General features: G+C 44.5%; 2 non-coding genes across 2 annotated transcripts; both read right to left on the reverse strand.

Moving 5' to 3' along the window:
* Positions 1–32,084: 32,084 nt before the first annotated feature.
* On the reverse strand, positions 32,085–32,156 carry TRNAW-CCA (transfer RNA tryptophan (anticodon CCA)). Its single transcript has one exon. It is a non-coding gene; the product is annotated as a tRNA-Trp (tRNA).
* A 7,956-nt stretch (positions 32,157–40,112) lies between these two features.
* TRNAW-CCA (transfer RNA tryptophan (anticodon CCA)) lies at positions 40,113–40,184 on the reverse strand. Its single transcript has one exon. It is a non-coding gene; the product is annotated as a tRNA-Trp (tRNA).
* Positions 40,185–72,089: the final 31,905 nt, after the last annotated feature.

A 72,089-nucleotide genomic window follows, 5' to 3' on the forward strand; every position in this document is an offset into this window, starting at 1 on the left:
GCAGGTAAGAGGAATCAGCAGATGAGTCAGTCTTGGGAAGGCGGGATCCCCACTGCCTTTAGCTGACTACTCATGGACTGGCTGCATGTCCTCCTAGTGCTGATGCTGCAGGGTCCCATCCCTGGCTGTTTGTGTCCCAGTGGGTCGGGCCCAGCTGGTTGCTGGGTGCTGTAGGGCACTGGTCAAGACTGGAACAGAGACTTGCTATGTCCATCGCTTCAGGAAACAGCACCCATGAGGGGAGCGGGGGCAGCACTTGTCGAGTCTTGCCCTCAAAGTCCTGGACACTGTCCTGTCTGGGGCCCTCCCAGGACAGACTTGCCTCCCACCTCTGGAGAGAGCGTTTGTGTGTTGCTCATCATCTGTGCAGCGTGGCTGTGGCTTCCATGCCCACCATGATCAGCAGAACACAGAGGTGGTGGAGCCATCCCGGGACCAGGAGCCATCGGCTGCTCAGATCCTGGAGGAAATGCTGCTAGAGCTGCATCCCGACTCAGAGGTGGCTCACGTACCCAGCTAGTGTTTTCATCCACACTGGACAGCAGCCTCCGGAGAGGACAGAGGGAGTCTGTCACTATCAGATCATGCCCAGGTGGAGGCAGACCTGAGAAGCAGGATCATGTTCACTCCTTCAGCCCCAGACGGGCAGCAATCACCATTTCCTCCTGCACACTGTCTCTTCTTCCTTTAGTATAAGTTTCTTTCTTTTTTGAGAAAGTCAGAAACACAATTCACAATGTTTAAAAGTTAGAAACAACCCATAAGACATCAAGGGTGGATGGAGAAACAGATTGTGATATATGCATACGACACAGCCTCAAAAAGGAATGAAGGACCAATTCGTGCTCCAACTGGGATGAACCTTAAACGTCATGCTAGGTGACAGCAGCCAGACGCAAAAAGTCACATATGATTCCTGTTATAGGAAATGTCCACAATAGGTGAATCCATAGAGACAGAGCAGATTGGTGGTTGCCAGGGACTGGGAAATGGGAAGAGAGGGAGTAACTGCCAATGAGTCTGGAGTTTTTTTATGGGGGGTGGTCAAGAAAAAAATTTGAAACTGGATAGAGGTGGTGGTGGCACTAAATATTAATATATTAGATTATTTTTTCTTAGAGTAAATTACCTGAAGCTTGCTCTGTAATTTTTTTGAATGCTTCAATATGATGAGATCAATGTTTGATTTCTTCAAAGGTATTTAAAATCAAGAAAATATAAAGTCAAGAAACAGAAGTGTATGGCAGCTGAAGTCTTTTGTTTTATAAATGATCAGAATGAGAAGATGAAAAACGAATAACAGAGACTATGAAAGTCGTGCTAGTGTAACACTTTTTATAGAGGACCGTGACGGCTGCCTGGAACTTCTACACCTTGCTTTTAACAAAATATCTCATTTGCAATTCTACGCAGAACTGCAGTATCAGAAGGGGAAAGGTATCTGAAAATTACCATTCGGCTGAAAGGCTTCATGTCCAGTAAACCTAAGGAGGAAGGTAGCTGCTTTTTAAAGAAATTTCCTTTATTGAAAAGCATTTTAAGTAGGAGAGGTAAAAAACAGATTTCTTGCTCTCGAGGTTCTCAAGTCTCCTCTCAGCCCCCTCAGCCCCCCGGGGAAATTCACATCCACGTGCACACACAGAACAAATGTCTTCTTTATCCAATGTGTCAAGAGGGGTAAAGGAACGGGAAGCTGACACAGGCCACTGCAGGCTGCAAAAGTGCCCTGGAAGCAGAGAGCAAAGCTCTGAGACCACAGCAGAGTCTGCAGGTAATGTAGGAGCAGCGGGGACGGCCCTGCCACAGAGCAGCATGCACTCAGGTGTGCGGCCCGGACACGTTAGGAGACAGGTGTACAGATACAGCTCACAATGTCTGTTATAAACAAAGGCAAATAACCCTTTAGTTCACTGCAAGTTGGGAAGGGCACTTAATTCCCTTCATAGTTCATAGAGAGGGAACCCCAGCCCCAACCAGGATGGGGGTCCACTGTTAGTGGGATGTGAGGAAATCCACGATTCCCAGGGGACAGGCCCAAAGACCACTCTGGTGTTTTGTCACCACTGTGAGACAACTTGTCCCTGTCATAAGTGCTTGAGATTGTTTCCAGGCAGAACGAGGATGCCCCAGTGGACCAAGGAGCAGTTTCTGTGGATTCCATAGCAGAAAAGAAAGCACTGCTGCTCTCAAAGCACCCCAGATTCTTTGTGCAGATCCTAGAGCCAGGTTCCAGATTCAGTTTTTTCATCCAGCATTTCTCTTGTAGCCTTGTCCCTTTAACAGTCATTTCCGGCCAATCTTAAATATAGAGACAGAATGGACCTGAATTAGGAAAACAAGCCCTTTGCCAGATACTAAAGAGGTTAGCTTTGAAAACTTGAAAACACCCTGAAATAACGGTCAAACCCCGTGCCCATGTGTCGGGTGGGTGACCTCCTGCTGAGACGTCGCATCCACCTGTCTCTCTACAGCAGGAGCACTGAGCTATGGGAGAAAAATGCAAAGGAACTTCAAAAAGTTTGTGGAACACAAAATTAAAAGATAAGGCCGATCTTTCCATGAACTCTCTGAAGTGCCCTCATACCACACAGCAGTGGGGGATGACTCTGCACAACAGGAAACAAAAGTTTACCAGTCGTCACCATGGTTCTTCTCAAGAGTAGGGATCGCAGGAAGAGACCAGATCAGAAAACATATGTTCAGGGACCATAAAGGTCTCAACCATCTGCACTGGGGAGTGAAGAATCCTGCAAACTTTGGGAAGAGCGTAGGTCACCTGGGGTCACAATGAGCATGAGGCTTGATCTGCTGTTTCTTCCCTTTCTCCAACTCTTCCTTGTGAGTTCCAGCTGCCTCCATCAGGGAAGTCACAATGTTGACACCTTCAACCACCGCCCCGTCTCGTTACGCTAGCAAGTGTGCACTGAGGGACGTTGCCACACCTGTAAGGCCACATGGATGTGACAGTGACGAGAGGACGGTAGGATGAAACCTGAGGGGTGAAGCGCTCCCTTATGACATTTCGTGCTCGGAGGCTGTGAGTCGATGGATTTTCCTGCCCGTTCCCAGCATGTCCCTGACTCCCAGCAGGCCCCTAAGCCGTCCCCCCATCACCCATCACCGACCTTAGCTTCTCCCTTCAGTTGTGTCCTCGGCCTCTTGCCTGGCGGGGACCCCTGGCTGGGTCTGACAAAGGGCACGTCCCTTTGAGGGCCGTGGGCTCCTCCTGTACCCGCCGTCCTGGAGCAGCGGGCGGTGTCCGGCAGCCCCGCACCGTGTCCCCCAGCCCGGCTCCGTCGCGGTGGGACCAGCAGTGGCGGCCGGGACGCTTTGGTAACTTCACACTATCGTCACGTGATGGTCACTTTCTCCGTGTGTGAATTTTCTACATTCAGGTCTCTTGACCACTCACGCTCATTACGTCTAAACTAAAGAAAACCAGACAAAGACAAACACAGGCTAAAGTGACAGAAAGACAGACCAGGCCGCACGGGTGTCCTGCGCCCCGTGTGTGCCGGACTCACTCGCTGCACAGCCCGAGTCGCTTTTCCGCGCAGCCGAGAGCCGATGCGTGTCCCCGGCGCTGGTCCCGCCTTCCCGTCCCCTCACACGTCTCGGCCGCTGCAGACGACGGACCGCGCCGGCGGGTAACGGTCCCCGCGGGCCGCGCGCTCTCGGCGCCCCTCCCCCGCCGGCGGCCGCTCCTGCGCACGCGCGACCTCTGCGGGCGACCCCGCGACCCCGAGGTCTCGGCCGCGTGGGCCCCGCCCGCCTGCTCCCGGGGCCGCCTCAGCAATAGGTGCGCGGTGCCCGCGGGGCGACCTGCCGTTTCAGCCGAACAACGGCCACGCTGCGCGTGGGACGGACTGTAAGCGACAGGCGACTAACGTGCAGCGCATAGGTGACCGGGCGCCCGCTGTTCCCTCCGACGCGCCCAGGCCCGGGGCTGTGGAGCAGCGGCGCGCCCGGTGAGGCACGTGTGCAAGGGCGAGGACCGAATCCTGGAGTCGGGAGCCCCTGAGCTGCTGCTGGACGTTTCCGTGCCCAGTGCCCTCTGAGTGCCCTCTGCCGAGCAGTCTGGAAGCAGGAAGTCACTGGAGCCTCAGAACGACCCACGGTGGCCGTTTCTGCAGACGGGAGACGCGCGGGAGCACAGCTGCAGCCGTGGGTTTCCTTCCTACAGGTACCCCAGGGGCTCTGAGGGGCCCGGCGACCTGTCCGCCTGCGTCCTCTGGGCTTCCTCTTGGGCTCAGCGGCAGGAAGGCAGAGCCCCCTGCTGCGTGGGGTGGGGCGAGGGGGCAGATCACCAAGGCCGCCAAGGAGCCCTTCCCGCGGTGACAGCAGAGGGGCCTGGAGCAGGGGCACGGCGGGAGGGGAGGTGGCAGGCCTGCGTGAAGGGGACAGGGACGCTTCTGAAGCAGTCTGGAGTGGCACCCGGGCCATCCTGGGTTCGTCCTTTGCGGGGTGGGAGCGCCGTGATGGGACAGGCGTTGTAGAAAGTTCTCTGGGGCGGGAGCAGAAACAAGCAGGGCAGTGGGGGGCTCCTCCTGGGGCCGGGCGATGTGGGGTCACAGTCCAGGAGCACAGGAGCACCCCGGCTGGGCTGCGGAATCAGAGCGGCTCCCTGCAGAAGGGCCCACGCACGGGGAGCCCTCGTCCTCCTGCCTCGGCCCGCGTGTCCTCTTTGAGTCCTTCTCTCCAGCCCGTCCTCACTTGCTCTTGAACACAGCGCCCTGTTTGACTTTCTCACCCCGCTCAGCGCCCCCGGGCCTGACCTCCACTGAGCACTGGGCACTGGCAGTGGCTTGTCTCCAGCACGCACCAGAGCAGAGACCTGCTTACTGTGTCCTGCGTCCCCATCCCCTAGAACAGTGCCTAGCACAGCCGGTGTCCAGGTGACGGGCTGCAGGGCCACAAGTAATGCATGTTAGAAGGTGCCAACAGGCCAGGCGGTGGCGCACAGAGGGAGGGGAGGCTGGAGGTGAGCAAGGGCTGGTCCCTGCGGGACACTGAGAGCAGGTGAAGGTGGACTTTATTCTGTCAGTGGGAGGAAAAACCTGGCGGGATGAAAGGCAAGGATGTCTGAGTGTGGATGGCCCTGCTTGCTGGGGTGCCCATATCAACTCCTTGTAAAGGAAGTGGCAGCCACTGGGTAGTACTGGTTGACACAGTGCTGATCAAAACAGATCATGTCACCCTCTGCTCGAGCTCCTCTCTAGTGGGGGTTTTCAGACTCTTCACTGGGCCCCAGAGCAGCAACCAGACATATTACCAAGTATTTGCTGGATACCTACTACGTGCCAAGCCGTGTGTGAGGTGCTTGTGGGCAGAGAGCTGATTAAGACAGGGTCCCTGCCCTCAACCAGACCTGAGTCAGGTGGGATTGGAGAGAGGCTCTGTCCACCCTTTGGCGGGACAAGGGCCCGTGGAGGATTATTCTGTGGCGCACATAAGGTCAACAGGATCATGCTGTGGACAGGTATTTACTGAGCACTTACTGTGTGCCAGCCGCTGTTTCAGAGGTTTGGGATGCATACGTAAAACGCAAGGCAAGTCTCTGCCTGCATGGAGGGTGCATTCCCGGACAGTGAGACAGACACAGAGGAGACAGGAGCAGCAGCACGGTAGAGGGGTTTAGGGGATGCCCAGAAGGAAGCGAATGAAAGGGCGGGGCCAGATCAGGAGTGGGAGGACGATGAAGGGCAGGATGCACACGTAATGGGACTCAGCAAAAACACTGCTGCAGGAGTTGGGAAGAACAGTCGGGGTTATCAGTGAACGCCACACAGAAAAGGCATTGTGGAGGCTCGCTGTCTGAGCCGCCTTACCGCAGGGGATGCAAATCACAGCCCCACGGGGGCCTGGCAAGTGGTGTAACGACGGGAGCCTGGTCAGCAGGGACATGATGGACTGGCTTGTGGAAGATGTCCCTAAGGAGGCCATCACTTCTTAGACTCCTATTTCTTGCCACAGGGTCTACATGCCCACTTGCTCCAGAAATGTCAGCTTTCCCAGATAAGCTAGATATTGGAATTCTATTACAAGAGTGCTCTTGTTTTGAGATATTCACTTAATTAAAAAATAAAACAAACAGGGCAAGGAAATGAACCTCGCGTGTACGCAGCCCTCAGCCTGTGGGTCTCACATTTGCACCCTGGGTCCTGTCGGCCGAAAAGAATTGGGATGGGTCCGGAGCAGGCCATTGCAGATTCATGAGTGTCATTTACAGTGTGACCCAAGTCATTTTAGGGAATGCCATAAAAATGGAACATTCACATTTTTTAAATAAGAGAAGGTAAACTAGGGTTCTTTTCCTTGGGTTTCATTTGCTAAGGGAAGCTACTTTGTGATTTCAGTACTCTTTCCCAATTCGTATACTCCACTATCCTGCATTCTGTTGTAACCATTATTTCTCAAGGGCATTAGGCGTCAGTAAATAAGATCATTGATGGTCGACTTTGCTATTCCTCCCAGCTGGGCAGCAAAGTAGGTCCTGTGGTGAAAGAAGCCCGTCTCCTAGCACCCATCTGCAACTCTTGGGCTGACTTCTCCTCAGGCAGTGGGTCTCTGGACATCAGCTCCCACAGCTAGCCAATACGAGTAGAGCTGATTTCCTTTACATATTAAGTTCTCAGAGATTCTCAACTGAAGTGGACATGAACACACGCCAATTGCATGTCTCTCTAACATCCATCTAACTGCATACATACTAGTTTATACATAGATATGCAGATCAGTGTTAAACAGTCGTGGGAGTTGCAGGGGCTTTGGAGTCTCAGAGAAAGGGGTTTAAATCCCTGATCAATTCCTACCCATCTGGCTTCCTTCCACCTGCCTCTCATACATATCCATGCATTTATAGACACTCTGCACACATAATGACTCTATTATAAAGGAGAATCACAGGAGGTGTGGTTGGAATTACCTGGTTATTATCCAAAGACAAACTATTTTTGGCTCATTGACTCGTGATTTTTTGCACTTGGTATTTTGTAACTAAACTCTCCTCCGTCCTAATAAATGTACAGACTCATCTCAAGACAAACAATGTCCGTGACCTGCCATTTATTAAGTATGACTGTGAGTAAAATATTCACCTGTTTGAATCTCAGCTTCCTCAACTGTGAGGTGATTGTGTAACTTTTTGTAATGCTGACTGAGCCAATAAGTAAGGAAGAGGTCTGTTATTCAATATCCTGTCAGATAGCTGTTCAAGACAGTCTTGATAGAGCTTGGAACAAATCAGAGGAAATGTCAGGACTAGTTTGCCATCAGTCCGTGACCCACTAAGTACCAGAGCGTCTGGGGAAAACTTGCCTGGGGCTCAAATCATTGAACACGACTAGGGGGCATTTAGAAGATTCAGGCCAAGAGGAGAGATTCATCCATTTGCTGGCAACAGAGATGTCATTTTGGGGGAAAGGACCTGTCCCTACTCACCTGTGGATTCAGCGTCAAGAGCTCAGGTGCCCCCTGCTTCCCCTGAATTCTCACTCCGCTGAGCAGGAGCACTAGGCAGGCAAAGAGGAGCACGGAGAAGAGGCCATGAGACCCCAGTCTTGTCCGTGCTTCACAGATACACACTCATGAGTCCCCAGCCTTCACCTGGGCCTGACCTCCCCCCAAACCACAAGCACGCATGAGAAAACTAAGAAGTGGGGTCCCTCGCCTCTCCCAGTTCAAAATTCAGAAGATTTTGACTGTTGCTGCTCGCAAAGAACTTGTTAATATCTACACTTTACAGACAGGAAAAGGACACTTTTTTCTTCAGGCATCATTTTGCCCTGATGTTGACAGGTATTAAGCAATTCCCTCCTTGCCTCTGAGTCATAGCAGGCCCTGGCACTGTCTCGTATGGATTCTGGCCTCCAAATCTAAAAAATCTTTCTCAAATGTTGCAGATTTAACTCGTTAGTCCTTGTTGAGGGCACTAGCACTGGTTCTCCTACATCCCTCCCGGTGTCCCAGAGTCTCACACCCACCCTGCTCCGTGCTGCCACAACACCTCTGACCACACGTGCCCTCAGTCACCCTGGCTCCTTCACAGAGGAAATCAGACCATGTCAGTCCCTAAGTCCTGACCTCCAGCTCTGCGCCCATGGATTTGCATTTCCACCCAAGCAATGTTGGAATCTACTCCAGGAGGAGGTGGAATCATTCAAGGACTCATCCCATGATACAGAAGCAGGCACTGTCATCATACACGTCTACCTACAGGTCCCCTGCACAGGAAAGTGGTAGGTGCCCCCAGCCATGGTGCTCCTGTTTTGTCCCACAAGCCCAAGGGCAGCAAGCTCACAAAATACAGAGGGCAGGGGAAGGGAAATTTAGTTGGCTCTAGCTGACAGCCTAGTGAAGCAGTAGATGAAATCCTTTCCGTTAATAATACTCTTGGTCTCCTGTTGTCTGTTGGTAGCTGTCATCAGCAGCAACATCCTGCATCTCATAATTTATGTGCATGAGGTGTTTGTAAACTCTACTCCCTGCTGAGACGTCATTAGCAATCATATCCTGCAAGGATAAATGGTGATACTGCTCCATAAGAAGGAGAAAGGTTCATAGGGAAGATCTATCTGTATTTGCAACAACATGGGCGCTAAGAGAGAAAGGAAGGAAGGAAAGAAAGACTACAGTAGTGCCCTGGTCTAACAGAGGGAGGGGACATTCCTGGGGCTACAAAGTGGATTGGAGGGAGAGGGGGAGAGGAAGGGAGGCTGGGGACAGGGGGTGCAAGGGTAATTTCTGGTGGTGGGTGAGCCCCCAGTTTGAATCTGGCCCTCACATCATGGGCAGGAGGGGTGACAATTAGCTTTGTATCTCATGAATATTCTTCATAAATAAAAATTAAAAAGAAAGAAAGAAAGAAGGGTTGACTCAACCCTGTGAGCCTGAGGCTGTGTCCATGCGAGCTTCACACACATTTGTTTATTTAATCCCTTAAGTCAACTGGCTATTTTGGGACTAGTTACCTGTTTACAAGTGAAGAGAATGTCAATTCAGACAGGGTAGAGACAGCAAATTCCCATGGCTCCACTTCGTCATGGCTTGCATTAGACTTGCACTCCGCCTTTCTCTGCAGCTCAGATTCCCACACAGGCTCCCCTTCAGGGGTGCCCACTGGAACTCGCTTGTGCCTGGAATGTCCTCTCTCAGATCAATTACCTGCAATCCCACCCTCTCATCACCGCCTCCTTCTCACTGATTGACACAATTGCTGCCCATTTCCAGGGAACTGCAGGGCATAGAACTTCTTTCCCATCTCTGAGTCCCACCTCTCCTCACCGCCACAGCCCACTTCAATCCACAGCTGCTCATTTTAGCACATGCACACCAGCACCAAAACCTCTCATGTCCCTCCCGCCTTTCACCGCATCTGCTCATCCCAAAACCAACCTCTGTGACAACAAATGTCTGCTTATTCCACTGCTGCACCTGAAACAACATGTGGCTGGGATATCGATCCTGCTGTAAACACAGAGACAAAGAAGAGGTTAGGGAAATCCCTAAATGTCTTTCACATACAAGGGTATTTCAAAATGTTCATGGAAAAATAGAATGAAAAGGTAATGCGAATTTTTCCGTGAACTTCTTGAAGTGCCCTTGTATGTCCAGCAGTCCTAGTAGGTGGAGCTCATTAAATCAATAGGCTCCACGACTATTTCGAACATTCTTGTGCATTTTGAGTTTCGTATATACTCATCCTGTGCCTCGCTTTTTCAGTACTCAGATAAAATGGCTCATTTGACAAAATACTTCAGCCACAAAATCTACAAAGTTCCCTCCGTTTATAGCCTTTATTTATTCCTCTCTCCTCAATAAAACTGAAGTGTCATGTCTGCCCCAGCTAAGTCCAAGTTTTCCGATTTGTGTCCCTTCCCTTTAACACGATCAGAACTTTATATTATTGATTGTAAATTAGGTCTTCACTCTCAGCAACCTCTCCATCACTCTCCATCCGTCCTCTCGTCTTTAACTCATTAGGTATCTTTGCCCTGGAAAGGAGAACTCCTCTGCACTTCCTTCCACAGCCTCAGCGCCGTTCTTTCCTCCTCTTCCTAATGAAATCCGAACATTTGGCTTCCATTTCCTCACATCTCCAACCTTTTTCCTCATGTATGAATCTCGCTATAACCCAATACTCTTTCCATAAATAAGTCTAGTCGGTGTTTCTCTTCCTCATCCTTACGTGGAGTAAAGTATAATTGGAGCATGACCTCCATCTCAGATCATTCTGTATCCCAGGCTCCTCTGACATCTCAGGCTCCAGGTCAACTTCAAACATCTGTGAACACGCCTTGTCTGTGCATTTTGCAAGGTCCTCCCCGAACGAACTACTGGAACATCCCTGAACCAGTCCCAGCCTCCGTGTGCTCTTTCACTACAAACTGTCTTGGAAAACTGGTTCGTGTCTTCACATGCTGCAGTTTCTCCCATCATCTTGATGACAACAGCATCTAAAAGCTCGTGTCTAGATTTCTTTTGCAAAGCATAGTCACTACTAGCATGTTAGAAACACTTAAAATGAAATATGTCTCAAACTGATATCCTTCAATTCCTCCACACATAAAAATTACTTGTCCTCTTATCTCCTATCTCAGATAATGGCTCCACTAGATACTAAGTCATGAATGTTGGTCACAAGGTCTCAGAACAACACAGTCGAGCATTGCTGGTATCTCTGCGCTGGGCTCCGTTGTCATCTTCCATTTGCAAACCCACAGCCAGGCGATCTTCCCACCCCAAGCTCACACCGCTTTAGTGCTGATTTAAATGTCAGCTCTTCAGATAATGCAATAGCAAGTATTTTAAAAAGTAAAACAGAACCATAACGTCTCAATGTCCAAACTGATTAAGAAATTTTGCTTATTTCTTTTCCAGATTTGGAAGTGGATTTGATATGTAATTTTTAGCAACACCGGTCCTAGTGAAGTCCTGGAAAAGAGGTTTTTTTATAAGCTGAAGTTAATTAACAGGTATTTAATATTGTCACTGGGTCAGTAGATATTGTCAAACATGTCAATTTCAAGGAAAAATGAGATAAACTAAGAAGTACATTTTTAAAATGTTGATGAGTTTGCTTCCATTAAAACTGGGAAAGAAAATTTACAATAAAATTTGCTTTTTGGTGTAAAGGATATAAACCTAAATAATGTTGTGAGTGTTAATGTACTACTTTGCTGTTTTTCATCTTTTTCAAATGCTTTCATGTTGTAGCAAAAACGAATCATCAAAAAAATAAAATCCAGTCCATGGGAGCACTCATTTCCCCAGTCAGTTCAGGCTTGTATAGAAGGAAAGAACTATTATTTCATCCATTTCTTTCCCAATTGTTGGAGTTTCCTCTCCCTCTGAATGCATTGGGGGATTCCTCTGCAGAATCAAGCTGCATGTTTATAAAACATTACCTCGTGCAGGGATGAGGAATGTTCACTCCTCAATGACTGAGAATTTTGTCAAATGCCTTGTTGAAATATCACATGGGAAAGTCAAGAATAAAACTCCTGGGGACTGTCCAGAAAAAGAAAAAGTGTTTCTATTTAAGAAAAATGTCCCTGGAGAAGCCAGGGACACAGCTCTCTCTTTATCTGTAAAGGCTGAGAAAAGACTTTTCCTTCACCGTGGACTTGGCAGTCCCACAGCGGTATCTCCTCCTCTGGTCAGTACCACGGGAAGGATGCTCTTGTCCTTACCAGGGATGCAATAACCAAGGCCACCCGTGCAACATGCAGGGCCACACGTGGGTCAGGAAAGGCATGCTCAGTCGCCCTTTTGTGGCCAATATGACTCAGTGCGGGTAGCTTAAGTTGACTGTTTAACAAAGGATTTGGGCCCCCTCCTGACTATCATCTAGAATTACTACACTTCAGAGTTCATATTATTCAGTGCCACTGTGAAAGTTCAAGCTGGCTGTCCTGTGCCCTGATGGGAGTGAATAGAAATAACAAGCAAAGTAGAAGGCCAATATGCAAAAGTCGAGTGATTTCCTCTATAGCAGTAATGAAGATTGTAATAAGAAATAAAATTTCTGGAGGTGATGAGTACAATGACCAAAATGAAGAACTCACTTGAGGGATTTACCAGCAGATTTAAGCAGGCGTAAGATGGAATCAGTGAACTAGAAGTTGGGCCAAGTGAAATTATCCAGTCTGAGGAACAAAAGAAAGGTGAGCAGAGCCTAAGGGGCCTGTGGGATGCCATATCGCACCATATAGCACGAACATACACATGATGAGAATCCCAAAAGGATAGTAATAGAGAAGGAGGCATAAAGACAGAGTTGGTGAAATGGATTTTAAAACTGTGATCAAATGATATGTTGTCTACAAGAGACTAACTCCAGATCCAAGACACAAGTAGGGTATAAGTGAAATAATGTAAAAGATATTACATGAAAATAGTAACCAAAACACAGCTTTGGTGTCTCTCTCTATATATATATATTAAACAAAATAGAATATAAGTTATGAGAAACAAAGAACGACCTTATATGTTATTGGTCTTTTCCTCAAAACGGACAGTTATAAACATAAATAAACCTGCCAACAGATCCCCAAAATATATACAGCAAAAGTGGACAGAATTGAAGGGAAAAGTAGACAATATTGCAGTTGGGGATTTCAATGCCTCACTCTCAGTATTGGATAAAACAACCAGACAGACGATCAGTAAGGAAGTGGAGAAGTTGAAAAACGCTATAAACCAACAAGACCCTACAGGTATATACAGAACACTTCACCCAACAACAGCAGAATATTTTCTAATATTATTCTCTAGTGCACGTGAACCAATCTCCAGATTAGGTTATAAGTTTGGCCACAAGACAAGTCTTGATAAATTTTGAGAATTTGAAGTAATACAAAATATTTTATCCAACTACACAATAATGAAACAAGGAAACATTAACAGAAGGAAAACTGGAAAATTCACAAATATGTGGAAATTAAAGAACACACTCTGAAACAAGAAATAGGTTTAAAAAAATCACACGAGAAATTAGAAAATCCTGTGAGACAAATGAAAATGAAACACAGCATACCAGAAATATGGGAGTGAGTGAAAGCATGTTCAAAGGGAAAACATTATCCATAAACATCTACATTTTTAGAAAAGGAAAGTGTTAAATCAGTAATCTCACTTTACACCTTAAGGAGCTGGATAAAGAAGAGCAAACTAAACCCACAGTGCATGAAAGGAAGTTGCTAGAATTTGAATGTGTCTCGCAAAGTTCACATGTTGGAAACTTAATCCCCAGTACAATGGGTTAAGAGATGGAACCTGTAGGAGGTGATTAGGCCATGAGGACTCTGCCCTCATGAATGAATCGATGCCATTATCATGGGAGTGGGTTCCTCATAAAAAGACAAGTTTGGTCCCTTCTTGCTCTTTCTCGCCCTCTTTGTCCTTCCACCTTCCACCATGAGATGACACAGTGAGAAGGCTCAGGACAGATGCCAGGGCCTTGATCTCAAACTTTCCAGCCTCCATAACTGTGAGGAAATAAATTCTGTTCTTTATACATTACCCAGTCTGTGGTATTCTGTTACAGCAGCACAAAATAAACTGAGACAGAGGGAAGTTATAAAGATTAGAGCAGGGCCGAGCCCGTGGCGCACTAGGGAGAGTGCGGAGCTGGGAGCGCGGCGACGCTCCCGCCGCGGGTTCGGATCCCATATAGGAATGGCCGGTGTGAGCGCCGGTCACGAAAAATACAAAAAAAAAATAATAATAAAGATTAGAGCAAAGTTAAACAAAATAGAGAACAGAAATACAACAGAGAGAAGCAACAAAACCCAAAGTTGGTTCCTTGAAAAGGTCAAGAAAATTGACAAACCTTCAACTAGACAAAGAAAAAAAAGATTATTAAAAACATTATTGAAATTATTTTAATTTTGACATTATTTAAATTATAATTATGATCGATCTAATAATATTTACTAATAATATAATAAAATTATTTTAATACTAGAATTTAATTAATACTAAAAAATTAAATCAGACCTAAAAGTGGAGACATGACTACTGACTTTGTAGAAATAAAAAGAATTATAAAAGAATACTAAATCAATTGTACTTCAACAAAGCAGATAATCTAGATTAAATGGACAAATTCTTAAAAGTACACGAACTTCCCAAGTAGACTAAAGAAAAGATAGGAAATCTAAAGATATCTTTTTAATAAATAAGAGGATGAGTCAGAAACCTCCCCACAAAGAAAACACCAGGACCAAATCACTTCACCGGTGAATTCTACCAATCATTTGAAGAATTAACTCCAGTTCTTCTCAAACTTTATCACCATCCATCAAAAAAAAAAAAAAATAGAAGAGAAGGGAACAAATCCTAACATTCTACAAGACCAGCATTACCCTGATGCTTGCGACAAAGACTTCAGAAGAATGGAAAACTACAAACCAGCATCCTTTATACATACACATGCAAAAAATCCTTATCAAAACATTACTAAATTGAATTCAGTAGCATACTTAATGGATGGTACATCATGACAAATTTTGATTTACCCCAGGGATACAAAGGTGGTTTAGCATACAAAATTAATTAATGTAGGGCACCACATTAATTAAATGAAGGGAAAAATCCCACGTGATTACTTCAATTTACGCAGAAAAATCATTTCACAAATTTCAACACCATGCATGATTAAACACACACACACACACACACAAACACACACACACACTTACTTTTTAAGAGTTAGGCATAGAAAGGCACAGCCTCAGCCTAATAAAGAGCACTTATGAAAACCCATAGTTAACATCACATGCAATGAAAAAAGACTGAAAGCTTTCATCCTAAGATCATGGACTAGATAAGGCTGCCCACTTTTACCACTTCCATTTGATACTATACTGAAAGTTCTATACAGAGCAATGACACAAGGAAAAAAAGTTATCCACACTGGAAAAGAAATAAAACTATCATCTTCGTAGACGCCATTACGCTGTATATTGGAAATCTTAGGGAATACACACACACGTAGAACTGAGAAGTGAATTCAGCAAAGTTTCAGGATACAAGATCAACCAAAAGTAACTGATTATATTTCTATACACTAACGATGAACAATCCATACAGAAAATTAAGAAAACAATTTTATTTACATAAGTAAGAATAAAATAGTTGAGAATCAATTTAACCAAGGAGGTGCAAGACCTGTGCACTGAAAACTACAAACCTTTTCTGGAAGAAATTAAAGAAGGCCTAAATAAATGGAAAGACATTCCATGTTCATAAATGTTAAGATTTAATATTAAGAGGGCAATAAAACCCCAAATGACGTGCAGATGCAATGTGATTCCTATCAATATCCTAATGGCCTGTTTTTGCAGAAATGGAAAATCTGATTCTAAAATTCATATGCAGTTGTAAGGCATCCCAAATAGCCAAAACAATAGTGAAAAAGAACTACAAAGTGACAATAATCAGAATAATCAGAACTTCATATGGGTATAAGGAGAGATGCATAGATCAATAAAGTAGAATTTAGAGTCTAGAAATAAGCACATATGTGCAGTCGATTGATTTTTTTAAAGGTGATAAGAGCATACAATATGGAAAGATACTTTCTTCAATAAATCGTGGTAGGAAAACTGGATGTTCACATGCAGAGTAACAAAAGTGAACTCTTTCCTCATGCCATTTACAGAAAATGGCTTATAGTGTATCAAAGGCATAAAAGCTAAAATGATAAAACTCTTAGAAGAAACCATAGGGGTCAATCTTCATGACCCTGGGTCTGGCAGTGAATTCTCATGTATGACATCAAAATCACAAGCAACAAAAAAACAGATAAATTTAACTCCATCTAAATTAAAAACTTTTCTGCATCAAATGTCGCTGTCAGGTTGAGTGAAAAGACAACCACAAAATAGGAGAAATATTTTCAAATCTGCCTTAGTTCTTTTTGTGCTGCTATAACAGTATACCACAGACTGGGTAATTTGTAATGAACAGAAATGTACTGGCTCACGGTTCTGGAGACTGGGAAGTCCAAGATTGAGGGGCCGGCATTTGTCAAAGGCCTTCTTCCTGTGTCATAACAGCAGAAGGGCCAAGAAGTGGAGAGAGAAAGCAAGAGGGGTGAACCCACACCTGCAATAATGGCATCAGCTCATTATTGGGAGGTGTCTAAATGCCTCTTAAAGGTCCCACCTTCCAGTACAATTAATAACAATTACATTCCAACATGAGTTTTGGAAGGATCAAACATTCAGCCATAGCAAAATCATATATTTAATAAGGATCTAGTATGCAGAATATGTAAAAAAAAAAAAATACTTAGAATTCAATGAATTCAATACAATGGAAGATAACTCAGCCCTAAAAGAAATGCAGTATTGATACATCTTAGAATATGTATGAACCCCGATAACATGCTAAGTGAAGAAGCCAGATACAGAAGGCCACATATTGTATGATTCCATTTTTACAAAATGCACGGAATAGGCAAATCCATAGAGACAGAAAGGAGATTAGGGGTTGCCAGAGCCCTTGCTACCAGGCAAGTCAAGAGAGGACCCCTCTGTTCTCCAGTCACAGTTGCCTTCTCCTGACCCCCAGTTGCTGAAAGCCTGGAGCAGTCATTGGCAATCACCAGGACAATCAGAGCTGTTTGGACCTTTCCAAAGGAACTCCCAGTAGCATCTGCTCCTTGACGAGAGAGGTAGGGAATGGGACAGTGTAGTGGATTGAATTATGTCCCCCCAAAGCTTCCTGAAGCTTGAATTGTATCCCCCAAGTTTTTTGTATTGGAAACTAATCCCAATCTGTGACTGTTAAGAGGGGGGGAAATCCTATCATGGTCATTGAAAGGTGGAGCCTTGAAGAGGTGATTGGATTGGAGGACCGTGCAGTAGTGAATGGATTAAGAATGGTGGTCGGGGGTGTGTTCTGAGAGGTTTAAAAGAAGAGGAGAGTCTGTCTGTCTCTCTCTCTGCTCTCTCTGCTTCTACCATCTTAGAATGTGAGACCCCTGGGTCACTGTCACCACCACCAGATGGACTTTGGACTTCTCAACCTCAGGAACTGTAAGCAATAAATTTCATTTTCCTATAAATCACCCAGTTCCATATAGTTCATTATAACAAAAAAAAGACTAATACAGAGAGTGTTGCAGCGAACTGAGGACCAGAGCTGCTCTGGACATGTGGTAACTGTCCCATATTCTCGCTGAGCCTCTGGGTCATGGGGAATGATTGAGAGTCTCCCATCTCTCTGGCTGACTGCCTGCCTCTGTCTCTACAGAAATATCCTGCCGACATTATTGAAACCATCATCCAGGGTGCCCTGGAAAGCAGCACCTGCCTAGACCAGAACAAGCTTAGTGTGAGCCTGGCTCCATCATGGCTCCTGCTTGGGATCCATGTGGTTCCACACTGCGCACCTGGTGGTGAAGATGGTGGCAAGAGTGTTCCTGGACTTGGGGTGGGGGACTGTGAGGAAAAGACTGAGGCAGCAGCACTGTGATTCATTGGTGTGCCCCATTTGGAGGAAGAGCCAGGGTACTGGAGTTGGACAGAAACACGTACCAATGGACAGGTCGCTTCCCTGTGAGCTCCAGTTTCTTCCTCTGGAGGGTGGGAGATAGAAATGAGCTGTATTGTGCTGAGTAGGCACACATTGTGCACGGGGTTGTGGAGAGTATTTGAAATATTTTCTTTGTTTTATTTTTGTGAATTAGGGGAGTTATTAAAATTTTTACTGTATCATGTTTGCTGTTCATTATGAAGGTCCTTTTTAATTATTATCAAAGTTCTCATTTCTACCATAAAGTGTTTGCACACAATTTAATGCATTCATTGATGTCTATTTTCTGTTTTCATTTTTAACTTTGGGAATGAGATTGAAAGTACCTTGAAAGAAAAATTAAAGAATTTTTTAATGAAGGTATCTAAGAATGCATTAACAAGATATTATGCAATGTAAAGATTTCAAAATAAGAATATTACGATGAACACTAATACACTTTCTATCCAGATTCACCTAAATTGCTCTCTTCTTTGTGCACACAATCTTTCTCTTTTCCTCTCTCTCTCTGTACACACACACACACACACACAGACACACAAACACACACGCATATACATACAATATTTTTTCTCCAAACCATTTGACGCAACTTACCACTAAACACTTTGGTGTGGTTTTACTACAAATTTAGATATTCTTATATGTAACTACATTTCAGTTATTAACTGTTATATATTTGACTTTGACTCAATAGTTTTATGTATACTACTGTTCAAATAATAATTTTGTTACATGACACAAAATGTGTTGGGTTTTTTTCTCCCTACAGTGCAGGATCTAGTCTACATTTCCTTGCCAAATGTCCTTTACCTTCTTTAGTCTGGAATATTTCAACAGCTTTTCTATGTCAGTTATGACATTGTGATATTTTAAGAATACACATCCCTCCCGCTACTTTTTTAAAAGAATGTTGAAAAGTTTAGGTGTATCTTACATTTGCTTACAATTAGATTCTACTCATTTATTTTCAGTCAAAAGACTACCTGGGTGAATCTGTGTCTTTCTCAAGGTTTCACAGTTGGAGACACACAAGGTCCATCTGTCCTTCATTGTAATTGGTTTTAAAAAATACCTCCTCAATGATAATCATTTTGATTGCCCAGTGAAGGTTCTATCCCATATCTGTAACATGTCATTAGTATCTGTTCCCTTGCAACTAATAAGGAGGGTGTTGGGAGATGCTTGAAGACAACACCGATGCCCTGCCCCTCAGCAGTAGTTCCCTCTAATCCCCTAGTGTTTAACATTCATGGGTGATTCTCACCTAATCCATCTTTACAATGACGAAGGCAAAACGATAATCTCCCCACACGAGCAACTGCTCCGTCTTTATGAGATGGCCATGGTGTGTTCCTTTAAGCAACAGTCATCCTACATCTCCAGTATAACTATCTGTATATTTATTTATTATCTGATAATTATCAGTATTTAATTACTTTTGTTTTCACATTGTCCTAACTGTGGCTATTCGACGCCGCTTTAAGCTGGTTAGCCTCCTTGTGACATACCAAATAGGTTTTTTGTTTGTTCTTTGTTCTTCTAACAGTTTCTTGCTTTCTTTCTGAAGAAAATGTTTCAGAGTTATTTAGCACCTACCATGATCTAGCCCTGAAATTAGCCACACTCCATGTTATGGACCAAATTGTGTTCTTCCAAAATTCACATGTTGAAACCCTAACCCCCAATGTGACAGCACTTGGAGGTATTTGGATGCCTTTAAGGAGGAAATTAAGGTAAAATGAGGTTATAAGGGTGGGGTGGTCCTAATCTGGTAAGAAGAAGAAGAGACACCACAGAGACCTCTCTCTTCCCACGTGCATTGCAGAGAAAAGGCCATGTAATGACACAGAAAGCAGGCGGCCGTCTGCAAGTCAGTGAGAGAGGCTTCACCAGAAACCAGTCCTGCTGGCACCTGGACCTAAGAGCCTTGACTACTCTACGTGTATATATGCATACACATGTATGCAAATATTCTTACACATAAGTATATATGTACAGATGATTTATATACATGAGCACGTGTATATGCATGTACACATACACATACGTCTTTAAGATATCATGAGTTCAAGCAAATATTTCCTTTATTATTTTTTCTTCTTTGCATCCTAGGGTTCTTTCTTGCCTTCATTCATTCCATATTTAAATGTCTTTTCTTCTCAGTGTGATCCCTGGCTCCCAACATCACATTACTCTCTTGCTCAATATTTCAATGCAGCTAAAATGTTTTCAGACTTCCTTTGCGAATAACACTACACAAAACAGATCTACTTAAATGTGTTGAGATTTATTGTGCCACAAACTTTATATCAGCACCCAGCACTGCAGCCTGCCAGGCTGTTCTCCCAGGCACCAAGAACACACAAGTTAGAGCATGTTTGTGAACCTGTTGGCCTAGTGTTTCTGACTGACAGACCCAGGCACTGCCAGGTGTCAGGGTTAGCAGTTATCATGCCAGTATCTAGAAACACCAGGGCCACGGAAAACTCACCACATGCAGGAAACAAACTCATAGTTTCACGGGACTGTCCATCCTATGCACCCATCTACCACTGCAGTGAGTGTCTCTAGATACCCCAAGAGAAATCTTGGGTGCAAAGGAGATGAGTGCACCAGACAAAGACATATTGAAAGGAAGTAAAAGTATTTAGCATGTAAATCTTTATAAAGTAACCCAACATAAAGTATTGATTTATGTGATGCCATTTCAAATTATAGGACTCCTATACACCAAGGATAATAAAAACAGTGGCCAAAACACCAGTAAGTTAACTTTACTTACATGTTATTCATATCCGTGAAATAGCTGGGTAACACTGGCCAAACATTTAACTAAAATTGCTGTTAAGAAACTGTGCTAAATGTGTCATTAATGAGATCTATATTAAGGCGCAACAAAATCATGCATGTCAAAATAACCATTTGGCAGTAGATGAATATCAAGGTGTTTTTCCACAAAGGACTTGTCCTCTCGAGTAGCCCCCATGTACCCTGAACATGATCCGCATACATCAAAGTGAAGACTTGAATGACCTCTTATCCCTACTATCAGCCTCCTTTGCCTAGCATTCCTGCAGCGACTCTTCCTATACCAGCTGATCTTCTGGATAAGGAACAGTGCAGCCTGCAAGCGTCCTGCAACCTGTTTCCGCAAGCAGCACAATACACCGTCCTAGAAGGTCTCCCCCTGAGATGGATCAACCCTCTGCAGGCTGCAGAGCGCCGCAGTCTTCGCGCGCAGGCGCACAGCCATGCGCTGTCTACAGCAGGCGGAGCGTCCATCTGCATCGCCACCTGGCGGTAGCTGCCTCTAGGGCTCGATCCCCAGCGAAAAACCCCTCGCCCGGATCCGACCCGCTTCAACCACTGAGGGCTGGTTGCAAGATCCTTTGGGACGCCCTCTCCAAGCCCTTTTTTCCTCCCACTGCGTTGTCTCCCTTGATCTCGCGTTGGTCGCTGGCTGATGCTGAGGAAGTTCGAGGAGTCCTAGGTGGCTGCGATGGCGGGCCCAGGGGGAGCCCATCCGGAGGGGAGCTGGTAGGGCCGATGGAGGCTCGGTCTTGGCCACCAGCGCCCGTCTGGCTGCTCATCCCGCGTCCCGCAGGCTCCTCTTTTCGATCTGGCTGTTAACCCCAGGAGCTGTACCTGAATCTTCCTGCTTCCCCACATCACCGCCATCCAGACTGTGCAAACGTCCCTGAGCACCTCGTCGTCTGCACCGTCCAGGGCCAGAGACTGGATCCGAAATCGCTCTGCCCTTCCCCGTGGTCGCCTGAACGTCCCTCCCTGCCTGGACTCGGGGCAGGGATTGGAACATGCACAGTTGCTGAGAATCACCCGGAGCAGAAGAAAAGGCAGCTCGACTGCGTGGGGTGTGCGTGGGACGGACTGAGGGATTTTCTTGCCCAGGAGGTCTTTGGGAAGGGTTGGGTCCCTGGAAAGTGACAGGACGTCCCTCGGGCCCAGCCTCCCCTCACACTCATAGGAAGGATCTGGAGCCGGCGGTGAAGATGTCCACAGTGCATGAACTCCTGTTCGTTCCAGCACAGGGACGTGGACTGGGATTTCCTCCCTTTCACCAGCTGCGAGGCTCTGGCCCAGCCATGCACCCTCGCTGGGCCTCCTCGGGGACAAGGGGACCTCCTGAGGAAAGTCTGCTTCGGAACCCTGGAGGTCGGAAGGACCGAGGCAGCTGCGGATCGCTGCGGATTAGGGGGCTCGTGTGGCCCTGGCCAGGTGGAAATGAAGGCTGCAGGCAAAAGCCACCTGTCGGTCAAGGGCGGACAGAACGGGGATGCTCCAGCACCGAGGTCTGCGCAACCCTCCTCCACACCCACACCCGGGCTGGCTGGCGGGGCCCCAAAGGAAATGTCCTCGCCCCTCCACCAGAGCTTGGGTCTGCAAGGGGAGGTGGCTGAGTGGCTGAGGTGGTCTGCTCGGTCACAGCGTGGCCCTGGTCTGCTGACGGAACAGAGAGAGAAAAGCCAGCTGGAGATGGCGGACGAGTCACAATCGTGGTGGGCCCACTGCAAAGTGACGTCCTAGGTGTAGACACTTTGGGAGACCCTCTTCCTGTGCGGAGAAAAGAGCTGCCCCCCACCTTCACCCCAATCCTTCCCTTCCATCGCTTAAGTGCAACAAGATGTTAAAATGAATGTTTCTGCTAAGGGTCAATGGGCAATGGCCAATAGAGTATATTAAATGTTTTCTTTGCAGCAAGGCTCCACCATCTTTAGTTTTTACCTTTGTTTTAAGATAAAGAAATACAACCAGTTAGGTGTGGAGCGGAAATGTACAAGTGGATTAACAGAACAAAATAATGTACAGGAATTAAAAAAAAATTTTTTTTAACTATCTGATTTGTTGGAGCCGGTGGAACAAACCTTTGAAAATAAGTGTAGGCGCTGTAAAAAATCTTTTAAAATATTTTTTCTTTCTTCTTGTCCTCACTTTTTCTTTCTCAGGATGTTTTCCTCAGAAAAATACTCTTGCCCCAGTTTTTCTTTTAAAAAATTGTGTAATGGTGTTGGTTTCTGTGTGTTGAGAGAACAAATGCTTATTCATCTGAAATAAGATGAGGTGAGGGTTAAAAATGATCACTGAAGGTCTGCTTTTATGATAAAAAGGGGATTGTATTGGTAAAATATTTTCTGACAAGTAGACCTTTTTAAAATCTGATTTATGAACATACGAAAAGGAATTTTATCAATACACATAAACTTGAAAGACATTATTAAAATTTTAAAATTCAAAAACTTTGCAGAGAACTACTTCTTACACTATAATATCTGCAAAATAGATTAATTGTAACATTCTTGAAAGTTGAAAGAATCCAAAGGATTTCTTGACAGTTGTTTCAACATTTCTGTATTCCATATGTTGGTGATTTTTTTTTTTTTAACTTTTCCTTTGACCTAGTTGTTATACCTCACCAGTTTAAGTAAAAAATATTTAGCTCATGCCGTCTCTTAAGGGAGGACCGCTGCTGGTGGCCGGTTGTGGGGGCTGACCGCCACTTTGCCCTTGGCAGGAGAGGCTGCCTCATTTACAGGCAACAGCTTTGAAGTATGGAGCAGGAAAAGAAATGTTTCTTAGCTGCAAAAGCGAGTCTCTAAACAGGGAACACGGCACCGGGGCTGCTGTTGATGCAGCCAAGATCCCGGAGGCCGGGGCCACGCTGAAGGTGGCCAGCTGCCCTATTCAGGATTCGAGGTTTCAGGCCAGCATAAAAGAAGATTCCTGGGAGCGCCCGAGCCACACTGTGAGACCGACTGAGAAGCCTGAGGCGGCAGCGGCCGAGAACAGGGACAGCGACAAAGCAGAGGCAGAGAGGGAGCCGCCTGACCTGGCACAGCCCTGTGAGTGACCCCCGGCCCGGCCCTGCTCGGGGGGCAGACGCCGGCCCGGCTTCCGCCTGCCCCACCAGGCCACTCACCGGCCCCAGGGCTGCCTCCATTTTCTCAGGTGGTGTCAGCTCCGGCCCGGCTTGGCCAAGCCTGTCCTCCTCGCCCAGCTCGGCTCCTCACTGAGCCTTCCTACTTGCTTGCCCCGGTGTGGGGCTTCCCGGAGCCTGCGGGCACACTTCCCCTCCCAATCCCTCCACAGTTCTCTGGCAGGGCTGGTGGCGTGGGGCATCCCCGGCCAGCGTCGGGAGGGCAAGGAAGTACGGGCTGGGCTGACTGTCACTCCACCGCTCCCTGGGCTCCGGCCCCCAGTAAACTTCCTGTTACCAGGAGGCAGATACCAGCTCTGCAGCCACCAGTTCGGAAAACACCTAACCGATTTCTGGTTAGGAATAGTGTGGTCAGAGAGTTCCCAAGTTTGCTTGAACCTGCCAGAGAGCTGACTGCAGGCGGGCACCAGACTCGGTCCGCGCCAGGGGGATTCAAAGGTGAACCGTGTGCTGTGGGCTCCTCCCCCGAGGAGCTCATGCTCTGGTGTGGGAGATAAGACAAGTACACAAATAACAGCGATAGCAGGAGGAAGGTAATAAGTCCCGAGAAAGATCTACACAGTGCTACAAAGGCACCCAGAGCGACCAGTCATCTGCACCTAGCAGAAACCTGGTAGACTTCCTGGGCGACGTGGTGCCGAGCAGGGTCTTGAAGGCCCAGCTGATAGATGAGGGTTGCAGAAGACACGTCCCAGCCCAGCCCAGTGCGCACAGAGCGGGGAGACGTCCGGCTAGGGAGGCGGAGACTCGAAAGAAACCACACACCCTATGGGGTCGCCACTGCATGATCCAACAGCCCAGGCCAGAGCGCACGGAACAGGGAGAAGTCCTGCATGGGAAGTGGAAGCTCAGCAGAGAACACACACCCTGCGGTACTGCCCCGTGATCCAGCAGCCCAGCAGAGTCCAAGCTGACCAGAGAGGTGGCTCCCCAGAGAGGCCCAAGACCTGAGGCAACCACACACAGAAGGCACTAGAGGCCAACTGAGCAGTCTTGCTATAGTCAAATTGGCAAAACTCAGAGACAAAGAGAGAATCTTTAAAGCTGCAAGAGAGAAGCATCAAATCACCTATAAGGGAGCCCCAGTCAGGCTAACATCAGACTTTTCATCACAAACACTAAAAGGTAGAAAGGAATGGGATGATATATTCAAAATACTAAAAGACAAATATTGCCAGCCAAGAATACTCTACCCTGCAAGGCTATCCTTCTGAAATGAAGGGCAAATAGTATATTTCTCAGACAAACAAAAACTGTGGGAGTTCACTACCACACGACCACCCTTACAAGAAATCCTCGAGGGAGTACTGGGTTTGGTTCCTGCAAAATAGCTACCACTGCCGTAAAAACCCAAGAAAAATCAAAACCCACTAGTATAATAAAAATGGCATTCATGAAGAGAAAACAAAAAAACAAAAACGCTATCTACAACCTAAGAAACCAGCAAACACAGAAACCAAACAGTAAATCAGAAAGCAAAGAACAAAAGACACCTAAGACAACCAAACAACCAATAAAATACTAGGAATAAATCAACACCTTTCAGTAACAACTCTTAATGTAAAAAGCTTAAATTCCCCAATCAAAAGACACAGACTGGCTGACTGGATCAAAAAGGAGGACCCAACTATATGCTGCCTACAAGAGACCCACCTCACCCATAAAGATTCACATAGACTAAGAGTGAAAGGATGGAAAAAGATTTACCATGCAACAGAAAAGAAAAACGAGCTGGAGTAGCTATTCTTATATCTGACAAAATAGACTTTAAACTAAAAACCATAAAAAGAGACAATGAGGGACACTAGTTAATGATAAAAGGACTGATACATCAAGAAGACATAACAATCATAAATATGTACACACCCAATGTGGGAGCAGCCAGATTTATAAAACAAACTCTATTAGACCTAAAGAAGGAAATAGACACTAATACCATAATAGCAGGGGACCTGAACACCCGACTGTCAATATTGGACAGATCATCTAGGCAAAGAATCAGTAGAGAAACACAAGATCTAAACAAGACTCTAGACCAATTGGAATTGGCAGATATCTACAGAACATTCCACCCAACAACCTCAGAATATTCATTCTTCTCAGCAGCACATGGATCATTCTCCAGGATAGATCACATATTAGGTCACAAATCAAGTCTCAATAAATTCAAAAAAATTGGAATTATCCCATGTATTTTCTCAGACCACAATGGATTAAAACTAGAAATTAATAACAAACGAAACTCTGGAAACTATACAAACACGTGGAAATTAAACAGCATTCTACTCAATGACATATGGGTCCAAGAAGAAATCAAGCAGGAAATCAAAAACTTTACTGAAACTAATGAAAACAATGATACATCATACCAAAACCTGTGGGATACTGCAAAAGCAGTATTAAGGGGGAAATTTATTGCATTAAATGCTCACCTCAGAAGAATGGAAAGATGGCAAGTGAACAACCTAACACTTCACCTTAAAGAACTAGAAAAACAAGAACAATCCAAACCTAAAGTTAGCAGACGGAAAGAAATCATTAAGATCAGAGCAGAACTTAATGAAATTGAAACCCAAAAAGCAATACAAAAGATCAATGAATCAAAAAGTTGGTTTTTTGAAAAGATAAATAAAATTGACAAACCATTAGCATGGCTAACAAAAAAAAAGAAGAGAAAAGATTCAAATAACAAAAATTAGAAATGAAAAAGGCGATATTACAACTGATTCATCTGAAATACAAGGAATCATTCGAGACTACTGTAAACAACTATATGCCAAACAAATTTGAAAATCTGGAGGAAATGGATAAATTTCTGGACACACACAATCTCCCAAAACTGAACCATGAAAACGTAGAAAATTTGAACAGACCAATAACAATAAAGGAGATTGAAGCTGTTATCAGAAGGCTCCCAACAAAGAAAAGCCCAGGACCAGATGGATTCACAGCAGAATTTTACCAAACATCCAAAGAGGAATTGACACTGATTCTTTACAAACTATTCCAAAAGATTGAAACAGACGCAAATCTCCCACATTCATTCTATGAAGCAAACATCATCCTGATACCAAAACCAGGTAAAGATATAACCAAAAAAGAAAACTACAGACTGATATCCTTGATGAATAAAGATGCAAAAATCCTCACTAAAATGCTAGCAAACAGAATACAGCAACACATACATAAAATTATTCACCACGATCAAGTGGGATTCATCCCAGGGATGCAAGGTTGGTTCAACATATGCAAATCAATAAATGTGATACACCATATTAATAAAGTCAAACACAAGGACCACATGATCATCTCTATAGATGCTGAAAAAGCATTTGATAAAATTCAGCACTCATTCATGACAAAGACCCTCTATATGTTAGGTATAGAGGGAAAGTATATCAACATAATTAAAACCATATATGACAAACCCACTGCCAATATCATCCTGAATGGGCAAAAGCTGAAAGCTTTTCCTTTAAGAACAGGCACTAGACAAGGATGCCCACTCTCACCACTCCTATTCAACATAGTGTTGGAAGTACTAGCCAGAGCAATCAGAGAAGAGAAGGAAATAAAGGGCATCCAGATTGGAAAAGATGAAGTCAAACTGTCCCTGTTTGCAGATGACATGATCCTATATATCGAACAGCCTAAAACCTCTACAAAAAAACTGTTGGAATTGATAAATGATTTCAGCACAGTAGCAGGATACAAAATCAACACACAAAAATCAGTAGCATTTCTTTTCTCCAATAGTGAACATGCAGAAGGAGAAATCAAGAAAGCCTGCCCATTTACAATAGCCACCAAAAACTAAAATACTTAGGAATTTAGTTAACCAAGGAGGTGAAAAATCTCTATAATGAGAAGTACAAACCACTGCTGAGAGAAATTAGAGAGGATACAAGAAGATGGAAAGATATCCCATGCTCTTGGATTGGAAGAATCAACATAGTGAAAATGTCCATACTACCCAAAGTGATATACAAATTCAGTGCAATCCCCATCAAAATTCCAAAGACATTTTTCTCAGAAATGGAAAGAACTATCCAGACATTTATATGGAATATAAAAGAGCATGCATAGCCAAAGCAATGCTGAACAAAAAAAAAAATAAAGCTGGAGGCATAAAACTACCCGATTTTAAGCTATACTACAAAGCTATAATAACCAAAACTGTATGGTACTGGCATAAAAACAGACACACTGATCAATGGAATAGAATAGAGAATCCAGAAATCAACCCACACACTTACTGCCATCTGATCTTTGACAAAGGCACCAAGCCTATTCACTGGGGAAGGGACTGCCTCTTCAACAAATGGTGCTGGGATTACTGGATATCCATATGCAGGAGAATGAAACTAGACCCATCCCTTTCACCATATACTAAAATCAACTCAAAATGGATTAAGGATTTAAATATACACCCTGAAACAATAAAACTTCTTAAAGAAAACATAGGAGAGACACTTCAGGAAATAGGACTGGACACAGACTTCATGAATATGACCTCAAAAGCACGGGCAACCAAAGGAAAAATAAACAAATGGGATTATATCAAACTAAAAAGCTTCTGCACCGCAAAAGAAACAATTAACAGAGTTAAAAGACAACCAACAGAGTGGGAGAAAATATTTGCAAAATATACATCTAAAAAAGGATTAATATCTAGAATATATAAGGAACTCAAACAACTTTACAGGAAATAAACAAGCAACCCAATTAAAAAATGGGCAAAAGAGCTAAGTAGGCATTTCTCTAAGGAAGATATACAAATGGCCATCAGACATATGAAAAACATGCTCAACATCACTCAGCATCCGGGAAATGCAAATCAAAACCACACTGAGATACCATCTAACCCCAGTTAAGATGGCTAAAATCCAAAAGACTCTGAACGATAAATGCTGCGAGGTTGTGGAGAAAAAGGAACTCTCATACATTGTTGGTGGGACTGCAAAACGGTGCAGCCTCTATGGAAAATGGTATGGAGGTTCCTCAAACAATTGCAGATAGATGTACCATATGACCCAGCTATCCCACTGCTGGGAATATACCCAGAGGAATGGAAATCATCAAGTCGAAGGTATACCTGTTCCCCAACGTTCATCACAGCACTCTTTACAATAGCCAAGAGTTGGAACCAGCCCAAATGTCCATCATCGGATGAGTGGATATGGAAAATGTGGTACATCTACACAATGGAATACTACTCAGCTATAAAAGCGAATGAAATACTGCCATTTGCAACAACACGGATGGACCTTGAGAGAATTATGTTAAGTGAAACAAGTCAGGCACAGAAAGAGAAATACCACATGTTCTCACTTATTGGAGGGAGCTAAAAATTAATATATAAATTCACACAAACACACACACAAAAAAAAACCGGGGGGGGGGGAAGACGATATAACAACCACAATTATTGAAGTTGATATGACAAGCAAACAGAGGGGACGGTGGGGGGGGAGGGGGGAGGGAGGAGGGAGGGAGGGTTTGGGGAGGGGCAACAATAATCAACCACAATGTATATCGACAAAATAAAATTTAAATAAATAAATAAATAGATAGATTAAAGAAAAAGAAAGGATTTCTAAAGGTAATGTAAAAGAATCTAAGGAAATTTTTGTTTGGTATTAAATTAGAATGTTCATTGTAAGAGATATAAGTAAATAGAAAGATGTTTTCTGTCCTAGCCTAAAGGACACGATTCACTTAAAACATTCAAGTTAAAACTCATGCTGCATGTGGATCTCTAGTGTTTAGTTCTGATTTCATGGTTGTTGTTCACCCTTTTTCATTGGTTCACAACATCATAGAAGCCACACAGGAGAAGCGGAGTGTATCAGTCCGTTTCTGTTGCTTATAATAAAATACCTTGAACTGGGTATTTTATAAAGAAAAAGAAATTTATTGCTTACAGTTTCAGAAGTTAGGAAGTCCAAAATCCAGGGAGCACATTTGGTAAACGTTTTCTGTGGTGGTGACTTCGGTGATGACAGGGTATCACATTGCAAAATGGCAGAGCAGAGCAGAGAGAGCAGACAGAGCAACAGAGCTAGACAGACATTCCTCTGTCTTCTTTAAAGCCCTCAGAACCACACCCACACCATTATTAATCCATTCACCACTGCATGGTCCTGCAATCCAATCACCTCTTCAAGGCTCCACCTTTCAATTACCATAGTGGGATCTGCCTCTCTCCTAACAGTCACAGTGGGGGCCAAGTTTCTAATACATAAAACTTGGGGGACACAATTCAAGCTTCAGTGAGTTTTGGGGGGACATATTTCAATCCATTACAAGGGGTAAATGCCAAGGCAATAAAATTGACTTAAACGAGGAGAAAACCTCCTAAACACTGGAAATGGAGACAGAGCTGGGCCCTCACCTGCCCTCCAGTTAATTGACCTGAGAAGGGATTTGAACTTCATCCAAGTAAACAGAAGGCAGAAATACACACACACACACACACACACACACACACACACACGCACACACACTCACACACACTCACATAGACATACACACAAACACACAGTTTGTAGAACGCTGACATGCTTCCAGGGATTCTGATATGACATGACAAATAAGAAGAGGGGAAGTAACAGAAACAGGCACGTTGAGGCAGAGTGGTAACTGATTGTTATGGTCTCAGTGTACGTGTCCCTCCAAAATTCCTATGTTCAAACTTAAAGCTCAAGGTAGTAGTATTACAAGTGGGGCGTTTGGGAGGCGGTTAGGCCTTGGGGCTTCAGCCTCATGAATAGGATTAATGCCCTTGTAAAAGAGGCTTCAGAGAGCTGCCTGGCCCTTTTTCCCTTTTTATCTCTTCCACCATGTCAGGACACAGTTGCCCACTTCGGCCATGTAAGGACGCAGCAACAAGGTGCCACCTGCTGAGCAGAGAGCAAACCCACACCAGACACCAAATCTGCCAGCACCTTGATCTTGGACTTCCCGGCTTCCAGAACTGCGAGAAATAAGTATCTCTTCTTTATAAATTACCCATTGTCAGGTAATATATCACCACAAACAGACGAAGACAGGATTCTTGACCCTGAGAGAGATTTGTGCCAGTTTCCATGATATAGAACAGAACGTCTGGAGTCAACATTAAAGATGTGGGAGAGGGTGGTGATTGATTGAGCACAGTCCTTCAGAAGGGCATGTTGAAAGGAGCAAATACGGAATTGTATTCAGCACTAGGAAAAAATAAGCCATCCAAAAAGACACAAAAAGACATGGAGGAACCTTAAATGCATCTTACTAAGTAAAAGAAACCAGTCTAACAAGGCTACGTACAGTATAATTACAACTAAATGACATTCTGGAAAAGGCAAAACTACAGACACAGTAAGAAGATCAGTGGTTGCCAGGAGTTCGTGAGCACGGAGAGACAAATGGGTAGTGCGCAGAGGATTTTGTGGGCAGTGACAACACTGTGTCATACTCTAATGGTGATACGTGTTATTCTGCATGGTGTTATATACGTAAATATATTCGTCCAAACCCGTAGACGGTACAACACCGAGAGTGAACCCCAACGTAAAGCGTGGACTTTGGGTGATAATGATGTGTCAGGGTAGATCCATCAGTTATGACAAATTCGGTATATACCACTTTGGTGGGGAAAGTTGATAACGTGGTGGGGCAGGGAGTATAAAGGAAATCTCTGTACTTTCTGCTCAATTTTGCTGTGAACTTAGAACTGCTCCAAAAAAATAAAGTCCATTAAAAAAAGTCCTTACTGAGCAATTGGCTGAGTTTAAAAGAGAAGAGAACAAGACGTGGAAACACAAGGAAGTTAACATTGCGATGGCAGAATTACGGTGCACGCACAGATGCACGGTAGACAGCGTAACTAGCCACCATGTGGTGATAATTATCCACTATGGAAGGGTAAACGGCGTTCCTAGAAAAAGTCTGCAACAAAAGGAAAAGAAGCAATATTGAAAAATATACGTGAAAACTTTCCTAAACCGGCTGAATGGAAATATTCTTCTATAATTATTTTAATTTACTGTTCCCGGTCTTATGTCCCTGCTTTTCATAGCTCGAAGCGTGTAAGCGATGCAATTTAGTATAAACTTTGTGGTCATACCAATCTCATGGTTAAAAATAACTAGTAAAAATTTTAATTTTAATTCACATTTTTCTTATTATGAAATAAGTTCTTTATATGCCTAAAAAAAATTATATTTCATTTTCACAAATAACTCGTTGAAATTTTAATTTGAGTTTCTCTTAAGATGTAAGAAGTTCTTGTCGTATGTTTAAAGATAAGTCCTGTTTCATTTCCTGTAGACCTTCCTGCTGTATTAGTGTCTTTTGATTTGTTTTGTTTTTCTCAAGTTGTTTTTTTTGCGCCATGGACCATAAGGCGCGGTGCACGGGGAAGGCAGTGCGGGGCGGTGTCGGGGTGACGCAGCATCAGCGCCCGGCTTGAGTCAGCAGCAGCAGCAGGGACAAAGTCGCTCGTCTTCTAACTGACAACGACGCTGCCCTCTTTTTCTCCTACTTTTCCACCCTTGTCGCTACCCGAAACCTCCTCGTTGGTCAGGTAGGAAAACTGACGGCCTGACCCCGACGTGACTTGAACACGCAACCTTCTGATCTGGAGTCAGACGCGCTGCCATTGCGCCACGAGGTCACGGACAGAACACGGCTTCTGAACCTTTAAGGCTCTTCGGTCCTGCACGTCCCGGCTGCTTCCCTCTCCCCGTCTTCTGTTTTTCGCAGGAGCTGCAGGTCAAACAGCAAAGGAGCGAGGGGACGGGGCGGAGGCTCACTGTGCGGGACCAAGGGGACGCCCCGCGGCGGAGCGGGACCCCCGGGCGCCTGTGAAACCGCAGCCGCGGTCGGGGAAGGAGCGAGGGTCGGGGGGACGCGCGTGCGCCCGGGAGTTCCTGTCCCCACCGAGGGGACCGCAGGGTCGCCCAGCCTCCCCTTTGTCACTCAGCACAAAACCGGAATGCTCTGCGTCCCCCACAGCCCCACCGTTATAAAGTAAAACTCAGTTTTGAAAATTTGGACGTTATGGAAAAGAGTAATCAAGTTAAAACCAGTAACCCTGCTCCCGCGCGAGCGCAGTTACGGATTTGTCCAGATGTCCTCCCCCCCCCCCCCCCCCCCCCCGGCTATGCACGAGCGCCCGCCTGTGTCTGTCCAGGCTTCTGACTGTAAAGTGCCCCAATTCCAGAAACCAAGTCACGAAGCGCGGAACGAAGAAGTCGCTCCAGGACCGACCTCAGAGGGACACGCTCGCCACCGCCGGCCGCTCACGACGCGGGGCCGGTCACCACACGGGACCCGTCGGCCCCGACAGCCTCCAGGCGGCGCTGTCCTGAGGCTTCCGTGCTTCTCTGCAGCTTTGTCGCCTCTGAGCACCCACAGACTGTAGTTCAGCTTTGTCTGGTGCCCGTGTCACTTTTAACCTCCTGGTGGCTCCATCTCCTTCCCCCTTCTCAGGACTCCGCCCCAGGAGCTGCGGGAGGTCAGCGTGTCCCGTTCCTGGTGACATTAACCTCCATCACGTCCTTCGCGTGGTGTCGCTGAGTTTCTCCCCCCTGAAGCCACTATTTCCCATCTGTAACTGATCGATACGGTGGGATCGATGCTCTCAGAATGTGGAAATATCCCGTTTCTCCTCAGACTTGCACCCGCTGATTCCAGCGTCGCCTGGACTGCAAAGTGACTCCTGGGGCGTTTGCCTGGTGCTTCCTACGACCTTTTCTACTTTTACATGGACCGTGTACTGCTCCATGAGAAACAGCTGGTCTTTTTCTCTCATTTACTTCCCCGTGATATATTTGATTATTTATCTGTACAAATAGAGACTCGTGAACATTTTTTAATTCATAGAATATCACTTTTTGCATTGTCGCTGAAAGCGTTGCAGCTTCGGCTATGACGAGCTCCTTCGGGCAGGCTCACGTGCTCTTCCCGTGAACCACCGCGCTCCTTTGAACACTTCCTTACTTTATGGCACAAGACGTTTCAGCCTCGTCTTGTGTTTTCCCTGCCCCGGCCCGAGAATCAACCATTTCTCCAAGAGCCCTGTTTGCTGCTGTTGGATTAGGATGTTCAGAAACCCAAGTCTGGGTATCGGATGTGCTCCTCGTGATGCGCTGTCATTGCCCTTTCCCCTACTGGTGGTGACCTCTCTCTGACAGCAGGAACCCCGGCTCTCATTAGCTACAATCATATATATAATTACATACAGATAACATTACACATAATCATGTGTTGTGAAGTACATCTATGGGTATACATACTTAGTATACATAGATATGTATGTGTGTGCACATGTCCATATACGTGTGTGCGTGTGCGTGTGTTTCAGAATTACTAACCCTGAGAGACAAGATTTAGTAAGAGTATTTCATTATATGTAGACAGGCCGGGTTTCGGTTTTTTGGATTTTTTGGCCTTTATCTTCTGTCTTTCAGTTTACAGTCAAAGTATTGTCTTGCAAAATTATTTAGAGTAGCTCCTTTTTTCCCCAAGCCCATCATTCTCGGTTATGTTAATCACATGTAGTACAGTGAGCTTATTTGTCATTTTTGTATTCCCTTGCGGGTTCACGTTCATGCACTCTCTCTCTCTCTCTCTCTCTCTCTCTCTCTCTCTCTCTCTCTCTCACAGACACACACACACACACACACCGTCATTGGTTTTAATTACTTTCTCTAAATTTTTGCTTATGTGAAACATTACCATAATTCTACACGTCAGGCTATACGAAAGGGTACACTAAAAATAAGTGTCGCTCCCTGGTCGTGTCTATTACCCAGAATCATTTCTCCTTCTTCCCCCCACTTCACCGATCACCCCGACAGGTAACTAACATTTGCATTATCTGGTGAATCCTTCCCGTATTCTTTTGCACAAATGTGCAGATACGTTTTTATATTCTTGCATCTCCCTCTTTCTTACCTAAAGTAGAGCATAACCATAAACACTCTTGCACTTAGTTTTGCTTTCATTGCTTACCAGTTTATCCTGCAAATCACTCCATACCGGCTCATTGAGATCTTGCTCAGTATTTTTACAACTACACAGGACTATGTGCACGTAGCGTAGCCTATTCAACTACTTTCCTATGGCTTTTGCATAATGTTTTCAAGGTTCATTTATGTTGTCACATGCATCACCACTTCATTCCTTTTTATTGCTGAATAACATCCCACTGTATAGAAATACCACATTTTGTTTAGACATTCACCACTGGTGGACATCTAAGTTGTTTCCGTCTTTTGGCTATTATGAATAAAGCTGTTACGGACATTCACTTACATGTTATTCTATGAACATGTTTTTTATTTTTCGGAATATATAACTAAGAGTGGAATTGCTAGATCATATGGTAATTCTTTGGGGCCTATGTTTAACTTTCTGAGAAACTGTCAGCCTGCCTTTCAAAGAGGTTGCCCCATGTTATTTCCTCATCAACAACATAAGGGTGGCAATTTCTGCACATCTTCACTAACACCTATTATGACCTATCTTTTTTATCATAGTCATCATAGTGGGCATCATTGTGATTTTGATTTGTATTTCCATAGCAACTAATGACTTTGAACATTTTTTATTTGCTTAATGGTCATTACTGTTTTTTCTTTGGAGAAATGTTTATTCAAACCCTTTGCTCATTTTTTAAAAATTAGGCTGTCTTTTTATTGCTGAGTTGTAAGAGTTCTTTATGTATTCTAGATAAAACTCTCATATATTTGGCTTACAAATATTTTTTATTCATTTGTGGGTTGTCCTTTTACATTTTCGATAATGTCCTTCGAAGCTCAAAAGTTTTTAACTTTTTTTAATTTAAAAAAATTTCATTTTATTGAAACATAATTGATTGTACATATCTGTGGAGTACCGTGTTGACTGTCAGGGCATGTGTGGAATATGTGATGCGCAAATCAGGATAATTTGTATGTACCACATCACACAATGTAATCATTTTTCGTGGCTCTTTACCAATTTCTCGCTAACCCCCTACCCCTCTCCATTTCCCACTTCTGGTAACATCAGTTCTGTTCTCTCCTTTTGAAAGTTCAACGTATTATTGTGATTGTTGTATCTTTCTTTATTTTATTTTATTGAGCTCCCTCTTATGAGTGAGGACATGTGGTATTTCTCTTTCTGTTTCTGGCTTATTTTGCTTAATATAATTTTCTCTAAGTTCATCTATGTTGAAAAGGATTTCATTCTTTTTTATGGCAGAGTAGTATTCCACTGAGTATATGTACCACATTTTCCTTATCCAGTCATCTGTCAATGGACATTTAGGTTGGTTCCAACTCTCGGCTATTGTAATAGAACTGTGATAAACACGGGAGTGCAGGTACCCCTTCAACATGATGATTTGCATTCCTTTGGATATACAGCCAGCTGTGTGATTGCTGGATCATATAGCAGTTCTATCTGTAGTTGTTTGAAGAATCTCCATACTGTTTTCCATAATGGATGTAATAATTTACACTCTACCAACAGTGTAGGAAGGTACCCCTTTCTACACATCCTCACCAGCATTGTAATTCTCTGTCTTTTTGATAATAGCCAGTCTACCTAGAGTGAGATGATATCTCAATGTTGTTTTGATTTGAATTTCCCTGATGAGTAGTGATGTTGAGCATTTTTTCATGTGTCTGTTGGCCTTTTAATATATCTTCCTTTGAGAAATGCCTATCAGCTCCTTTGCCCATTTTTTAGTAGGGTTACTTGTTTTTATACTGTTAAGTTATTTGAGTTCCTTGTATATTCTGGATATTAATCCTTTGTTGGTTGCATGGTTTGCAAATATTTTCTCCCATTCTGTAGGTTGTCTTTTTGCTCTGTTAATTTTTTCTTTTGCTATGCAAAAGATTCTTAGTTTGGTATAATCCCATTTGTTTATTTTTCCTTTGGTTGCCTGTGCTCATGGGTTCTTAGTAATAAAGTATTTGCCCAGTCCTACTTCCTGAAGTGTTTCCCCTGTGTTTTCTTTAATAGTTTCAGGTCTTATATTTAAGTCTTTAATCCATTTTGAGTATGGTGAGAAGTATATGAGTCTAGTTTCATTCTTTACATATGAATGTCCAGTTTTCCCAGCACCATTTATTGAAGAGGCTGTCTACTTACCATTGTATGTTCTTGGTACCTTATCAAATATCAGTTGGCTATAAGTATGTGGGTTGATTTCTGGGTTCTGTATTCTGTTCTTTTGGTCTGGGTGTCTTTTTATGCCAGTACTACGCTGTTTTGGTTACTGTAGCTTTGTAGTATAATTTGACATCAAGTAGTGTAATGCTTCCAGCTTTCTTTCTTTCTTTCTTTCTTTCTTTCTTTCTTTCTTTCTTTCTTTCTTTCTTTCTTTCTTTCTTTCTTTCTTGCTTAGAATTGCTTTGGCCATTTGGGGTCTTTTTATTGTTCCATATGAATGTTAGGATTATTGTATTGGTAAAATATTATCTGACAAGTAGACCTTTTTAAAATCTGATTTATGAACATACGAAAAGGAATTTTATCAATACACATAAACTTGAAAGACATTATTAAAATTTTAAAATTCAAAAACTTTGCAGAGAACTACTTCTTAGGCTATAATATCTACAAAATGGATTAATTGAATGTAACATTCTTGAAAGTTGAAAGAATCAAAAGGATTTCTAAAGGAAATTTAAAGGAATCTAAACAAGTGTTTGTTTGGCATTAAATTAGAATTTTCATTATAGGAGATGTAAGTAAATAGAAAGATGTTGTCTGTCCTAGCCAAAAGGACATGATTCACTTAAAACATTCAAGTTAAAACTCATGCTGCATGTGGATCTCTAGTGTTTAGTTCTGATTTCATGGTTGTTGTTCACCCTTTTTCATTGGTTCACAACATCATAGAAGCCACACAGGAGAAGCGGGTGTATCAGTCTGTTTCTGTTGCTTATAATAAAATACCTTGAACTTAGTATTATATAAAGAAAAAGAAATTTATTGCTTACAGTTTCAGAAGTTAGGAAGTCCAAAATCCAGGGAACACATCTGGTAAACGTTTTCTTTGGTGGTGACTTCGGTGATGACAGGGTATCACATTGCAAAATGGCAGAGCAGACAGAGCAGACAGAGAGCAGACAGAGCAACAGAGCTAGACAGACATTCCTCTGTCTTCTTTTAAAGCCCTCAGAACCACACCCACACCATTATTAATCCATTCACCACTGCATGGTCCTGCAATCCAATCACCTCTTCAAGGCTCCACCTTTCAATTACCATAGTGGGATCTGCCTCTCTCCTAACAGTCACAGTGGGGGCCAAGTTTCTAATACATAAAACTTGGGGGACACAATTCAAGCTTCAGTGAGTTTTGGGGGGACATATTTCAATCCATTACAAGGGGTAAATGCCAAGGCAATAAAATTGACTTAAATGAGGAGAAAACCTCCTAAACACTGGAAATGGAGACAGAGCTGGGCCCTCACCTGCCCTCCAGTTAATTGACCTGAGAAGGGATTTGAACTTCATCCAAGTAAACAGAAGGCAGAAATACACACACACACACATACACACACACACACACACACACACTCACACACTCACACACACATGCACACAAACACACAGTTTGTAGAACGCTGACATACTTCCAGGGATTCTGACATGACGTGACAAATAAGAAGAGGGGAAGTAAGAGAAACGGGCACGTTGACGCAGAGTGGTAACTGATTGTTATGGTCTGAGTGTATGTGTCCCTCCAAAATTCTTATGTTCAAACTTAAAGCTCAAGGTACTAGTATTACAAGGTGGGGCGTTTGGGAGGCGGTTAGGCCTTGGGGCTTCAGCCTCATGAATAGGATTAATGCCCTTGTAAAAGAGGCTTCAGAGAGCTGCCTGGCCCTTTTTCCCTTTTTATCTCTTCCACCATGTGAGGACACAGTGTTTGCCCACTTCGGCCATGTAAGGACGCAGCAACAAGAGCAGAGAGCAAACCCACACCAGACACCTAATCTGCCAGCACCTTGATCTTGGACTTCCCGGCTTCCAGAACTGTGAGAAATAAGTATCTCTTCTTTATAAATTACCCATTGTCAGGTAATATATCACCACAAACACACGAAGACAGGATTCTTGACCCTGAGAGAGATTTGTGCCAGTTTCCATGATATAGAACAGAACGTCTGGAGTCAACAGTAAAGATGTGGGAGAGGGTGGTGATTGATTGAGCACAGTCCTTCCGAAGGGCATGTTGAAAGGAGCAAATACGGAATTGTATTCAGCACTAAGAAGAAATAAGCCATCCAAAAAGACACAAAAAGACATGGAGGAACCTTAAATGCATCTTACTAAGTAAAAGAAACCAGTCTAACAAGGCTACGTACAGTATAATTACAACTAAATGACATTCTGGAAAAGGCAAAACTGCAGACACAGTAAGAAGATCAGTGGTTGCCAGGAGTTCGTGAGCACGGAGAGACAAATGGGTAGTGCGCAGAGGATTTTGTGGGCAGTGACAACACTGTGTCATACTCTAATGGTGATACATGTTATTATGCATGGTATTATGTATGTAAATATATTTGTCCAAACCTATAGACTGTACAACACAGAGAGTGAACCCCAACATAAAGCGTGGACTTTGGGTGATAATGATGTGTCAGGGTAGATCCATCAGTTATGACAAATTCGGTATATACCACTTTGGTGGGGAAAGTTGATAATGTGGTGGGGCAGGGGGTATAAGGGAAATCTCTGTACTTTCTGCTCAGTTTTGCTGTGAACTTAGAACTGCTCTAAAAAGTAAAGTCCGTAAAAAAACAAAAAGCCTTACTGAGCAATTGGCTGAGTTTAAAAGAGAAGAGAACGAGACGTGGAAACATAAGGAAGTTAACATTGCAATGGCAGAATTACGGTGCACGCACAGATGCACGGTAGACAGCGTAACTAGCCACCATGTGGTGATAATTATCCACTATGGAAGGGTAAACGGCGTTCCTAGAAAAAGTCTGCAACAAAAGGAAAAGAAGCGATATTGAAAAATATACGTGAAAACTTTCCTAAACCGGCTGAATGAAAATATTCTTCTATAATTATTTTAATTTACTGTTCCCGGTCTTATGTCCCTGCTTTTCATAGCTCGAAGCGTGTAAGCGATGCAATTTAGTAGAAACTTTGTGATCATACCAATCTCATGATTAAAAATAACTAGTTAAAATTTTAATTTTAATTCACATTTTTCTTATTATGAAATAAGTTCTTTATATGCCTAAAAAAATTTATATTTCATTTTCACAAATAACTCGTTGAAATTTTAATTTGCGTTTCTCTTAAGATGTAAGAAGTTCGTGTCGTATGTTTAAAGATAAGTCCTGTTTCATTTCCTGTAGATTTTCCCGCTGTGTTATTAGTGTCTTTTGGTTTGTTTTGTTTTTCTCAAGTTGCTTTTTTTGCGCCATGGACCATAAGGTGCGGTGCACGGGGAAGGCAGTGCGGGGCGGTGTCGGGGTGACGCAGCATCAGCAGGGACAAAGTCGCTCCTCTTCTAACCGACAACGACGCCGCCCTCTTTTTCTCCTACTTTCCCACCCTTGTCGCTACCCGAAACCTCCTCGTTGGTCAGGTAGGAAAACTGACGGCCTGACCCCGACGTGACTTGAACACGCAACCTTCTGATCTGGAGTCAGACGCGCTGCCATTGCGCCACGAGGTCACGGACGGAACACGGCTTCTGAACCTTTAAGGCTCTTCGGTCCTGCACGTCCGGGCTGCTTCCCTCTCCCCGTCTTCTGTTTTTCGCAAGAGCTGCAGGTCAAACAGCAAAGGAGCGAGGGGACGGGGGCGGAGGCTCACTGTGCGGGACCAAGGGGCCGCCCCGCGGCGGAGCGGGACCCCCGGGCGCCTGTGAAACCGCAGCCGCGGTCGGGGAAGGAGCGAGGGTCGGGGGGACGCGCGTGCGCCCGGGAGTTCCTGTCCCCACCGAGGGGACCGCAAGGTTGCCCAGCCTCCCCTTTGTCACTAAGCACAAAAACGGAATGCTCTGCGTCCCCCACCGCACCATCGTTATAAAATAAAACTCAGTTTTGAAAATTTGGACGTTATGGAAAAGAGTAATCAAGTTAAAACCAGTAACCCCTGCTCCCGCGCGAGCGCTGTCACGGATTTGTCCAGATGTCCCTCCCCCGGCTGTGCACGAGCGCCCGCCTGTGTCTGTCCTGGCTTCTGACTGTGAAGTGCCCCAATTCCAGAAACCAAGTCACGAAGCGCGGAACGAAGAAGTCGCTCCAGGACCGACCTCAGAGGGACACGCTCGCCACCGCCGGCCGCTCACGACGCGGGGCCGGTCACCACACGGGACCCGTCGGCCCCGACAGCCTCCAGGCGGCGCTGTCCTGAGGCTTCCGTGCTTCTCTGCAGCTTTGTCGCCTCTGAGCACCCACAGACTGTAGTTCAGTTTTGTCTGGTGCCCGTCACTTTTAATCTCCTGGTGGCTCCATCTCCTTCCCCCTTCTCAGGACACCGCCCCAGGAGCTGCGGGAGGTCAGCGTGTCCCGTTCCTGGTGACATTAACCTCCATCCATCACGTCCTTCGCGTGGTGTCGCTGAGTTTGTCCCCCGTGAAGCCACTATTTCCCATCTGTAACTGATTGATACGGTGGGATCGATGCTCTCAGAATGTGGAAATATCCCGTTTCTCCTCAGACTTGCACCCGCTGATTCCAGCGTCGCCTGTACTGCAAAGTGACTCCTGGGGCGTTTGCCTGGTGCTTCCTACGACCTTTTCTCCTTTTACATGGACCGTGTACTGCTCCATGAGAAACAGCTGGTCTTTTTCTCTCATTTACTTCCCCGTGATATATTTGATTATTTATCTGTACAAATAGAGACTCGTGAACATTTTTTAATTCATAGAATATCACTTTTTGCATTGTCGCTGAAAGCGTTGCAGCTTCGGCCATGACAAGCTCCTTCGGGCAGGCTCACGTGCTCTTCCCATGAACCACCGCGCTCCTTTGAACACGTCCTTACTTTATGGCACAAGACGTTTCAGCCTCGTCTTGTGTTTTCCCTGCCCCGGCCCGAGAATCAACCATTTCTCCAAGAGCCCTGTTTGCTGCTGTTGGATTAGGATGTTCAGAAACCCAAGTCTGGGTATCGGATGTGCTCCTTGTGATGTGCTGTCATTGCCCTTTCCCTTACTGGTGGTGACCTCTCTCTGACAGCAGGAACCCCGGCTCTCATTAGCTACAATCATATATATAATTACATACATATGACATTACACATAATCATGTGTTGTGAAGTACATCTATGGATATACATGCTTAGTATACATAGATATGTATGTGTGTGCACGTGTCCATATACGTGTGTGCGTGTGCGTGAGTTTCAGAATTACTAACCCTGAGAGACAAGATTTACTAAGAGTATTTCATTATATGTAGACAGGCCGGTTTTTGGTTTTTTGGATTTTTTGGCCTTTATCTTCTGTCTTTTGGTTTAGAGTCAAAGTATTGTCTTGCGAAATTATTTAGAGTAGCTCCTTTTTTCCGCAAGCCCATCATTCTTGGTTATGTTAATCACATGTAGTACAGTGAGCTTATTTGTCATTTTTACATTCTATTTCAGGTTCGCACACACACACACACACTGTCATCAGTTTTAATTACTTTCTTTAAATTTTTGCATATGTGAAATATTACCATAGTTCTACATGTTAGGGCTATACAAAAGGGTACACTAAAACATGTGTCACTGGATTATTGAGTATGAGAAGTCCCATGATAGGCCTTCTGCAAGCTGGAGAATCAGAGAAGCCAATGGTATAAATCAGTCCAAGGCCGAAGACTTGAGAGCCTGGGGGTGGAGAGGGGTAGCTGGTGTGAGTGCTGGAGTTGGAAACCTGGAGAACATGAGGTTCTGATGTCCAAGGGGAGGAGTAGGAGGGCATCTCAGCTTCAGAAGAAAGAGCATGAATTCGCTCTTCCTCTGCCTTTTTGTTCCATCTCAGCTGCACACGGATTGGATGGTGCCTGCCCACGTTGAGGGTCGATCTTCCCACTCAGTCCACTGTCTCATTTGCCAGTCTCCTCCAGAAACAGCCTCACAGACACACCTCAGGCAGCCCAGTCATTCTAACCAAATGCCAGACCACGTGGGTTTTCTGTTCAGCAAAGGAGCCATGGACTCAGGGCCTGTTGAAGCCTTGAGAATAATTAATGCAATAATTGAGAACAATGCTTTACCAGCTGCCCTCAATCCAAGTATCCCTTAATTTACTCAAGATCACACCCCAAACCAACTATCAGAAGCTGCTTCTATACTGGACTGCGTGCTGTTTATTAAGGTCCCCAAGGTGCCACGCTTTCCCAAGATGAAGGGTGTCTTCTGATTGTCCTTGACTTCTCTGATAGGATGCAGAAATGGATACTTTCCTTATCATATCGTTCATATTTTCAGCTTCTTGCTCATTACATGTACTGCTTCCAATCCAATTCAAGTTCCCTGAGGTTTACTGTTTAGCATTTTAATTGGAACCATCAGTTGGTTGCACATTAATGTTTTCCCCGAAATTTTTAGTAGGCTTCGTCTTTCACATGCATCACGTGCCCTTGGTTACATCCTGAAGTCTGTGCTGTATTACTTTTGATGATTCGAGGCTTCTCAACCATTTTCTAGGATCTTAATGTGAGATTTTTCTCTGAAACCATAACAGCACGTTCCCAGCCTCCTCACTGCTGCCTTTCCTGGGCTGTCGGGGGTATGGCCGCTTGGGCAACTCTCGGGACACTGCGGGGCTCTCGTAAACTGCTCTGCTTCCGGCCACGCCCCCTGGGGGTTGGACTTCCGGGGGCAGAATTCCAGAAGTTTCTTCAGGGCTCTAACGGACAACGACAGGCAGCTGTGGAGGGTCCCGGGCACCAGGCATGGCAGTAGGGGACATTGGTGTGCAGAGGCCAGGCCTGGTAGAGGAAGCAAGCAGCGTGTGGGGCAGCGCAGGCAGACGAGCTGGAGGGAGCCGAGTGCGTAGGCCTGGGCCGGGGACGCGCCTCCCGCTGCGTGTCTGGAGACCAGCGGGTCCCGGGGACCCCTCCCGTGCCCTCACCGTGGCCTGGACAGGGAGGAGCCCTGGTTTCAGACCAGGCATTAGGTTATTAAAATAGACCTGTTTGGGCCGAGCCTGTGGCGCACTCAGGAGAGTGCAGAGCTGGGAGCGCAGCGATGCTCCCGCCGTGGTTCGGATCCTATATGGAAATGGCCGGGGCACTCACTGGCTGAGTGTCGGTCACAAAAAAGACAAAAAAAAAAAATATATATATATATATATATATATAGACCTGTTTGTGTTGCTTTGGACCGGATGACGGGGCATAACTGAACACTCACAGCATAGCTCGGGCGAGCGCTTTGGATGTAGCTTGAGAGGTACTCAGTAAATCCTGTTTGAGGTCACACATGAAACCTAAAAAGAGGTGCCTTGAAAAGATAGGATTAAAATGTAAGGAAATACACCTCTTGTTCTTTTATTTCCATGTTGCCCCTACACCACTAACCGGAAGCCACGGAAACCAAAGTGTTAATTTATACTAGAAGCACGTGCAGCTCTTTACGTCTTCAGGTAAGAATGGTTTCTATGAACTACAGATGGCTTCATTAGTACTGAAGAAGACCGCAAAGAACATTTAGTCCAAATTTCCTTCATTTCAATTAAATTATCATAAAATGGCGAAAAACGTCTGATCCTCGTTTCAAAGTTAACATAGAATCCTATGAATTTAAGAGTTTTTACTCTGTGAATGTAAATAATTTAACTTTCCAGGGAAACAGGTCTGCCCTAAATCAGTAACCACACCATACTGTAAACATTTCCAGGCTGGAACAGGCTGCTACGTAAATGAGATGATTTTAGTCCCTGGGCCTAGAAGACAGTGAGTTGCAGGTGACCGTTGTTGTGGTGGACCTTCTGGGACAGGCAAGTGCGGTTTAACTGAGAAATGGTTCAGACATCTTGTATGTGTGTTGGCACCTTGTATTGGACTTAGCTGGCAGGACTAGCCTCATGAGCATTTGACCTGTGCTGACCCACAGGGCTCCATACTGGAAGGGTGCCATCCTTGGGTTGATGCTCTGCTTTTGCCATCTTGCTAATGCTAATAATTTTGGAATAATGAGCCCTGCATTTTGATATTACCCTGGGTCTGGGAAATTATGTAGTTGTTCTGGCTTCAAAAGTGGAATAATCAGAGGAATCTGAGAGGAGGAGATGGTAGAGTGATTCAAAACTGCTGGGGGGAAAAGAAAAAAGAAACCTGACACCTTTCAAAGTTTGAGTAACTTAAAAACATGTTTTACACAAGGTCAAAAGCAATATCTGATCTCCCATGCATCTGCAGCATTATTCACAACAGCCAACATATGGAAACAACCTAAGTGTCCATCAGTGGATTAATGGATTAAGAATGTGGTGTATATATGTACAATGGAATATTATTCAGTCATAAAAAAGAAGTAAATCTTGGCATTTGTGACAATATGGATGAACCTAGAGGACATTATGCTAAGTGAAATAAGCCAGACACAGAAATACAAATACTGTATGGTCTCGTGTGTGTGTGTGTGTGTGTGTGTGTGTGTGCGCGCGCGCGCGCGTGTGTGTGTGTGTGTGTGTGTGTGTGTTGGGAAGGGGTCAATGGGAGATTTTTGTCTGGGAGCAAATTTTAGATTATAAAAAAAATAAGTTCTAGAAACTCAGTATGCAGCACAGTGACTACTGTCAATAATACTGCGTCATACGCTTGAAATCTGCTGAGGGTATAGATCTTAACTGTTCTCACCACACACTTTCTTCATATGTGTTTGATTTCTTATTCTTTTCTAGATTCTATCATTAAAATTATCCTCAAAAGGAAAGCAACTTTTCCCGGAGTGAGACTTCTCATTTTGTAGCCTTTATACTTTAGGAAGATTAAAGTTCTCCTGAGCTTTCAAAATGGTTCTCGTCTATGAGTCTTAGTTTTCAGGGCATTATTTTTTAATTTCTTCAAGTTCAGGCATTAATTTCCAGGAGTGCAGGATTTTGGGCCCCATCTCATCTCATCTGTGTTGCGATTCATTACTGAGACCGGTGTCCGGTGTCCAGTGTCCAGACGTCGCAGGAATGCTTGTGACTTGGAGTGTTACCCTCAGTGAGAAGATGGCCTTTCTTCTTTTCTGCAATTGATCTGCATCTTTACCATTTGTGCTGAGAGCTACCACTCCATTTCAGATGACTACTCACAACAGTGTGTTTATGAATAGCACACACTTGCTCCACCTCGGCTGGGAGGCCAAAGGTGCAAGTGTTAGAGTCACAGCTGTTTTCTGGAGATGTTTTCATTTGTGTGATTCTGAATGTGGGTTTCTATGAATTACACTGCAAATTCATTTTCTCCTAAAATTTATATGAGTATATGGTGTTTTAAAAAATGGATAGTATTACCTTTTATTTTGAGATCATACATTCCAGAAATTTTGTTACCATGCTGTGGACTCATTTTCATGGCTGCTGTTTATTGGCTTAAGAATGCTTTGTAATTACTGTTATATTACAGTTAAATGTGCATATGGAGTCTTGCCAGCAGTTACTCACGGTTGGGTTTATAACCAGCTTTGATTCTCATGGCTTTACTCACATAACATGCAATAACCCACTCTTTTGCAAATCTTTTATCTATTTGAAAATTCTAAAATTGTGTCCTGTATTCACAATGAAACTGAATTCTGAATGAATACTTCAGTCTATTAATATGGCCCCAAAATTCTGTAATTAATATTCATTGAAATAACAGTCCCAGTGTAATTATAACTTCAACTTCTACCTTTCAGTTATGTTTACATGTATATTTATGTGCCCCTGTGCTAGTAAGTATTTTGTTATTTCTGCTGTTGCACAGAATTTTAATTGTTCTCTGTCACTTTTGCCCATTCTTTAAGTAGGTGGGATGCATTTTTACAAATTACCCCATAGATTTAATGCAAACCATTTATCAATTTACTAGTGAAAAACTATAGATTTTCTGACTAGTGTAAGTTCTGGGGTTTTTTTATTGTTCCTATTCTAAATCAATGTATAAATTTATAAATTTAATTTTAAGTATCGAAAGCCATTTATTTTTAGTCAAGAAAATGAACAACTCTGTGTGGGTATCAGATTGTTTTTTTCCTCCTGCTTTCTATAGCTGTAAGTAATGTACACTTAGCTGCAGCTATGTCAGTTAAATCTTTTTAGATAACGGACATCGTGAACATCTTGTCTTAACTGCATAATATCAATGAGAAAACTTTATAAATACTTTATATCAAAAGTGAAATATTAAGTGTTAAGTGAGTACTTTCATACACTGTTATTGGACTTTTGAATTCCCATAACCATTCTGAAGAGAAGTTTATTGTGTAGCCAAAGCCTTAAATGTATCCTTTTGTCAGTATAAGTCCACTTCAAGAAATCTATCATAAGAGATTAATCGGACGTGCATTCAAGGACCTTGTACAATGATGTTTGATGCAACAGTATTTATTAAAGTGAAAATTTGGCAACAACCTAATTGATGTATAGAAGAGGAATTGTTAAATTATTGTGTAGTCTTAAGTGGATTATTAGGTAGCCTTTAAAGTCTGTTTCAGAGACACCTATGGACATGGAAAATGCTCATGATATAATGTTAAGTGGAAGAAAGCATAAATCAAGAGTTTCTCAACAGTTTCCTTGAAAGTGTACATAATTATTTAGAGAGAAAGGGAGAATGTTGCAGGAAAATACCTCAAAATAGTCATTCAGTTGGGGAAAAATACTCATTCAATTGGGGTGAAGTTTTTTTTTAATACTTTTTCCTAATTACTATACTTCCAAATTTAATTATCTGTTACTAAAATTACAAAGCATATTTTTCTTTGGAAATGTGCATTATAGTGTCAGAAACACTCCTGAATTATAATCCTGCTGTGTGGGTTACTTTCTGTGCTAAGTTTGCCTTTCCACATCATCGAGGCTGCAGTTGTTCTGACATCTTATAAATTCTAAGATAGATATTTACATATCTCTGACTGAATGTAGCGTAGGATCTGTTTGACCAGTAAAAGAAGGAATCATTGTACACACCTAACATTAGTGGCATTTGCTTTATGGTACCACCGGATGACACCTGAAGACTTGGTCACCCCAAGACCAACACTAGGCACATGTTCACCACCCACTCTCATGTCATGAAATGAATTCTGATTCCAGGAAAAGAAGGGTCTTCTCACACATTAGTTCATCTCCTTGTTTCTCCCCTCACTTCCTGTGGACATTTCTATCAGATGCAGGATCAGCACAGGGTACGGAGGTGAATGGAGAAAAAGAGGGGGAAAGCATTTCATATTTACCTTCCTGTTTCTCTCATTTCAAACCCCCAAGCTCTGCTTTGATTTTCTCAGGGTTCTGATGATTTTTTGCCCTGAACTTGCACTTGGCCTTGGCACATGACTCTCTGAATCCTTGTCCTTACATTCACCCACCTGCCAATGGCTCCAGCACACTTACCCCTCCATTGGGGTTGGGTGACATGGGATAGAGGAAGCTCACTCTCATGAGCACAGCTGCAACATTGGGGGGATATCCATGATTTTTCAGGTTGGACCTCTATGGATACATTTTGCATAACATCATTATAAGTGGTATCTCCATACTGTGATATATGCCATTATAAAAAAACATTTTGGGGCTGCCCTCAGCCTCTGATCACCATTTATAACACTGGAATGGGAACTATGTTCTAGGTGACAGAAGTTTCTTTACATGGTGTTTAATTAACAATCCTGCCCTGATTTTATCATGCAATAATTTAGTGACATATTCTGGGGAGGGTTGGAGTTCTGGAAGATCAGTTTGCCTTTTCCAGAAGATGTTTCCATTGCTGCACATGCATTGTGGCTAGCTGTCTCCACTCCATTTCTAATTTGGTGTCTGTATTAATTGGTCTGAGAAAATCTTATGACTTTGCTTCTTGAAATTGTCTGTCTCTTCAGTGTAGAGTCTATCCGAATAAGCATCCTAAGATATCTTCTGTTTATTTCTCTGGCATCTCTTAGTCCAAAGATTTTGCCTTTGAAATCTCAGATCTTTGTTCTTTAAAATTGCCTGAGACACTTTTAAAACAGTTACTGGTTCTTAAAACTCCTTCTGCTCTGACAAATAAGTGATTTCAAGTAAATGATGCTTTAGGGTATTTATTATAAAATTGTTTTCCTATTATTAAAAACAAGTATGCTTTCATGTTTGATATGAATAGGTCGTATTCCAAAATAATGTATTTGTCTCAGTGTTTTTATGTGAAAGTCATTATGAAATATCACTGCACATTTAAATTACAACTTTTTATGCCATTTTTTCTTTTACCCTAGGGGTTCATTATCTTGAACAAATTCAATATAAAAATGATACATGATGGGAATGTTTTGCTTTAGGTTCAGGCTGCCTTTAATGAGGTTCTAGTTACTGAAGCAACGGTGAAATCAGTAAAAATGCTCGGCTTAGGATCACACAGGAGCAGGTACGCAAAAGTTCCTGCCATAGATTACGTAAATCAGAGTGGTGAAATTCCTCTCTTCTTAAAAGTCTTTTCACAAGTCTGTTTAAGGTTAGGAGAAGTGAGTACAGGAATCTATTGTCACACACCAACAGAGTAACAAACCTGAGTAGGCCCACAGAGGAGGTGGACAGGCTGCACAGGCCAGCACGTCAGTTACTTGATGATCCTTCTTGAGCAGTTACTGCTCTGGTGACCAGGTGAGGTTACATCCTGTGGGGTTCCAGACCTGGACCATGCCCTTGCTGGTGTGTGACAGGACAAAGAGGACAGCTGATGCCTTTCTGTCCTCACTGCAGGGGCGAGGATCGGTCGTCTTCCTTCTTCCTTTGGCCAGTATCCTAGGCTAGACTCTAGAGTGACAGGCCGAGGAGGGGCACGGCTTCCTCCCTCCCTGTCCCAGTTGTCTCAGCTCAGTGTCTCTTATGCAATGACCCTGACTCACTTCATGGAATTTTGTTTTGTTCTTTGACTTTTCGGTTGCAGCAGGAAAATGAAAATCTCCATTATACAGAACACCATAAGTGCTGTCTGGGAGTTTTCATCATGCACACTTTTAACAATATTTCTCTCCTGCAATTTTGAGACAAAAACTGAAAGACTCCCATGTCCCAGAAACGGATCCTGGAAGGTATGTTGCCTATTGGGAAGGTATCCCCCATGGGTGGTGATGATTTTGCACTGGATTCGTAAAGAAAGGGGTCCTGCTTTCAGTTGTTCATTTCAGATTTGTCTCCACGTGCTGCTGACCTGGCTCTTACGAACCGTGAATGCAAACCTCGAGTGACTGGTGGGAGGTGGCTGGTGATGTCTGTGTCTGCCCCTCGCTGTAGCCATCCATGGGTGCCGCTCTCTCAGCAACTGTGCTTCAGTGTCTTGTCGTCCGTCAGCTGCTGCTGCCTGATCCACTGATCCTTGAAACCACACAGCTCACTTTCCCCCTCATTCTGTGCCCGCTGAGCTACCACAGTTTAATCTTTTCCAAGTTCTGTTGAGCTTCATGCTTGGTGGTTGGTTTTCTTGAGAGACTGCTCTGGTTTGAATATGCTTTGTTCCTATCAAAACGTTGAGGCCTGGTCCCTTGTGGCAGTGTTGGGAGGTGGTGCCTTTAAGACGTGACTAGGTTTAGGATGGATGAATGTGTTTCTCCGGAGACTCGGTTAGTTCTTGCAGGAATGGATTAGTTCCCGCAAGAGCGGCTTGTTATAGAGCAAGGGGCCTCTGGTGTTTGCTTTTTCCCCCTACGCCTGCTTCCTCTTTGTTTTCTTCCTGTATTTGTTCAGTATGAGGCCCTCTCCAGAAGTCGCCAGATGCGGCTGCCAATCTTGACCTTCCCAGACTGCAGATCTGTGAGCTAAATAGTACTCTTTTCTTTATAAATGACCCAGCCTCAGGTATTCTAGTGTAGCAACACAAAACAGACTAAAGCACATGTCTCATTTCAGTAGTTATTTTCAAGGACTAATCTCTGCCATCACTTGTCATATGGTTATTGAAATGGTCATACTTTTTCTTCAAGACAAGGATTCACCTACTCCAACATCCCATTCAGTTTTCCTCTCTGGTTGCTCAAAGTCAGCTCCTTATTTGGGCACTGACCATCTTTTCCATCCCATCTCCTGTCTCCCCTTGTCCAATTTCCTGTCTTTACTGTCCAGCTTCCAAACTGAACTAGAAAGAACTTTCAGCTTCTAGAAAGAACTTTCTCACCTATACATCAGCCCATGTCATTCTCAAATACAGTCTTGTGAATGATCTGCCATGCCCTGCAGGGTCAGCTCCAGGCTGTTCAGCCAGTCCCAGGCACCTCTCCCAGCACTTTTCCTACAGTTCCCTCCCGTGCAGCCACCATGCAAAGGTCCCTCAGGCCACCTTACACCTCTCTGCCTTTGTGTCTGCTATTTTCTCAACACTAGAAATACCCACTCCGGACATGGCAGTCTTCTGCCCCCTCAAATCTTTGTTCCTCGAAGTCTTTTTGGAGGGGATGGTGCATAGACAAGAGGATAGACATGGAGAAGGACATTTGTGGCCTCACATGTCTGTAGGCTCTGAATAGACTTGGCTTACATCTCGGTATTACCAGGCACAAGTATTCCTTTTTACCTTTTTTCTTACCATCTTTTAGATTTCTAGTTATTATTGTTTCCCTTTTCTAAACTTGGTACTTTTTATTGTCTTCTTTGTAGAAGTGAGTACTCAGGTTCTTTGCCAACTTTTTAATCTAGTTATTTGTATTCTTGTTCTTGAGTTGTTTAAGTTTTTTTTTTTCTTACATAGGCATTATTGACGAGGATGTTTTAGTTTTAGTTCTTTATATATTGTGGATATTAGTGACTGATCAGATGCATTGTTTGCAAACATTTTCTCCCACTCTGTGGGTTTAGTCTGTAAACCCACATTGGCTGTACAGAAACAATTTACTTTGATCAATCCCATTTTTTTTACTTTTGCTTTTGTTGCCTGTGCTTTTGGGGTCATATACAAAAATTGTTTGCCCCAACCAATGTCATGGAGCTTTTCCTCTATGTTTTCTTCTAGTAGTTTTACAGTTTCAAGTCTTATATTTAAGTCATCAATCCATTTTGCATTCATTTTTTTCATACTGTGTGTGAAAAGGATCCAGTTTTATTCTTCTGCATTTCGATGTCCAGTTTTCCCAGAACTCTTTATTGAAGAGACTCTTCTTTCCCCATTTTGTGTTCTTGGAATGTTTGTCAAAATACAATTGACCATAAATGCATGGGTTTATTTCTGGTTTCTCTGTTCTGTTCCATTGGTCCATATGTCTTTTTAAATGTCAGTACCATGCTGTTGTGATTATTATGTATTGCAGCATATTTTACAGTAATATTTTTACAATATTACTTATTGTAGTATATTTTGAAATGAAGTAGTTTGATGCATTCAGCTTTGCTCTTTTTGCTATTATGATTGTTTTGGCTATTTTGTTTTTTGTGCATCTGTGTGGATTCATGAAAACTTTAGGATTGTTTTTTCTATTTCTGGAGAAATCACATTGGAATTTCGATAGGGATTGTGTTGGTTAGAATGCAGCCTTATAACACCAAAATCATTGGTCACAAAAAAAAAAAAAAAATTTAGGCTGGCTGGTTAGCTCAGTTGGGGTCGTGTAGAATCTGTATATTGCATTGTGTAGTGTGGACATTTTCACAATATTAAATCTTCCAATTCATGAACATGGGATATTTTTCCATTTATTTGTGTCTTTTTCAGTTTCTTTTATTAATGTTTTATAGTGTTTAGTATACAGATCTTTTACCACCTTGGTTAAGTTTATTTCTAAGCATTTTATTTTTATTTAATGCTATTGTAAACATTATTGTTTTCTTGATTTTTTTTTCCTGATAGTTCATGGTTAATGTATAGAAATGTGAATGATTTTGTATGTTGATTTTTGTTCAAATTACATTCTAAATCAGAAGATTTTGCCCATGCTAAGATTCGCGTTTTTCCTTAATCAGTAATCTTTGAAGTAGGTGGCAGGAGTTCCACATCTGAACTGAGGAAATGTCCAGTAGTTAATTGCACAGTTTTCCTAAGGTCACGTCCTGGAAGGCTCTCTCTTTGGCTGCCTCACTGTGTCGTGGCCCCAGCCTGGAAGTGAGGAGCAGACCTTCCTGTGGGAGAGAAGTAATGATTCCCTGCACCATCAGCACGTGTCCAGTTGTGATCAGCCAGTCAGCCCTGATTTCCTACACTGGAATAAGATGAGCTGGCATCATCTCCAGCAAAAGAGACTTGCCCCAGAAGGGCACACGGTGCGTCTCATGGGTCATTTTCACACTTCATTATATTGACTGGTGAGGGAGAGTAAAGAGCTTTGAGAAGAAGCTGGAAAATGCAAGTGACTTTCCAGCAGGCCAGAATTGGATTTCTCTTTGCGCCTTGATGGAAGACTTAGTCTCTCCTCTGGTTGGGTTGGTAAATCTACACACTTCTGTGGCAGAATGGAAAGGACACTAGCGTGGAGCTCAACCCAAGCTGGGAGGGAAGAAGGGCAGAATTTCCCGCAGACAGCTGGCTAGTGCTGTATATTTCTTTCTCATCTTAGGAAGCTGCACCTGAAACAGTTTGAGTGGCAAGACCTCGAGCAATGGCTGTCAGCTGCCAAGGAAAAAGTGAAATTGACCACAGAGCAAGTACAGTGGTCCCCACTCATGTGCAGTTTCATGGTTTGAGCGGTCATCTGGACCTTCCTGAGTTTTCTCACCTGTAAAGTAGGGGTAAATAGCCTGCTTCATAAAGTCATTAAGTGTAGAGGACCGGTACCTGGGGGAGACGGTAGGGAATTATGAGGTTAGAAATGACTTTACAGGCTGCTGACCTGTGAAGCATCTCAGTTTATTTTAGGTTCTTTTTATAAGCCAGTAGAAATAACATATTATACTGATTAAGCCAGTTATGTCTGGTACAAAGCTGTCTATAGAACATTTTCTGTTGTCACGGCGCTTTGAAGGATCAGGGCTAACTACTTATCAGCAAAGTAAAAGCGTAAATTCCTCCTTTACAAAGTTCTCAGGGTCCCAGGTTCATTCAAAGTTCAGATCTTAGCGAGGAGGGGGAGACTGGCTAATGGGAAGCCAGCTTTTGCTGGCACGATTCCCATAAGACAACAAGAACCTTGTCAGCTTGCTACCTAGTGCCTTACAATTAAGGGAGATAAATGTAGGACATCAGCAAGATAGGGGAATAGGAGGTCACCCTTTCATATCCACCAGCACAACAAGAATTCTGCACCAATCTACAGACAGAATTTTCTTTCTGGGAACCTTTGGTTTCAGGTAGGAGGCTGGAAAATCTCATGGAGCCTAAGACCTAGGGGGTTCGTTTTGAGAGGGAGACCCACCTCTGGGTGGCAGATGGGCCAATAATAACTCCTGGATTCAAACCCTGAAATAGCCCCATTTCCTGAAGGGCTAGGCTGCAACCCTTGAGCCTGAAACCAAAACCATCTTCCAGGGAGTCCAGGAGGAATCACGCACACGAGTACTTCAGCAGACAGGCTCCTCTGCCTGCTGACATCTACCTTGGCAGGTGACCCAAAAGTTATTCAGTAACCCAGCTCTAGCCTCCCTCAGCTTTAGTCTGAGCATAGTGTTGCTTGCACAAGGAACTAGATGGAGACATGCCCTTCTGGACTCCTGGGACAGGCTTGTCAGCCTCTGTTCCACAGGAGATGCTGCAGTAGTCCTGTCTCATCCCGAAAACTTTCCCACCTGTGCAGGGAGCTACTGGGAGTTGTACCCAAACAATATTGCTGGCCTCTGTCTCACAGCAATTTTGGAAGGGCCCTTGAGTTTTGGCTCCTGCACCTCTCAACTGCAGTATGTGAGCAGTCCTGCCCTCAGAGGGAACTGCTGGAGCCCTGCTTGCTGGTGCCACTGGGTTGCGCTTGCTAACATCGAACCCACAGCGGAATCTGAAACTCAGTTTCAGCCCCTCCTAGCTATGATCTGAGATCAGTTCTACCCAGTTAGGTCATGCCAGGAACTGCACCTATTTGTATCCCTGTGGCAGGCTTGCCAGCCTCTGTCCCTCTGTGGATTGTCAAATGTACCTTGATCTCAGTGCTGGTCCCTTTTCTCTGCAGACAGAATAGTTCTGCCTACCTGAGAATCCATAGGGAGTCAAGTCCAGTAATACCTCTGCAGGCAGATGTCCTGACCTCCGTCACACTGTAGACCTTCAAATGTTGCTATAAATTGGCTCCAGCCCAGCTCAACTGCAGTCTGAGAGCGGGCCTGCTCATCCAGTGGGAGACACACCTACCTGTGACCCCAGGGACAGGTCTGAAGATCTTGGTCTTGGTTGTGGACCTGAAAGAAGTTTGTTTCTCAGTGCTAGCCCATTGCAGCCACAAACCTGAGCAGTACAGCCAGCTCAGGGACTCATCCAGTGATCTAATGGGAGCCGTCCCAGAGACCATACCTGTCTGTGTACCTGGTAACAGGCCTGCTGTCTGAGAACCCTAAAGTGGACCTTCATCCCAGCAGCAACCCTTCACAGGACGCCTGCCTGGGCTACTACTGCAGCAGTGGATTTGGGCTTAGTGTGCCCCCTAGCACTGCAACGGCCTAGGGATCACAGGTCTAGGGATCACAACATACAAAATTCCTAGACAGGCCTTCTGTAGAAGGACAGTCACAGACAAAGCCAGACTGCTAAGACTGAAATAAATACCTGTGTCTTCAGTGTGAAGCCATCGATGCACAACCACAGAGATCAAGAGCAGTCCAGGGAACATGAGGTCCCCAGACTGACCCTAGAGACATGGAGATGTATGATCTGCCTGACAAAGAATCCAAAATTGCTATTTCAAGGAAGTTCAGTGAACTTCAAGAAAATATAGAGAAACAATTCAGAAATTGAGCAAAGAACTCTAACAGAGAGATTGAAATAATAATAAAAAATCAAACATCCTGGAAAAGAAAAATACAGTGAATGAATGAGAAAAGCAACATGGTATTGACAGCAGAGTAGAAACAAGAAAAATCAGTGAGCTTGAAGACAGGCTATTTGAAAGTATACAGTCAGTAGAGGAAAAAATAAGTATGAAATATTGAATAGAAGTGGTGAAGTGGGCATCCTTGTCTTGTTTCAGATTTCAGAGGAAAGCTTTCAACTTTTCCTCTTTTCATCAGATGGTATCTATGGGTTTATCATATATAGCCTATATTGTATTGAGGTACATTCATTCCTTCTATAACAAATTTGTTGAGAGTTTTTATTACAAAGGGAAGTTGAATTTTGCCAAATGCTTTTGAATCTATTGAAATGATCATATAGTTTTTGTCCTTCATTCTGTTAAAGTGATGTATCGTGTTTATTGATTTGCATATATTTAGCCATCCTTGCATCCCTGGGATGAATTCCACTTGTTCATGATGAGTGCTGTTTCTAATGTTCTGTTGAACTTGGCTTGGTAGTATTTTGTTGAGGATATTTGCATCTGTGTTCACCAGGGATCTTGGCCTGTATTTTTCTTTTTTGTTGTGTTCTTGTTTCGTTTTGGTATCAGGGTGATGCTGGCCTTGTAGAATGAGTTTTGAAGAATTCTCTCCTGTTCAATTTGTTGGAATAGTTTGAGAAGGATTGGTATTAGCTCTTCTTTAAATGTTTGGTAGAATTCAACAGTGAAGCCATCAGGCTTTTTTTTTTTTATGGGAGACATTTTATTACTGGTTGAATCTCCTTGCTGATTATTGGTCTGTTCAAATTTTGTTTCATCGTAATTCAATCTGGGTAGGTTGTACATGTGCAGGAATTTATCTCCTCACTTAAGGGAGGAAATACAATTTTGAAAGTCCCACTCACCAGAGGTGATCATCGTTAATGGTTTGGTCACATGGGTCAGGCTCTGTCTCTGTCATTTGACTCTTTCTGTTTCTGTCAGTCTGTCTCACTCTCTCACACACACATTTATCTACATATTTGTGGGTATGCATGTTTACACCTATATGTAGTTTTTTAAAATAAGATCCTCAGTACAGACTGGTAGTCAACCTGTTTTTTATGTAACAGGTTCCTTGGTGTCTTTCCATGTGGCACAAGCACATCTACCCCACCCACCTCAGCAGGTACACAGTATTCCCTAGCACACGTGGACAAGAATTTGTTCATTTTTTTTTCTCTCTATGTGGACGTTGTTGAGGTTTACAGTTCCTTGCTATTTCAACCAGTGCTGTGATGAACACACTTGAAATAGACTTCTTGATTTATTGAAACCAAGAAACGCATTTCTTGAAAACAAATTTTGAGAAATTATGCAAGTATTTCTGGGGGTTAAATTCCTAGGATTAGCACTGTGGGTTAAGGGACACCCAGTTAGAACTTTGGTGGGTGCTGCCACACGGTTTCCTGAGAGGAATATACAGGAACACGTCTCCCAGGGGATCTGCTGGGACTCTGCTTCCCACATTCTCACCAGTGCTGGTGGTCACCAGACATACAAAGGTGCCAGACTGATGAGGCAAGAGGACATCTCAATAATGTGTATATTTGTGTGTCTCACTATTGGGGAGATCGAGCATCTCTGATATTTACTGGCCATATGTACTGCTTCACTTTTAAATTGCAAGACTTTGTTTCGTTCATCTAAAAAAATTGCTCAATACGGGTTCTTTGTATCCCTTGTATACTAACCCTTTATTTGGCTGTGAGTTATCAGGAATAGTTGTGTAATTTGTGTTTCTCTTTTAAGCTTTTGACAGTTTTTCTTTTTATTTTCCCAATGGGAGGAGTCATTCATTTCTTTTCTGGCATCTGACACTCAGGTCATAGAAAAGCCATTCCAAGCTCAACAATATGAAAATATTTATTTTGAGACTTCATTTTTTTACATATAAATATTGATTTGTCCTGGGTTTTCCCTTGTAATAAAACAGAATTAATTAGTCCCCTAAAATAATATGGGGTCAAAAAAAAAAAAAGCCAATCTATCATTGCACTGATACGAAAAGTCCAGATAGGTAAATCCATAGAGAGAGAAATATTGGTGGTTACCAGGATCTAGAAGGAGGGCAATGGGAAGTGACTGCTTAATCAGTACAGGGCTGATAAGTATGTTCTGGGAGTAGACAGTGGTGATGGTTGCATAAAATGGGAAATGCACTTCATGCCACTGAAGTGTACCTTTTAAAAATATTAAAACATTAAATGTTATTGGAGGTAAATTCTATAAGATAGTATATATATGGCAAACCTTCCAAGAACAAGTCAAGACCAATGCAGTGGAAGGGGAGGGGAGGGCAGTGCTGGGGCTGGGGCTGGGGCTGGCGTTGATGGTGGGTCAGGAGCTGGCGCCAGCTGTGGTGCTGCTGGGAGCTCTGGCTCTGCATTTGCTGGAGAGGGTGTTTCTGCCACTGGAGATGCTCCTAGAACTGCTTCTGCTGTTGACTCCAGATCTCGAGCTGGTGCTGGCTCTAAATCTGGGGCTGGAGCTGGTTCTCGAGCTTGATGTAGTGCCATGGCTGCTACTAGTGATCGTGCCCGGGTTGCTTTAAGCATTGGAGCTGGAGCTGTGGATGGAGTTGGCTGGAGCTGGTGCTGTAGTGGGTACAGGTTCTAGCTCTTTAGATATTTCTAGAGCTGTTGTTTGAGCCTGCTCTGGCTCTGGAGTTGCAGCTGGCCATGGAGCTGGAGCTGCCACAGCTCTTGAGGTGGCTTTTGAACTTGGGCTGGAGCAGGGCCTGGAGGTGCAAGAAGACAAAAGATTACCTATGTGCCTGACGTTCCATGTTCCTTCCAAGACAAAAATATTTTCACTGTCTTTCAGAGAAGTCCCACTCCAAGAACCCACCTCCAGAAAGTCTTCCCAGACTGCAGTTCACCCAATCATTGGTCTGTGTTTCACATTGCTCCTGGTCCCACTCCAATGAGGCATCCTTGTCCCCTCCCAACGCACTAACATGACCCCACCCCCAGTCCTTCTCACCCTCAGTTTCTGCCTCAGTGGGCTCTGGAGGCTCCAGCTGGGCTAGAAGAAGAAGGGTCTGGTGTTCCGGGTCTGAGCCAGGCAGGCTGAGCTGCCTGTAGGCCAGCAGCATCTCAAGACAAGGAAATTCTGGAGGCTCATTGAATTCCCTTGGGTGCTGCACCAGCCCAGCCCAGGATGGAGGACATGGCTCTGGGGGAGTCAGGTGGGCAGCAGAGTCAGAGGCCTGGCCTTTCCTTCCACAGGGCCTTCCCAGAACTCCCCTGGGGGTGCAGGGCTCCTGTGCCTGTCCCTGCCCATCCACAGGCCAGTCCTACCCATGCCTACTCCGAATCTGGCTGTCCTGGCCCAGGCAGGCCTGGTCACTGAGGAGATGCTGGCAAATCCTGCATAGAAGGAAGCCCTCAATCAGTGCTGTGACCCCCTGTCCCTTCTTCAGGGGCACCTGGCCCACTCCTCTCTCTGTGTTCCTGGCCTCCACCCCAGTGGACTGTCACCCCCTGAGGACAGGGAGAGTGGTGTCTGCTCTGTTCATTGCACTCGCAGGCACGCAGTAGGGGCTCCAGAAGTGTCTGATGAATGAGGGCACTGAGGGAGCCTGTCCTCTTGCCCAGCCTTTCCACAGCCTTGTAAAACCTCACTTGTTAGCTCATGCACCAACGTGCTGCCTGATTGTTGGGTGCTTCCTGTGGGGCTGTTCTTCCTGCTGACACTAATCTCCTGAAGGGGGAGGAAGGGACACCTGAGCACTCACTGAGTCCCCTGAGCACAGCTGAGCATCACCATGGAGGTTGCAGCCACAGGTGGGAGCAGGGTGCTCTCCACACCTCCTGATCTGGGTCCCAGATGGGGGTCTGGGGTGTAAGCAGGGGGGGATGGGAGGGTTGGGGTGGGTTCTCTTGGGGCTGACTCTGTCTTCCAGCCTCCCCTACCTCCCTACGGTGCCTGTGGTCCCATCCCCAAATCTCTTTGACTCTGTTCCCCCTGCAGGGGAAGCCCCCAGGCCTCAGCCCTGTAGCAGGAACCACAAGACATGTAGGATCCTGGGTTCTGCCAGCCCCTCTCTATCCACAGGCCCCCAGTCCCCACACAGTTCAGTGGAGACAGCAGCCCCTCCATCTTGAGCTATACCCCACTCATGTTTTCAGTTGCTCGTATGGTCCTCTGTCCCCGTCAGTGTAAGGGAGGTCACATCTGTATGTAGAGGAGGCCATGAGGTGTCTTGTCTGCTGTACTGTGGACTCTACCTGCAGCTGATGTCTAGGGTGACTCTGACTCCTCAAGTAGAAGGGAAGGCCAGGAGCGCAGGGGTTGATCTCTGCACTGTCATTGCATTGTGCTCAGTGCCGGGAAGAGTATCTGCAGATAGCATGGCTTCATGTGTATTTGCTGAAGGATTGAACCCCACCAGCTCCTTACAGGTTATCTGAGTGGGCCTGGGGTCTCCCTGCCATTCTCAGGAATCCTTGCTCTGGATACACCCAGAACCTTGTAGGTGGATCTAAATCTCCTTTACAAATAAGAAAACAGCTTAGCTTAAAACTGTGGAATCAGTGACGGGTGAGGCTAAGGCCTTCTTATGGAGGAGAGGAAAATACTACATGAGAACAGCCACAGTCCCTCCAGCAGATGCGGCCATAGAGCCAGGCCCAGGGAAGCACGTTCCATGGAGGGTTCATTTTAGTCCCAACCACAACCCTTTTTATTATGGTTGTTCAAGTTTTCATCTCACTCAGACTAAGAGAAGTGTAGTCCTAAGACTCACAGCCAGTAGGTGGCTGAGTCACACTGTGACATAGAGAATGGGCACGCACCTTTTGAAGAGCACGTCTAGTTCCTGTTGGGTGGAGATGAAGGCCCGGTAAGTGCACAGGAAGATATGGACGTGGGAGGGTTACTGCCCAGTCAGGCCGGCATCAGTGTCCTACCAGCTTCTCAGTGTTCCTGCCTGGACTGTTCACAACAGGAAGGTCTCATCCTGGTTTGTGGCCAACTGGTTTTCACCCTGGGGTGGGACAGAGGGGGGTATGTAGTCAGTGGCCATATCATGAGCCACCAGGAGGGTCGGGGACTGGAGCTCAGACCAAACTCTAAATCCCTGAGTGGCTTGTGCCAGAATGGGGACATCAGAGCCCAAAAAACTGCTTTCAGTGCTAAAAGTACAATTTTAGAAGGGAGTAATAGGAAATGTACCTTCAGGTCAGTTTGTTAGCTGAGTAAAAGTAATACCTGGGCGCACTAAGAGCATTATCTCAGTTATTCCTGGAAAAACATCCCATTCTAGAGAGGAGAGAACAGAGGCTTATCCTGGGGTGGGCAGGGTCAGTGTATTAGCTCCCATAGGACATTCCCTGCAGCGCTTTGAAGTGGCCACAGGAAAGAATCACATCAAGGTCCCACAGCAGTGAAAGGCTGAACCACTGGGGTAACCAGCCTCCCTCCTGGAATGTTGTGCAGACCAGTGACACTCCAGATTCTGGCCTGAATAGGCCACAAGGATGTGTTCCTTGATACAGATATTGTGGACATTGTTCAGAATAGCCTGAGCCCCTGTCCTTTCTGGGTAAGCACAGCCCTAGTAACCATGATGATGTGTGACTTGGAGAAGCTGTGGAAGGACAGTCAGGCCACCTGCTGCACGGACACCTGGATGCGCGGGTGAAACTCAAGGTGGAAGAGCAGGACGCACACATCATCTCAGCATAAAGGGCAGTGACATACCAGAAAACTGTTTTCTGGTACTTCTGCAAGTGTGTGGACTCTTTACCTGGCCAAGACAGGGCTGGGCAGTGACGGTGGGGCTTGGGGAGGAGGTCAGCACCACATATTTTGGGGAAGGACTGTGGGCTCCATCAACAAACGCTTGGAAGGATGGTGGTACGGGTGGCACCTGGGCCCCAGGGCCCTTCTGGTCTTGGGGTACCAGGCGTGACGTCTCCTCTGCACCCACATTCACCCCAAGCCAGCACCAGCCCCTGTAGGTAGAGTGGAGTCCCTGCTCCTCTTGGAGGGTGATGCACTAGAGGACCCCCTTGATCAGTGCCGGGTCAGTGTCCCATATCTGTAAAGACAGAGGCCGGCAGCCGGGCAGGAAGCCTCAGACCCTGCCTGTCCATTGTCAGCCTGTTTCTACCCTACATAACCTTCTGCTCCTCAGATGACATAGACCCTCGTGTCACAATTTCCACCCTGGAAGGAAAGGAAGTGACAGCCTGAGGCCCAGGATGAACATGGGACAGATGAGAGCTGCCCCTCACTCCCTTCCCACCCTGCCAGCTGAGACCTGACTGTGAAAACATGACAGGTCACCAGGTTGACAGCCTCCCACCCACCTGTTCCTGCCCGAGGTGGGCCTTCCCCATGTCCCCATTCTCCCACACTCAGGAGGAGGGTGTGTGGCTGCTCAGGTGGGCTCACAGCCATAGCCTGGCCTGGGCCGCCACGCATTACCTTCGGGTGCCTCCTGGAAAACATCCAGAGGTGTCTGGAGTAAGGCCTGAGCCCACATCTGCAGTGTCGGAAAAGGCTGTCACTCCGGGGTTTCCAGAGACCACAGCCCTGGGAAGTCGGGATACAGCAGAACATCTTGTTCTACTGAGTGTCTCCAGCCAAGTGAGCTGGGCAGGGCTGTCTCTAGAATGTGGGTGCCTGGTTACTGGGGTTCCAAGTTCTGTTGTGATCTGTCACCAAGGAATTGAGGTCACTTCCTGGGGTCCTCTTACCTGACTGAGCCCACTCTACTGATAAAAAGAGTCCAAATGCTTCTCTTGGCTACTAAGTCCTCACCCTCCTGCCCCATGACATCTCCATATTTGTTATGCCAGCACCACCTCCCTAGATCCCCTGGGAAGGCCTGGGTGCAGCCAGGATCCCAGCTCAGAGGAGACAGAATTAGGTTTAGACCCAGCTCCTTCTCTTCATCTCTTACGTGACCCTGGACAAGCCACTGTGCCTCTCAGGGCTTCCCCAGTCTCATCTCCTGGACAATGGGGATCACTTTAGCATCAACCTCCTAGGGATGTCATCAGGCATCTGTGAGATGACACTTGTCAAACCCGTGGGCTGGTGTCACATGTATGTAATGCACAAAATGAGATGAAATACAGGAATTCCTGGGTGGGATGTAGCATGAAACACAACTACCAACAGCCTGGGTTCCTGCCATGTGGTCCTGGCAATGTCACTTCCCCTCTCGGCATCCTTTCACTGTGTGCAGAATGAGTGTGTGAAATTCGATTAATTCAGCTACCTCATGCCCCATAAACCTTCCCATGGCTCCCCATTATGTGTGGATTCAGACCCAGGTGCCTCCTCTAGGCTTATGTGGTGCACAGCCTGCTTAGTGGCTCACAGCGAACCCCTTCCCAGTACACACATCCTTGTGCCATCCCCTGTGCTTGAGTGTGGACTGGACTTAGGGACTCACTTTTAACCAATAGAATGTGCAAAAGTAATGCGATGTCACCTCCAAGATTTAGTTATGATGTGACTAACGTCCTGCTCTCTCTCCTCTGTTCTCTCTTCCTCTCTCGCTCTTTTTTGTTCTTTCTGTCTCCCTTTCTCAGATCCTGAGCTCTGCGGATGCAGCTGCCCTGAGAGGAGGCTCACATATTTTAGGACTTAGAGAGGGCAAAGGTCAGAGGGGAACTCAGGCCCTCTGTATAAACTGAATCCAGCCGGCAACCATGTGACTGAGCTTGCAGGTGGACCATGCCCCAGATGAGCCTCAGTTGAGACCACAGCCCCAGTCTCCTGGGAGACCCCAGGCCAAAGGCAGCAGCTGAGCAGGGCTGGATCCCTGCTCCACAGAAACTGTGAGATGATTGGTGTTTGTTGTAAGCTCATAAATTTGGGATAGTGTTTTTACACAGCAATAGAACACTGTTGTCTACCAGGCCGCAGAATCTGCCCCTGCCCTTCTACCTTCTCTTTCTCTTCTCCCATGCTCTCTCCAGCCACACTGGCTGCCTTTGTAACTGCCTCTGTGGATAAACTCACTTCTGACTTGAAATCTCCATACAGGATTGGTGAAAATGGAGATGAGATGTGCGTGTGGTGAGTCAGGGAATCTGAGCTGGCTCTGCCCTTGGCATGCATTCTAGGAGTCCAGGCTCCCTAGGGCATTGGAATCAGAGTCTGCCAGTGAGTCCCCACACCTGTGGCTTGGTGTCTTTATCTAGCTTCTGATCCTGGATTGGCGACTTTTGTCTGAGCACTTCACCCTTTGCAGTTTGTCTGTGTCATCCCAGTGGTGACTCCTGGCCTCATCTGACAGCTCATATGTCCACTGACCCTGCTAGCTGCTCCCTGTGTCATCACATGTCCTTGGCTCACTCCATCTTTCTAGGTCTCAGTCACTTGCCTGCAGGCCCTGTGTCCCTGACTGCCTGGTGCTGGCTTTGATTTAAGAAGACCTCTTACACAGGAAGAGTGGTAAAGGGAGTGCAGCACAATGCATTTTTTCTTTAGTGCATACAAATTCTGATTTCAAAATATATGATCAACTCAGTTAAACCACTTCTCTGAGATTACAGTAGGGATAAGAGAATTATATATATATTGCATCGTTTTATTTTCCCCCAGCCCAATATGTGTAAGAATCCGGGGGAGAGCCAATTGTGAAGAGAAAAGAAGTACTATGTTCAATTAATTCTGTGACTCATGTGTTTTTCAATTTCACACATATCTGAAATCAACTGTATCTTAGAAACACTGTTGGCCAGTTGGAGTTGTCATGTGGTTATCATTGCATATGGATATGTGGTTTTGGTTGTTATTACTGGGAACATGCCTGGACATTGGCAGCCATCTGATGTCTGAGACAGCACACAATGGAGTAAGTGTTCTGGTTGTCTGAATTCATTTCAGACACCTGAGAAGATGAAGAAAGGGCCAGTAGTAAAACTTGTGAAAGGAGAGTAAGCTGAGAACAACATCCCAGCTGCAGGTGTGAGGCCTTCCTTGAAGAGAAGCTGCATCCCCAGTCCTCCTGGGCCCAGGGTACAAAGAAAACCAAGAGTTCCCATCAGGGACTGTGACTCATAAATGCTGCATACTGTGCCCCAGGTAGGCTGGCGCGGTCCACGCCATGGCAGGATCCTAAAGGAGTCAGCTTGGGCTGCCCTCTCCGAGTTGGCAGGACCGCCAGAGGGAGAGCTGTTGGCAAGGCCGCAACTACGAGTACTTGCTACAACCGTAAGGGCTCCTGCCTCGGCTTTGTGGTACTGCTTTTTGCTTTCTCTTTCGATATTTTGGTTAGTGTGACAGTTCTCTGAATTCCCAAAAGATTATAAAAGTAACACAAATGATTATGCGGTCATTGAACTAAACATTCCCACAGAGGATCCGAGTAAATTGGACAATTTAAAATTATGCCCTTATGATAAATTGACCACACCAACATATGTTCCAAAAGCACCGCTCATGACTAAATATGAGCTGCAGCCTAATGTAAGTTGGCAAACATCATTTGCTGGAGATTATATTAATGGCAAGAGAATGGTTGGTATTAATGGGAAATTATATAATTGGGATAAATTAAGTATATGGGAACGAAACTGTAGAACCCCATTTACTTGGTGGTGTCCAGTTTTAAATAAATCATTTAGAATCAGGTGTTGGGATAAAAATATATGCTGCAAAATTATTAAACCTGCAAAATTAGATCTTAGAAGAATAAAAGAGTACACCTAGTTTTGTGAGGGATGGTGCTGTGCACAAGGACACTTTAATATTTAGATCAAGATTACAGGGCCACAGCCAATGCATAACCTTAAAATGTGCATGATAATGCTGTTCAAATATCCACTGTTCTTTTTACATTTGGCTGCCACCCTGTTAATAGGGTGGATATTAACCACAGCTTGCTAACAGAAAAAGGTCACAAGATAACTTCAAGATAATGAAGGGATGGTTTGAATCTGATAAACCTGATTCCAGGAAAAAGAAGCATGAGTTGATCACCTAAGACGTGCTGACCTCTAAAAAAGTTGCCTCCCTGCTTTTTGGACTATTGATTTAAGCTTGCTGATACAATAAAAATAGTACCCAAAACCCCCTGCAGAGAAAAATCTAAATAAAAGGCATTGTCTCATGCTCTACTGGGCTCCAGCTGCAACACGCTGACAGCCCGCAGAGAGAGAACGTGCATAGTGATGCCTTGAGGTCTCCACCTGTGTTTGTTATTTTCGCCAACCCTCTCCATCCCTTTTCAGGTACCCACCCCCTCGCTGAAGCTGGACTTCAGCATGTCCCTTGCACTGGGTCAGGTTAGGCTGCTGGGGCGAGCCTTGGTGAGCAGTCCCGGATTTGCTACCCTCAGCTTGGCACCAACCAGCACTTCCTTCGCATTTGCAGGTTGATTTTTGTCCCCTTCACTATGCTGTCACCCTCCGAACAGGGGAAACCAAGTCCCAACAAACTGTAAAGACTGAGATCATACTATGTTCTCTGACCACAGTGGAATTAAACTGGAAAGCACAAATAGGAAGAGGAATAGAAAAACCCCCGATATGTGGAAATAAAACAATACACTCTACATGACCCGAAGACATTGCAGTAAAACTTACAAAATATTTTGGACTGAATGGTAATGAAAATACAGTATTTTAGTACTTGTGGGATGGAGCTTAGAGGAAAAATTTTTGCTTCAAAAACCTATAAGAAAAGATATGTTAAAATCACAACTAAGGGCCGAGCACGTGGCGCACTCGGGAGAGTGCAGCGCTGGGAGTGCTGTGACGCTCCCACTGCGGGTTCGGATCCTATATAGGAATGGCCGGTGCACTCACTGGCTGAGTACCAGTCACGAAAGAGACAAAAAAAAAAAAAATCACAACTAAGCTTATGTGGCAAGAAGCAAGAGAAAGAATAGAAAATTGTTTATTTGGGCAGCAGGCCAGTAGGCAGATCTGTAGAACAGCAAATTAAATGAAAGAGACCAACTGAAGAATCTGACAAACGAAGCACAAAACTAGCAGAAAGATGGAAATTATAAAAACTAGAGCAGGCGAATAAAACCAAAAGCCGATTCTTCAAAAAGATTAATAAAACTGACACACTGTAGTGAAATTGACTAAGAAATTCAGCGACTCGAATTACTAAAATCAGAAATGAAAGTGGGGACATCACTACCAATTGCACAGACAAAAAAAGTAACGAGAGGACTGTGAACAATTTTACACCAACAAATTGCCTGACCTAGATAAAATGGTCAAAGTTCTAGAAACACAAAACCTACCAAGACCGAACAATGAAGAAATGCAATGTCTGAATAGACTCATGACTATAAAAGGCATTAAATCAGTAAGCAAAAGCCTCTTGACAAAAACAGCCCCAGTCCCGATGGCTCTGCTCGTAGACTCTAGCAAGCATTTAAAGAGGACCTAACATCATCAACCCTTCGCAAAATCTTCCACAATATTGAAGAGCACGGGACACTTCCTAGCTCCTTCTATGAGGCCAGCTGCCCCTGATGCCAAAGCCAGGCAGGCACACAGGAGCAGAAAACCACGGACCCATAAGCTTGTGAACGTGGATGGAAAATCCTCAGCAAAATACTAGCAAAGCAAACGATCTAGTCTTTGTTCTTTTACCTTTTCTTGTGAAATCTAACACATACAGAAAGTCACAAACAAGCAAGTGTCCAGCATTACTGGGATGCAAACACCCAGGAAACATCTCCCATGTCAAGAAAGAACCTTCCCCAGAAGTGCTCTGGGAACTCACCCCCGATGCCTCTTCCTGTCAATAACCCTTTCCTCCATCTCACACCTAACCATCATCGTGACTGTAGAATAATTACAAATATTCATTGCTGTACAAGACAGTGTTGCCTGTTTGGGAAATCTAGATTTAACTAACTTTTCCCGGTAACTGCGGTTGATTCATTTTCATGTTGATGGACGCTTCTTCTGTTGGCGGGTATTTGTCTTCTTTCCAGTTTTTGGTCTGTGCCAGCAACGCTGCTGTCAACGTTTTTGTCCTCTCTTCTGGTGCCCAGAGGCATCCATTTCTGGATGTAGGAATGGAGGTGCTTCAGCCATAGGTTATGTGATCTTCTGGAAGAGTCTGCAAGACTCCGGCCAGGAGTGAGTGGGACCCCCGTTGCTCCATCCTCGCCACGCGTGCTGCTGTCAGGCTCCTTCACGTCAGCCAGTGATGTGGGTGAAGATATGTCGAGGTGGCTTTTGCTGGTGTTTCCCCAAACACTCATGACTTTCAACAGCTTTTTGGTTGTGCTGGATATTTGAATTTCGACTTTTCTGAAGACTCTGTGCAGTTATTTGGGCCATCTTTCTTTTGGATTGTTCATCTGGTTCTCGTTGAGGTGTTGTACTTTTGAAATATTCCCTACATGATTAAAATACTCAGTATATGCAACTTTTGTTGAACCCAGAAACCAGAAGGTCTGTACAAGTCCCTCAGAGGATCTGTCACTGGGATGTTGGGGGACGTGTCAGGAGGCGGGAAGGGCATTCTGAGAATGGGGTGGGGCCCTGTGTGATGAGCCAGGGCAAAGGCAGCTGATTGGGTGAGGAAGAGGGTATGAAGCTCCCGGTTGCTAAGACAATGACCAAACAGAAGAAGACTGGGAGGATGACAGGGCCTGGTCCTCCCCCTACTTCCCTACCCCTGGGAATCCCGTTCCACCTGCTCCTTGTGTCCTGACTGTCCACTCACTGCTCACCTGCCTCTGAACCCTCCTCCCGTCCCTCTCTTCTCTGTTTCTTTCCCCATCCCCCTTCTCCCCTTCTTGGGGACCCTGGCTGGCATGGATGCTCTGGGACTGATCTTCTGGCTCCTGCTCTGGTCTGGTCACCTGGGCTGGGATCCAGTCACCCAAATGCAACTGTGAGTAAATATTGGGCATGGCATTGTTGATTCCTTTTTATTGGCCAGTTTCACACTGTAGTTATAAGTGACAAGTTTTTCTTGAGGTCCTTTACAGGGGACATCGTTTTTCCTACTGACCAAGACCCTCAGTGTAGGTTTCTTAACCAGCCTGGGTGGCCTGTGGCTGCTGCCCTCCACGTAGAGTTCTGGGTCCTGTCGATGCCGCATGTTACAGATGTAGAAAAGTTTAAAACGTTGGAAACCTCAAAAGTGTAACTTAGGGCTGGCCAGTTAACTCAGTTGGTGAGAGTGTGGTGTTATAACATCCAGGTCGAGTTCAGATCCCTGTACTGGCCAGCCACCAAAAAAAAAGCGTAACTTCACATCAGAAAATAAGGAACTCTTACGGAAAGTAGAAAGGTGGTTTGTCAGGGGCCGGAGGAGCAAGGAATGGGAAGTTACTGTTTTAATGGGCACAGAGTTTCAGTTCTGCAAGAGGAAAAGAGTTTTGAAGATGGTTAGCAGTGATAGTTGCACAATGATTTACCTGACAATGATGACACTGGACTGTACGTGTGAAAAAGGTTAAGATGGTACATGTTATTGTATGTATATTATACTACAATTTTTAAAATATACTTTTAAAAAGTAAGGAAATTTTTTTAATAGGAGTCATGGGCAATAGACTTGCTCCAGAAAGCTCTGTGCAAGATACTGCTTCAGGCTCTGCACGCTTTTTAAAGAGTTGACCCTATGTGTACTTTATTCTTTCATATGTACATTATTCATATTCGTGTAAGCTTGGCACCTTGGGAACAGTGCTATCCTGTCATTGCTGTTATTACAGTTCTGTTAAAAGCTCCATGTGTCTTTTTTTTTTTTTTTTTTAAGTCTTTTTTGTGCCTGGTACTCAGCCAGTGAGTGCACCGGCCATTCCTATATAGGATCCGAACGCGCGGCGGGAGCGTTGCTGCACTCCCAGCGCCGCACTCTCCCGAGTGCGCCACGGGGTCGGCCCTCCATGTGTCTTTTGAACTCTGAACTGTCTTGATTGTCGGTTGGGTTTGAGCAACTTCAGGGGCATCCCTTTCCTTCCGCTCCCACAGTAGCTCCTTCTCTCAGGGGCTGCACCCAGGGGCTCTGTGCACAGCCAGTTTGGTGGGAGCCGGGAGAAGCCATCAGACATGCAAATCAGTGGCTGCATCCAACCTGGAGGTTTCTAATGATGGGAGTCAACAGGAACGTCCTGAGCAGGAGGCAGATGAGTTATTGTCCTCCCCTTCGTGACAAATGTCATGTGTCGGTTGTTGATTTACCCAAAACAGAAAAGGCCCTTAATGTCCTCAGGATTCTCCACACATAGAAAATATCTAGTCCTGACTCTGAAAGTTTTTACTCTCATTAAAAGACCAGCATCCATTTATATGTATCCTCATCCCCTAAATAAAGACAAATAAATAAGGAGGCTGGAGAAACCCCATAGGGAGAAGCAGGTTCCTGCAGATCTCCATGCCCCAGATTCCCAGGCAGGGATCTGGAAAGATCCAGTGGGGTGGCAGAAGAATTGCATTTTGGCAGAATCACACCAAATCACCCCACTCAACGATGAATCTATTCTGTGTCTGTGGGGTCACCACAGGAGGCGTTCTTTTGAGCATGTTTACAATGGATCTCTTGCGCCCAGGCTGCATGTTCATGGAGTGTGGAATGTTGTTGCGTTTCCCAATCCACCCTTGCTCATGGCCATGTCCACCTCCACAGCCTACTGGCCATTCTGAGGCTGACTGTTACCCTTCTCACTTTGGGGAACCGTGGCTTTTGGGAAAGTCTAGAAGGAGTCTGTGGTGTCTGAGAACGTTTCCACAGTCCCTTGATCACGGTGTCCACGAGGCGTCTGTTATCACCTCATTATATTGCAGTTGATTTGTTTTTGTGGCTTTTCATTCTATGCAAGTCACAGGCTTTGTGGGAAGGTCCTGTGTCTTGTCCATCGTCCTGCTGTCCAGAGTACTTACCTGCAGGGCAGTGGTGCTTATCTGCGTGTAACCTGAGGATCATTTATGAAGAGTTTTCCTGTTGAAGCACATATTCAACTTGACTTTTCAAATCGAAGGAATGGTTCCTTGGCAGGGATGACCTACACAGGCAAAATCAAGCATCAGGTGGGTGTTGGGACATAAATACACCACCCAGTGTCGGCAGCCTACTATTCCGTAAAATTATGAGATTATAGTAACTGGGAAACCGTCTCATATAAAGGCGTTTTTTCCCAGTCACCCTCATTTTGCAATCCTTTTACATATTTAACTTGAATACATCAAGCTTTAGATCTAACTGTCCCCCAGCCAGAATGGCTCTTTGAGCCCCTCCCCTGTGAAACATGCAGCTGCCACCCCCACAAAGCCTGGAACCTCCCACTCTTCCCCTGCAGACTCTTGTTATTCTTAGTTGAGTAGAAACAGGTAGAGAGAATTGGGTCAACACCTCTGTTCACCTTGCTGTAAAATGCTTGAAGGTTTTATCTTTCATATCTTTGGGTAATCTAACACAAGCAACATTTAAAAATGTGGGCTTTATGTCCTGAATATAGAACTTTTCTTGATTTCTCTTGATGCACAGTCTACTTTAAAATCTAATTTAAGATAGCAAGCATGTATTTACCAGATTGAGGTTATTTTAATAATTGCTATTTTTTATCTTAATATATTTATCTTGAACTATACTATTTCATTCATAAATTTATATGTAATTTATTCCTCTAATATTACAAATGTAACCTTCAGATCTTAACACTAAAGCACCATAATCGTATCTGATTACCATAACACTGTCTACAATGTCCATTTCGTGCCATAAATATGTATATAATACCTGGATTATAACAGAATACAAAATGATGAACTGTAATTAAAATCATAACTTTATCTCTATCTCAAAATTGTTATAATCACTTTTTATTATACTGATCTGATGCCCTTTTAGGATCATAAGGATTTTAGTACCAAAGTTTCCCAGAGAAAAGAAAATGCAGTGCTTTGGGGACAGCAGAAAATATATACCAGGTCTGGCAACGCTAACCATGAATTTCCCACTTTAACCGACCTCCCCTGAGCTTTCCTGCCAGTTACCTTTATGATATCCCCAGTGTTTCAGTTACATTGGGACTGTCTTAGGAGCAAAATACTAGCTACTAAAAAATTAATATCACAAAGGAACAACATGATTGGCAACTATCTCTAATATATCACATCTAATTGTAAAAATATATTTTTCATAGATAGCTGTTTACACATGGATGCATGGAGGAGGGAGGGATGGACAGATGGGGAGGTGGACACATAATTTTACATGTCTTTATGTGTCACAAGATGCACCTTCCAGTTAGTGGATTGCCTTGTACTATTTCCTTATAGGGAATTTTCATTAGCCTCTAAATTATTATGAAGAATAAAATAAAATAAATATCTCTTAAAAACATTCTCTAAGGTTATAACACGTTCGGGAACAAGTCTTACTTGTAAACTCTTTGAAGTGGGCAATTCTTGTCATAAGCGGTCACACACTGTCCTCTGGTGGCCACATGAGAAAATGGCACGATGCTGCCGGGCTCCTGGGCTCCCTCCACAGAAGGCGGCAACATTCGGAATTAGGTATCCCACTCACAGCTGGCTGCTAAGAGAGAAGGGAAGGAGGGAAGGAAGGAAAGAAAGAAAAGGCCGCA

The sequence above is a fragment of the Cynocephalus volans genome, chromosome 10, assembly GCF_027409185.1.
Source record: "Cynocephalus volans isolate mCynVol1 chromosome 10, mCynVol1.pri, whole genome shotgun sequence".
NCBI lineage: Eukaryota > Metazoa > Chordata > Mammalia > Dermoptera > Cynocephalidae > Cynocephalus > Cynocephalus volans.